The sequence below is a fragment of the Neopelma chrysocephalum genome, unplaced genomic scaffold (genome assembly GCF_003984885.1).
Source record: "Neopelma chrysocephalum unplaced genomic scaffold, ASM398488v2 Primary Assembly neopelma1_22, whole genome shotgun sequence".
In the NCBI taxonomy this organism is placed as follows: domain Eukaryota; kingdom Metazoa; phylum Chordata; class Aves; order Passeriformes; family Pipridae; genus Neopelma; species Neopelma chrysocephalum.
The window spans coordinates 8,627,594-8,699,390 of NW_020897689.1; the positions used below are offsets into that span (position 1 = coordinate 8,627,594).

General features: G+C 40.1%; 3 protein-coding genes across 3 annotated transcripts; 1 reads left to right on the forward strand and 2 right to left on the reverse strand.

Annotated features, from left to right (window-relative positions):
* Positions 1-10,361: 10,361 nt before the first annotated feature.
* Positions 10,362-36,862, reverse strand: RDH10 (retinol dehydrogenase 10). The gene is made up of 6 exons (XM_027694342.1): positions 36,285-36,862; positions 35,608-35,843; positions 15,963-16,061; positions 14,529-14,674; positions 14,090-14,221; positions 10,362-12,177 (listed from the first exon to the last, which is right to left on the reverse strand). Exons 1-6 carry the CDS (start codon positions 36,574-36,576, stop codon positions 12,054-12,056), a joined length of 1,029 nt encoding a protein of 342 aa, XP_027550143.1. The 5' UTR covers positions 36,577-36,862; the 3' UTR covers positions 10,362-12,053.
* A 307-nt stretch (positions 36,863-37,169) lies between these two features.
* On the reverse strand, positions 37,170-38,936 carry LOC113972965. The gene is made up of 2 exons (XM_027694569.1): positions 38,863-38,936; positions 37,170-38,793 (listed from the first exon to the last, which is right to left on the reverse strand). The coding sequence occupies exons 1-2, from the start codon at positions 38,932-38,934 to the stop codon at positions 38,254-38,256; spliced, it is 612 nt and encodes a 203-aa protein (XP_027550370.1). The 5' UTR covers positions 38,935-38,936; the 3' UTR covers positions 37,170-38,253.
* Positions 38,937-38,966: 30 nt separating this feature from the next.
* Positions 38,967-46,769, forward strand: RPL7 (ribosomal protein L7). Its single transcript, XM_027694449.1, has 7 exons — positions 38,967-39,082; positions 40,235-40,337; positions 41,113-41,279; positions 41,926-42,063; positions 42,422-42,531; positions 43,660-43,870; positions 46,704-46,769. Exons 1-6 carry the CDS (start codon positions 39,045-39,047, stop codon positions 43,866-43,868), a joined length of 765 nt encoding a protein of 254 aa, XP_027550250.1. The 5' UTR covers positions 38,967-39,044; the 3' UTR covers positions 43,869-43,870; positions 46,704-46,769.
* The last annotated feature ends 25,028 nt before the right edge of the window (positions 46,770-71,797 follow it).

Sequence of the window (71,797 nt, forward strand, 5' to 3'; positions counted from 1 at the left end):
CATTTGCCTGAGCTGAGCAGCCTGGGCATAAGACACCCTATGCTTGCACAGACCTGACTGTTTATCTGCTACTGCAAGCAATCTGTCAGGGAGCTGGGGACATCTGGTTGCCTGAGCTGCTCAACATTTGGAAATTGGAAGATCTCTGGTTATATAACGGAAAAGGCTTATAGGCCTGGTGGGCCTGACTTCAGCAAAAAGTAAGAAAGCAAAACTGCAAACCCCTCCCCCCAGCCCCTTTTCTTCCTTGGGTATAAAGATGCACTTGTCCCATCCCAGCTTGCTTTGAATGTTCATTTGGCTCTTAGGCCAAGAACAGAAAGAAGAAAAATGGGTCCCTGTCAAAGAATGAGTCTTTCTTCTAGGAAATAAACCTGAAATGCTTTGACTGAAGGAGGAAGCAGTAGCCAAAGATGTGCCACCCCTGTCTGCAAAAGGACCTTTTCCACCAGGTAGCTCCCCAGAGCCTCCCGTGGCTGAAGCTGGGCCAGAGGCAAGTGAGGCAGCACAAGCAGGACTGTGGCTCCACAGCTGAATGTTCTGGGACTTGCCTGGGAAGCTGATGAATTCTGGTCACTTATTCCGTATTTTCGTTTTAAACTCAGTGACTAGAGAGTTTAAAAAATGCATTACTCCCCAAAAACAGATTGCAGTGTCGTATCACTTTCTATGCTGTCTGAGTGGTTTCTGTATTGCTAAATTTGTCCAGAAATGTGATTCTGAGAAAAGCTTGGGGAGAGGCAGTATCCCGAATGGAGCGCTGGCTGACAGCAATGTGAAACAGGGAGCAAAAGGACTGTCACCTGCAGCTTGAGACCTCCAGAGACCTCCAGAGAAACCATAGTTTCTGAATTTTTTTGTAAGTAAACAGGATTGTCTCAGAGAGACAGCTGACTCCATCTTCAGCTTCCCATGCAACACCTGCAGCTCCACATATTTGGCTAAAGTTTGGGTCAAAGAGTAATATTAGTGTAATCAAAGTAATTTAATGAATTTAACACAGTGAACGGTTTCCAAACAGCCCGAGGTCTTTTGGGCTATGGACTGCTGGGATTCCGGACCTAAAGCTTGTCAATCTTTTCTAGAAATGCCAGTGGGTGCTAGGATATAGCGTACACCTTCACTGACAGCTTGATTGACAGTGTTCCCAGTGAGCTGAAAAGGCTTTCATCCACATGGAGACATATTCAGTGCCCTCAAAAAGTGTGTTTAAGGCTTCAGTTCTGGTTGCCTCCCTCTCTCCCATTTCCCACTGGGGAGAATAGGACCAGTGCTGAAGACCACAGTCCTGGCATTGCCCACTGTACGGCTGAACATAAAAAGCATTCACACCCTGAAAAAAAAAAAATCTCTGAATCATATCCTGAGTATTCCCTAAACTCTATATCATCTCACTTACTTTTTCCTTAAGATGCATTTTTACTCCCAGCTTTATTCCCAGCATCTTCCAGAGCTCTGCCAGTTCATCTCCATCGATCTGTTCCGTAGTTTACATCTCTGAATACAGATCTTCTCTGTGGCTGAAAGGATGCCCCCTCCCCCCCAACCCCACATGTTCTCATAAAGCTTTGAAAAACCCCTGATGATAAAGAGCAGCTTGTTGGTTATTCTCACTGCCTTGGCAGGTAAACCAGCCTGGACAAACAAGGACCTCTCTACCCTCGTGCCAATGGAGGTACAGCTTCCCTTCCACTGCTGCCAGCAGTCTTCAAGGGTACAGAATAACAAAAAAAAGTCCCTCTAAAGAGCCAAGGAAATGAGACACTGTCTAAATTCAGGTAAAAGGTTTCTTTACACTAGTTGCTTTGTGTGGTCAGGAACACTGATGGGGTAAAGAAGCAGCGGAAGCCACTTTCTCGCCCTTTGGATGAGTTTACTGTAGTACCACTTATGACAGATATATGGAAAACTGCTGTGAGCAGTAAAAAATTGCTTGCTACATGGGCAGATTTTACACAGAATAAGCTATTGGTTTGGATACAGATTGGGGGTACTGAATGAGAGGAGGCAAGGATGGGAGTTGTGGGTGTCCTTACCCAGAACCCCTCACTACAAAGCCCACACTATAAGCAACGTCATTCCAAATGGAAGAAACTCAAGAAAATATTGTCATAAGCAACTGGTGTGTGAGGAAATAACAGATTTAAAATCTAAAATCTCTTTTTTATTCTTTACTCTTAGTCCACTCAAGTTTCAGTTGTTTCAAAGGACTTTCCTAAAAGAAAAAAAGAGAAAAAGGAAAAAAAGCCTGAGCAGCAATTTGAGCTTATGGTTTGTATAACAGTCTCTAGCTTGAGCTTGTGAGAGTATTTTGCTTTATCTTTGTTTCGAAATGCAAGCTGCTCAGTTCACTAGCACATTTCAGAGCGTACAAGTTAACTCATGGTTTACTCCTGTAACCCAGGCTGAAGGATCCATCCCACTGACCTATTTTTATTATCCTGTTTATTTCCCAGTAGAAGAGCTTTTTCAAACTCCTTGATGTAATTTTTGGGTATTAGCCACTGGGACGCTGAATGCACAGGTGCTCTGAAAGACATGCAGTATTAGGTTACAGAATAACTCTGATGTGATCTTTTGACATTTGTGTCTGATTGTTAAAAAAAAAAAAAGAAAGAAAAAGAAGAAAAAACATCAATTGACTACATTTCATTAGAGCTTTTCATCCAGCAAATGGGTCAGATGAATTCCTTAATTAGACATGTTTCATTTTGGGACCTTATGTGTAATATCAAAGAGAGTAATTGAATTGCATCAATCCCTGATTCAGCATATGTAGACCCTTGTTGTTGAAGTTTCCCAGTCAATCTATCCTTTTGCCCCCCTCTGACATAAATAAAGTCAGGAGTGGAAGATTCCCTTCAAGGAAATTTATCTCTCTGACAGTCAAACAGGTGGTGAAGTTAATGCGAAGTCTCAAGAGAACTTGGTTGGTAAGAAGGACTCTGCAATAACTAACCACAATGATTTACAAGGGACTAAATTGCCAGATTAGGCCTTGATAATTTTTCAGCTCTTGACTTCATTATTACCTTGTGGATCTGGATCTTACATCACCTCTAGGAATGCCTGGGATCAAATTAAAGTGGAAACACCTGGTTGAAAGTCAGTTAAAAATACAGATTTAAGAATTGGGTGGTATTTGTGTGCTGGATCTGCTTTTCATGCGTGGTAGACAGCTATAAAATTCCGTTTCTCTGTGTTCAAGTTTTGTTTTCAAATGCCAGTATGCCTTGGATATGCACTTGCTAATAACCACTGCTCTTTGCAAGCATACTCACTCCTTAGAGATCTACAGTGCTGGCACGTGCAGTGGATTTAGAAGCTAAAAGGAGTGTCCAAATGAATCAAACTACAAAGTCAAAGCCTTAGATTGGGATGAAAATCTGTAGTTTGATCTAACACAGCATGACTATCCAGGGAAGAAGGCAGAGGTTCTCATGCAGCAAGGATTTGCAAAGAAACAAGATAATCATTAAGATAACATGCAAATCATTTTTTTTTGAGTAACGTATGAGAAAAAATAACGATTTTTGCCAGGAATCTGTAGGTGGAACAATCCAGTGGAATGCTCAGAGGAACAGTGATTTAACAACACAGTACTGCCACACAGCTCTGTTTGAGGAGAGTCTCCAGCAAGTCTTTATGCTTTTCTTTCCTTTCATCTCAGTTGTCCTTCACCAGCTCTTCTGCTTGTCTGGGAAGCTGCAGGCTGTGCTTATGGCTGGGTTTCCATGAGCCAGGGAATTCAGCACTGGCACAGGAGAGGCAAAGCTATACAACACTACAGCAGTAGGACCCCTTCAAAGGACACCAGGTGAAAAGTCAACAATTTGTCTGGTTTAGACAGCTGTCAGGCCATTTAATGAGAAGATGGCTATTAATAGAGCAAAAGAGAAATCCTTTCGGTTAGTTCTGCTGCTGGCACACAAGGAGTGACAGATCTGGCCTAACAACCGCAACCGGTGAAAAGTAAGCAGTTCAACCTCAGTTGCCACGTGAAAAGACTTAACTTGATCTGGAGCCATTCCTCAAGGGTATCACTGCACGCAGCTGATAGTACAACTGGGCATGACATACTGTTCAGAGACCAGAGTACGGGTGAAGCTGGGACAGACTTGTTGCCATATTTCAGCAACTGATGCATTGCTTTGTCCTCTTTAAGGGGTGAGGTTCTCCCACGTGTGGTGCCTTTCTGTTTGAAAAAGATGCATGTGCAACAGGCTCCTGCCTGGGAAGAAGTCAAAGGTGCTTGATAGAAAATGACTGCCCACAGGGGCACTGGAGCTCCCTGCAGACACTGCTCTGCCCAAGGCATCAGAAATTCCTAACCACCTACATCCACTCCTGTTCACAAACATATATTCTCACAATCTTTCGCTGCCAGGTGAAATGAGTGTTAGGATATGTGCTCTCTGCATATGGCCTTGTGTCTTACTTTTCTGGGACTAAAGATGCTTTCATAGGGCTTTAAGTGGACAATGCAGCATAGGGGCTCAAAGGGAGACTTCTCTAGCTCAGAAGTTTGGGCTAGAAAAGTCACCCCCATGTGTGGACCAGCCTGCAAGTGGGAACTATCTCTCCTGTTTTGTTGTGGGCACTTGAAACTTTTCAGTGTAGGCTGGGAGAGAAGCAAAAGCACAAAGATGATGGTAAACAACTCCCCCTTTTCCCCTGCGAGAATGACGTGACAGATAAGGAGCTCTCGCAGTACCCATGTGATTAGGTTCCTGGCCTCCCTGGGACCAGACCTGTCACCTCCAGCAAGGAGAGGAGGTGAGGATGAAGCACCTTGGCAGATGAGAAACCTGAGTCCTGACCATGACACTGGAATTGTCTTCAGGGAGTGAGACTTAAGGAAAAGCTCCAGACAGTGACAGAGCAGGAAGTTACAGCAGCTGTAGGAGCTGCAGTTAATGAATTTCCCAGTGGGGCTTTAGCTTTTGCTCTGCCTTGCTCCCTCTGGCCCAGAGTGCCGTATTAGTTTCTCTGCTTCCCAGCCATCCCAGTCCCACAAGCTTTTTCGTGTAAGAATTTTCAGGGCAGCAGATTGTGTTATGAGTCCCCAGTGAGAGAATAATTTTAGGTCTGTTTCCAAATATTTAGTAACAAAGGCTCGGCTTCCCAAGGTGAATCCCAGGAACACTGACAGCATCTCCACATCTGATCATTCAAACATCAGGAGGAGGGAAAAAATGAAAATACACAGGGTTTGGAAACTTGGGTCCCACAAGCTCAAGGGTTGCAGATTTCATGTGCAATTTTGTCCCTTCAATGGGACAAGGGGTTACCTTGGCTGACCTGACTGCTCTTATTAGATGCTCTAGGTCTTCAGAGGAGAACCTTCACATGGGACTGCAAATATTTATTAATACCAAAAAGACAGAGAAAGGCAAAAGCTGGTTGTTGGAGACTCTGGAAACACTTACCTCCAAGTCTGCTGTAGCTGCTAATTTCAGCTAGAAGTTTGCAATTTTTTCAGGAATGAAGAACTTGGGCACAACTTCTCTTCCAGTCCCCATGCCAGTTTCTGTCCCAGTCCCAACCTGGCTTGGACAGTGGCTTGGTGAAAGTTACTAGTCTTCCCTTTCAGCAAAGGAGAAATGAATTATTTCCTTGAGAAAACACCATCTATCAACAGCTGTGGCCTCAGAAATGCTTTGCCTATAAATAAGCATTCCGTATTAAAATATAGTTCAAATTATTTTTAAAAACTTACTCCCAAAGCTTATAATCTCTTCACAGACCTATCACTATTTAGGTTGTTCACTCATCTAGTAAGAACAATTTCACATATTCTAATTGCTTCCTTTGTTTTAGTTTGCTACACAAAATAAAGATGTGAAAGGGACTGAATAACTGCTTGAACAACCTGCTTTTTCAGAACTACCCTAGTATTCCTCCAAAATTCCCAGATTAGTCCTGGGACTAACAAAGTGCCTTATTTTGCACATGCTAACAGATGATGTATTATGTGAGTCACATGTTATTTTTAAATGTCAAAATTTTAATTAAAGAACCAGAGAAGTGATCAGTTCTGTAATTCAGAAATAAAATACAGAGGACAACTGTTTAAATGATCTTTATTGAAAGTCACTTCAAGGAGAAAAAAGCTGGCATTTCTTATCAGGTTGACTGGATTGTGGATACAAGAAAGAGATGCAGAAATCCATGTATCAGTGCTTTTGCTGGACTGTTCCAAATTAAGATGCCTCCACTGGAAGGTGGTCACATCTGCCTCATGCTTATTTCCCACCACTGTGAACACTTGCTGCATAAGAAGCTGGCAGCCCTTGGCATTTCAAGCATTGCAGTTGACAGGCAAGCCCTGGGAAAGCAGCGGCCTTGAGGAAACACTGGTCCCTTAGAGCCATATCTGCATGAAGGCTGTTGCTACCTTAGTGAACTAGCAGGAGCCACAAGATAAGAACTGAGGATGAAACCTCTGTGAAGACACCAATAAAACAGAGCACTGATGATAGCTTGATTTGGGGATATTTGGGAGACCTTAATTCCACCTTTTCCTCCGATCCTACTGTTAACATAAAACTCCTTACCTTGCAGGGCAGAGGTTTAACTAGGCTGAAACTCCCTTCTAAAACAGCTGCAAAGGTCAATGTTCCTGACCCTCAGCATGGCAGGAAAACCTAACATCCTTAAGCATGGTGGGATGCTTCCCATGAACTACTAATCTACATAGAGACCTAACTCGTATTCAGTAAAGTTTGTTCTAAACAGTGGATCAAAATGCCTGTTAAGAAAACAGAACAAGTTTAAGCTAACTTTGCTTATCTGTAGCTTGAGTGGACACATCTAAATGAAGGCTTGCAATTACCTTCTAAGGGCTTGTTTAGACGTGGCAGGTGATGGCGATGAGAATACAACAAGCATTCAAAACACACTGGCTAGTCCTGAATAAGTCTCAGAGCACAGAACTTCCTCCAGGGCATTGCTCTTAAGTTAGGCTGAAACAGTTTGTGCTTATTGCAAAGTGTTAGGGTACACACACACACACACACACACACTCTTAAGTGCAGTTATTTCAGAATAAACAGGAACATGTGTAGATGAGCCCTGGTAGATGAGCTCAGGACTATGGCTGCCTGCAGCTGTGATGAGAAGGGAGGGCTGGATGTCAGAACATGAGTAGGACACTGTGCTTACACACACTCTGCAACAGAAGCTGCTAGCATGGGGTGTGGAGGGGAGATCCCTAGAGCCATCTTATCACCCCATTCTTCCTCTCCCACTAAAAACCTCTCCCCAAATACAGCGACTAGCTTTTGTAATGATTTAGCTCTAGCTATTCCCCACATCTTACTGTCACAGCAGCTTTCCTCAATAATTGGATTAGAAAAGAAAGCCTCCAGTTAATCCAGTGCCATAGGCACTGGCCCAGGCAAAATGTTTGCCAAAATGTTTTCAATAAGAATAGATAACATTTTAAAGGCAGTTTGGTTAGCCTGTACAGACAGGAATGTGTTTAAAGACTTTTTTTTTTCAAAATACATTGTGGCTCCTTGGCTAAAAGCTACAATTGCCCCGCTTAGGAAGAGGGAAACAAACATCCTGCCAATTTAACTTACGCACAAACAACACAAACACTTAATCCTGACGGCTGCACATTCATCATTTAGCTCAAAAGCTTTTTTTATTATTATTTTGCAGAAGAAATGAATTGTTTGTGTATTGTCAGCACTAAGCAGATAGATAAATATGTAAGCTGAAATGTTATTTCTAAAGTTATTTTAAATATTTGGGTTGTCCACTTAAATTATGTCTAAATAAAGTTACTGTGACTTTCTTCATTTCTTTGAGGGCACAATAAAGCCACACTTTCTGTCATTAGATACATCAGCATTTCATGGCCAGGCAAATACACATGGCAGGTCAATTAGCATACTAGGGGTTTGGGGTTTATGTAACTAAATCTCTAACTTTATTGGGGACTGTCACTAGACTTCCCATTTTTTTTTTTTTTTTTTCTTAAGGGAGAAAAGTAGCTGTGTGACTAAACACCTGGAATTTAGGCTTTGGATGACAAAATAAGCCTTAAATAGGTACCCTCATCAACCAGTTCTGCCTGACCTGCTGTTTCAGGGACTGTCAGAAGACCTTATCTCAGTGATAGAAAGTTTTATTTCCTGTTTTTGGGGTATGAACTTGGCAGCAAGGGAAAACTGAGTGGAATCCCAAAGCTTCTGTACTTGGAAAACCTGCGTTTAAAGCATTAATGGACAGAAACAGACTCTTGAGGCTAAATACCTACCAGATTACCATTTGCATTATGATCATCTGCCTTTGTTGAACAGAGGACTTGTCTACTCAGAGATGCAAGAAAAATTAGGAATCAAATTCACAGGTTAATGCTTTTATACGCATCAAACTCTTGAGTAAATGCACACTTTCAGAACCATAGTGGCTCAAAACTTACTCCTTTAATTTATGTGCGTTCACTACACAGCTCTGATCCCAAATGAATTTTCCCAAGTTGCTCCTGATAACAAGACTCAGAGTTTGTCTACACACAAGAGTTAGGACTGACTATGATGGTGTTTGAACCTAAAGAATAATGCTTGCTCCTAATTATTTATTCATTATGAAGTAAAAAGGTATGCTCCTGATTAGCTTACCTCACTTAGGTCCTCTGCACAAGTCCTTATGATGTAAGCTAAAGTACCCACTTACTGTGTGTTAACAACTCTACATACACAGACAGGCCTAACAGGGGAGGAAGAACAATTTATACTATAATGGACATCTAGCTTAGGTGCTCCAAGCTGCAACTACATTAATACAAAAAATAACCTACAAGCACATGATACAGGAAACTACTAACACCAAAAGCAAAGATACTTGAAGCCCAAACTTGTCTTATCTCACTCCAACTACTGAATGGATACACTCATTTTAGAGATCTGGCAATCCCAGAATCTTTTTCAAGACTAGGGAATAGAAGCCCTAGAAAAGCACTATAGATGAACCAAGGATGCAATTTGTTCTGCTTACTGGGAAGTAGAGTGCTACAGAATGATCTTCAAATACCTTGTTTACGTGACTGTAAGCTTAGCATCATTAAGATAGGAGCTTTCTGAGAAAACTTTCCTCAGCTGCCTACCCCATCAGGTCATTACAGCAGGACAGAAAATGACAAGAGGTGCACCCATGTCAGCTCACCTGGGTTTAACAGTAAAATTCCACATCATCCTAAGGAATGAAGGCAAGTGTTCCTACATTAAGTTACTAGGCTAAAGTATTGATTTAAAACTTTTACCTGAGCTACTTAGATTGTATTATTTCACCATAAAGTCAGTGTAGTTCATCAGCCACAGCCCTGAAGAGACACAGCAGTTTTCATAGTTTCTGACCAGAGTGTTAAAGGAAACACTCAGCATCATGTGGCAGTTGCAGCAGTTTAGGGTAATATAAACAGGAAATACCCTGGTTCCCACTCCATCCTTAGGCACAAATCTTCTCGTCCTGCTTTACAGGAGTCACCCATGCAACTGGGAAGCCATCCAGTCAACAGAAAACCCTCTTGGACAGGTGATTAGCTTCTCTATGTGCCCCATTTTTTTTTAAACAGTGGGACTAGAGATGAAGTTTCAGTATTGTTTTAAAAACAGCTCATCTGTATCAGAAAAACTAACAAATTGAATTTTTCTGGAGGCCTGAATTGAATTTACGCTCAGTCTCCCACTTTGCAAGACAAGCACTATGCAGACTAAAGGTCCTCCCCAGAAGCACTTAAGCAAGTCTCACCAGATCTACAAGGCATCTGGTATTCCTTTTCTCTATATGTATCTATGACTTTTGAATAGCACATAAAAAGTTTTAGAAACATACTCAGAGTGCACCAGCCACAAGCCAGCCCTCAGCCACACAGTTGAAAAACTGAGGGAAAAGGTAGTAACCTTAGAGAAACCAGGATAACCACACATTCAGTAATTAAAGGAGAACTCTGCAAGCCTTGAAACTTGCTTTTTAAGTAAGTTGGTAACCACTGATGGCATGATGCTTTACAGAACCTTGGTATTATTGATCAGCTTCTTGTTTTTCCTTTTCAGTCACTCTAATTAAGTGTCTTAAGTATCAGTACATCAAACTTTTAAAGTTGCTTCTTAGTCTGACACAGCAGTAAAGTTTGAGACATCTTAAAAACAAATGTGCAGTAAAATGATGCTATGTAATAGAATGAAATTTGCTGTATTTGCTCTTAGTGACTTTGCTGGGAGTTAATTTGGCTCTGGGGAAGTCATTAAAAGACTTTTGAAAAAGAGCATGGAATTTGGAGTAAGGGTTAATGTAAACAGTTTCTTCTACTTTCAATTAGTTTCCAAACAGAGTTAACAACACTACTCTTGACACAGATACCAATTTTTTATTTTATATATGTTATGTGTATGCAGTAATAACTACAGCTGTACTGAAATTACATTTACTTTTTAATTCACTAAAACTGCATCTAGCTCAGGTCATTTTTTCCATAGATCTGAATGCAGATCTATAGAAAACCAAAATTAATATTCTTCAACATCTCTTTGACCAGCTATTTCTTCAAAGAGTTTAGACGATAGACAAAACCCTCAGCTCCTACAGCCTAATTTCACAGTACTTACCAATAGAATTAAGAGATTACACTGTAAACCATGTAGCTGATGAAGTGGATACAGGAATTGAGACATAAATATTTGATCTGTGTTGATACTAGAGAGCTGCAGAACAGGCCCAAGTAGTTTGTGTTAGTTCAGTCTTTAAAGGAAACATTCCAATCGCTGTTTTAAGGAAAAGGTGGCTCACTTTAATAACCACAGGCATTGGTCACTATTTAACAAGACATTCTAAAAAAGTAATCACAATTTGTCTGATAGTAGTTTACAAGTGGATGGTATACATTAAGATACAGAGGTAGAAGTTCACTTTTACAATGCTTCACTAATACAGATTACCAAATTCAAGGCACAAAATTGTTCGCTTTACAAAAAATACTGTAAAAATGTCATTTGCTGTTCTACAATGTGAGTACGGCTCAAAAAAAAGAAATCTTTACAACCTTTCATGTTCTGCACGTAGAGTTGCATCACGCATTATTCTATTTTTCCTTTGCTAATAATTGGAATATGACCAGCACTTACATAAACAGTAAGTATCTCAGCTAAACTGCTTTGTCTTTTAGGCACAAGTCCAGTTACAGAATTTAACACAACAGCTTCCTTGGGAGGTGGGAGAACTCTTTCAGAAGTAAGAATGAGGAGGAAGAAAAGAAACATGTAGTCCACAACAGTAAACTGGACTCTGACATATAAAGGGAAACAGAACAGAGCAGATTTCAAATCAAGGTACTTGAAAAAAGTCAGCTTAAATCACTGACTGAATTCCTAAAAAACCAGATGCCCACTACAACTTTGCTCTGACAGTATGTAAGACATTCATTTGCCTTTGAATCGGCAGACTTACAAATTTCTTTTAATCTTTCTTTAAATAGAACAGACAGTTGCAACAAAAGAGAATTACACCACAATTTGGCCATGTGTCCTTTAGAGAGTTTGGGTGAATGAGTGAAGAGATGCGTTCAGAAACTGTCCTTGAATTTACTATAAGATCATGAGCAGTAGCTTAAATGACCATATTTCCCTCCCCCCCCCTTCCCAATTAACATAGGGGAAGTCAAACTATTTCTGAAACATTGCATCTTCTAGTTGGAGACAGCTCTGAGAAGCCTTGCCAGGCTAAGGAAGAGATATCACACAGTGCATCCCTACAAGTCGTATGGCTAGTTTACTGTACATACAGTGATATTCTAAAGGACAATGGTGGCAGCTACATCGTAAATTCATCTGACTTACCTATCACATTTCCCAAGTACTCTAGTCAGTTTTATTTACAGTATATAAAAACGCACTGATTTTTAGAGTTCAACACACAGGTTTAGGACCCAAGAGAATGCCACATTAAGATGCTGACATTTGCATCTGATAGATGCAAGTGCACTTTGCAATTCAGTCATGTAACATTATTGCATTCACCTATAAACACTAGTCCATCCAAAACTATTAAATTCCATTTTTTGCTTCATTGTTGTTTGTAGCCTGTTTCCGTTGAGCAATGAAAGGATACATACACTTGTCTGCTCCCAAAAATCGGTACATGCATACAACTGCTTCAAATGGCAGAATACTGTGAAAAAGAGGTTATAAATTTGTTAGACAGCATAAAACAAAACCTTGGCTTATGTATACTTGTAAGTATATGCACTTACATGTACTATGTACTTGGTCTCCTTAAAAGCAACATAATAGCTATTAAGTCTTAAAGACTTAAAGGATTTTTATTTCACAGGGATACTTGGAGAATTGAAATTCTAGAGACCCAACAACACAGGCAACCAGAAAGGAAGAAGCTGTTAGTTCAAATGCCTCCAGCTTAGACCCGCTTTTCTGTTTCTTCACAAGCAGTGTGATAGCTTGTTTTAAAGAAGTGGGGAGGAAGGGGGTGGGGTGATGGGGCAAGGGCATCACAGAAGGTCTACTCAAGGCAAAGCATCTGCTGAAAGCCACATCAGCAGAGGTCATCAGACATTTAAGATATTCTTTAATGTGGGATTAGTGTTAGTTAATGCCATTCTTTGATCACCAGATGTCTAACAACCTTGATTTATATTCTAAACGCAATCATCCATCCTCAAAAAGAAAGGTCCGAAGTAAAGAGAGCAATTTCCTTTTTTTCCCCCCTCCAGATAAAATTCCAAGAGGTGATTATGTGATGGGTACCTGGTTACAGACCCTCCCTTTCTTCTCGCATGCACAATATATTGTTTTTATTTCAAGAGTAGCACTCAGAGGCTCTAGTGAAGGACTAAAATGGGATTCCCCAGCCCCTGGAAACAGCAGCAGACATTCAGTGGAAAGCAGTGCACAAATTCCAGCCATCAGGAGTAATGACCACTGAAGCACCAAGAAGTAGATGTCACTGGTACAGGTGTCCTCACTGCCAGCAGTACTCCTTGTGCAGTAGCGACTGGAGGGCCTTTGATCTAAAGGCTGCTGCCTGGGGCATGGATTATGCAGAAGCTTTGATCTCCCTGTTGGAAGCTAAAAGGGCCTTTGATGTGACTGTTGCTGCATAAGGCACTGCTTGTGCAGGAAGCACTGAAGCACCCTCTGAGCTTCTGCTTGAAGAAGTTAGTTCTTAAAGATACTGACAGTGGCCTTCATTTGTCAGCAGAATAGATGCATATATATGCTCTTCCAGAAAGAGGTTAGCAGTAAAGATTCCTCTATTCTTAGGTGAGCCTGTCCACCAGGAGAGACTTGAGGAGGAGAACCACTTTGTAAGTGGAATAAAAGTCACCAAGGTTCTCAGTTCCAACCATCCCTTGCAGAAGGAAAATAAGACAACACTATATTTTAAAGGTTCCCCCTATATATTACAGATTTAAAACAAAACCACAGACAGCTCTGAAGCTGATCTCCACAAACTAGAATGCAAGTGATGTTGCATCAGAGAAATTGAAGCAACTCCTGCATTACCCTGCATCATTAGTGTCAGCCTGGTTACAGATGAAACAGTTTCCATCCAAAAAACTGTAGTGTATTAGAACAAAAATAGTAACTCCTTTAAATAGTCCTTCCGCAGACTTCGACTCTGAAAATTGGTTCCAAATGTGCAGATTTTCAGTTTATCTACGACATTTGTGCAAGTTCTGGAGAATCTGCAGGCAGGGCCTCCTACACACTGGTTCTAGATACAAGTGGCTAAATGTTAGTCTGCTGCCTCGTGCCCCATTCCTAAAGAGAATCTCAAACAGTGGAAATAAAAGTCTGTTGAAAAGAAAATAGGAATCTAAGGAAGATGGGAGATACCAGAAGAGTAAAACAAGGATGCATAAATACATGGGATCTCAGGTTTATGGAGCTTCCCATGCGAGCAACCTACAAGCATGCAAGCCAAGAGAGACTTAGGAATTCTAACAAAACCACACCCATGGTCTGTGTGGGTGGGTGTTTATATTCAGGAATTGAACACGCTCCTGTATTTTACTAGTATTTTGTGCATTGTATTGCCAACTAACTGGGACTTCAGCTCTTACCTTTTCATGAAGGTGACCATATACATGAGGCGAGGTGTGCAGATCATTGGCTGGTCTGTAAGGATAGCTCTCATAGCCTGCTTCACACAGTATTCTGGTTTCAAAGGTGGAAGGAAAGGCTCAATTTCTTTTCTGAAATATTTAAGACAGATTGATATGATACATAAAGGACCACAGACCTCAGTGAAGAGTTCATTAACTCACTTTCTTTGGAACTTCTTTACATTCACTGTTAAATTACAAAGACTATAACTCAAAAGTTGCATTGCCTATGTACAAAATGACAGAAGACAGCAAATTCAGAAATTCTCTTTCTTGAGTAACACTAACATATACTAAAGCAGATATTACATTTAATATTTTTTATGGTAACAGTTGAGTTACCTTCAAATACTTTTATGGCACTACAAGCACAGAGCAGAAGGAGAACTCTACTCACCTGATCCTGCACCCTCTAAACATTCCTGTATCTACAAGATAAGGGCAGACTAAAGTAGTTTTGATTCCGTCCTTTTCAGCAGCCTTCAATTCATGGCTCAAAGACTCATGGAAACCTACAGCTCCAAATTTGCTGGCACAATAATCCTGTGTTGGCAATGAACGAAGCAAAAAAAAAAAAAAAGCAACACAGAAAGGACAGATATGAATGAGGTTCAAAGCCAGCATACCTGAGGTGATTCTGCACAGATTTTCAAAGCAACAACAAAAGACACCCACTGAATAGAGCATCACATCAACTCATTTACCACTTTACTTTTGAGGCAATTAGCCCAGAATCATGAAAGCAGGAAAGCTGAATGTAGGAGGATATTACCTTGGATTCAAGTCTTTGAATCAGGCAGGCTTGCACGACAAGTTACTCCAATTACCAGTTTGCTTAATAATAAATGGTACAACAAAGGACTGAGATACCTAATACTACCTTGGGTCAGATTTGAAAACACTTGGAGAGTTGACACAGCATAGGCATAAAAATCTTAATGGTGTTATTTTTAAGATTAGTCTCAACAGAAGACATAATGGAGTTTTGAATATTTCTTTGAGATAACATACTAAATTCAGCAAAATAAAAAATAATTGCATAGACAGCAGTAGCATTTGAGTTTTCTGTTGGATGTGTCCATCTCTGCTGATGGTCACACCCACAGGAAATTCTTTGTAGCTTTCTCAAGACAGTAAATACTCTACAAAGGCTTGAATTACACCAGCTTCATTCATTTGTGTTATGAAACACTGCGGTTTAAGGCCCTGGATTGAGCCTTACCTGTATGCAAAGAAGCCTGTGTGCTTATGAGGTAATATGACCATTATTATTTTAGACACATTAATTAATTTTTACTAACTGAATACTTTTTGTTCACACTTGCATTTGTACTAATGACTCAAAAAGCAAGACAATAAGTTCTAATCCTAACTTGTTTTTATGCACCAAACAAGTCTCACAAACTGGAGTTCTCAAACAGCTGCTAGCGAAGCAAGTGAGACATATTCTAGAAGGTTTACAGCCATTTCCTCACAGAAACAACAAACAGAAAACATCACTTTCTAAAGCCTTTGGCTTTAAGCTTAGCATTGAAGATCTTGCCAGGAGCAGGTGGTCAACTTTCAAGTTACTAAATTTATTCAAAGATCATTTAGCATTCTGAAACCCTTAGCTGTTCTCAGCTTTTGGTGAGGTGGCAAGTCCACCATCCAAGTAGATGAATGCAATGGCTGCCTGAGTCCTGAGGGGCCATGTGTTGACATGCTACCCATCACCATAGCCTCCAAGTATCTTTGAAAATTTGACTTTATTTTCTCTAGCTGATAAAATTAAAAAAGGTTATCCTAACCAAGAAGTGCCAATTTTTTTATAAAGTATAGTCTAACAAACCTCCACTCCAGCAGTACTGAATAATCCCAAGGAACTTGCAACTGTCACGATGTGTCCATGGTTCATTTCCAGCATCTTGGGAAGGAATGCTTTAGTGGTCTAAGAAGTGAAAAAACAAAACAAAACACACACAAACAACATAAACAAAAAAAAACTCAAAAAACCCACCCCAAAAAAAAACCAAAAAACCAAAACAAAACACCCAAACCATGAACAAGCTACATTAGTAATAAGTTTTCAAAACCTCTATCTCGTTTATTATCAAGAATATAAAAGTACAATGATTGTACTGGTTTTGAACTTCTGAGTTTGTCAAAAACGTCAACAGAAAATCTACAGCTTGTTTGTGAATTCAGACAGCAAGTCCACAAGGATTACATCTCCAGAAAACCTAAGGTTAAAGGATCAATTGAGTTCAGACATGTTTATTTTTCTGCAAGAGACTAGTTATCAGAAAGAGATAATTTGAACTTAAAATGGAAGTCACATTTTTTTAACGACAGAAAAAGGAATGCAAAGTGTTTAATTACACCATCCAGCACATCTGTTGAGACCAGCACCAATTATCAGTTCTAATTACTGACAGTGTTTTTTGTAAGTTAGATATGGCTAGTTTTATCCAAATAACTTATCACCTTGGGCATTTTACATTAAAAGAAATACTAAAGGCAGAGTTTTTGCTGATGTTACTTTTTACTTACAATACAATAAACACCTGCTAGTCTAAATTATTTTCCATCTTTATTAATATCCATAAACATCACTATAACTAAAAAGACAAGATATACATTTGTTACCAATTCCTTAGAAGTTTAAAAATAAGATAAACCCAAAGCAAGTCTCAAGATGAAACTTTCATTTAACCTCCAATTTTTATGTTTTGATTATAACAAAGTTTGTTTCTGACCTGAGTCAGAGTTAATACCTTTAAAATTTAAATTTTAAGCAACAAATTGAAGGTACTTGCTAGAAGATCACCCCTACTACATTATGTACCTTTGTCATATCTCTCTTTTGAAGCTGACTCAACACTTTCTCATTTAAATAAGTATTAAGCAGAGTGCCATATGTGCTACAAAAATCAATGAAGTAGTAAAATGGCATGTGTAGTTACAATGTACTTTGGTTTCTAGGTTGTCAGTGTACCATATGAGATCACTTTTAAATTGCCCAAGAACTTCAGAAAATGCTTTTTAACCACAGACATGCCTAGTTAATATATCAATCTATTAGTGACAGAGCTACTAGTCTAACTCACTCACTACAACTCAGTTTAAACCTCCCAGAAACCTAGTCTGCCCATGTAATTTGTATCCAAACTCAGAGCATGAAAATTTGCTTAATTGTTGGTCTGAGTAGTGTCAGCTGCATTCTTTAAAAGACTTGCAAGCTACAGCTGAATCCATCTAATTCCATTCTTAGGCTGTCTGCATTTTCCAATCATAGACGTCAGGACAGTTTTGCTCTAATGATTTTCACATGTTCCTGTACAACATTTTTGCCTGCAGGTGTTAAATGACTAATCCAGACCTCCTAACACCACACAAAAGAGTGTTTTCACTGGACAGCTGGCAGATGATAGAAGATTAACAGACCTCCTGACTCCTTGCCTTTTCTGCTGTTGTTTCATACAACTCCTAGATTCTGTCATAACTACAAAACGAAGCTAATTATAAAAAAATAATCAGAGCAAGCTGCCTTGCATTTGTTTCTTTCCTCATGGCAGGGATCTCTAAACCCCTTGTACTGAGCCTTGGACAAGAATTCAGTTTGCTGTTAAACTAATCTGTGCCAGGCACACAAAGTTTCAGCCTCTCTTCCCTTGTTGCATGGCAACAAAGCCCAGTCACCATTGGGCAGTGCTGACTGAAATCGTAAGAGGCTTCGCTTGGATGGCACTGAACTTTTACAGAGTGCTCTTTATCTGGAACCTGCCTTGCACACTCCAACACCAGTGGTGTGTACACTATCCCAGATGCTCTGTGCTATCCCTATAAGATATCTGTGCCCTGACTCAGTCTTGCTAAAAATTTACTCCCCTCCAAAGCATGTCAGCTCCATCATCAGTTTCCACTTATGTCTCAGCTATCTGTCCACATCACATTGGAATGACTGATTGCCACCTCCCATTGCAGAAAGCTTGATAATGCAGACTGAAGCTCTGGCTACAAACCACAGCAACTACAGGAAAGGGGCAATTGCCTTGAGTTTTTCTTGGGGGAGAGAAAGAAGGGAAAGAAGTAGCAGATAGGTTTTTTTCCCTACCACTTTCTAGGCATGAATCAATGTTTTCTTCCAAAAGATAAACAGGCAAGTGCACCAAGCTATAAAGTGCACCTTTACTATAGCACTGCTTTTTTCCCTTCTTTTTTTTTTGTTGTTAATATGATGAACTATAACTAGGTGTCCATAAATGTCTATATTTAGCTATGGCTGAAGAAGAGAATTTTCAGTCATATATATAAATATGGGAAATAACCAGAACAGTAAATTGCAGAAAGCCTACTCATCAATGCTACACTGCTTGAAAGCAAAAAGATTACAAAATCTGAGTTTTCAGGGCTTGTGGCTAAAGTAACTCATTTTCAACTAGAAGAAATTGGCACATGATGAATAAAGCCTGTTGAGCACACTTTTGGGTGACGTCTTCGGCATCTCAAGTGCAGACTGAACAACTCCCAGGGCAGAACTATAGTCACTTCATGTAAGTCATCTCTTAAAAAGTCATTTATGGCCACATAGGAAAACACACAGCTCCTCTGCTCCAAAGACAATTAGCAATTCATAGAAATCTTTGCATGAGACCTCAGTGCTCTGAAGCAGCCTGTTCAGAGCAGGCCCCTGTACTTTATCATGGGATATTATCCCACAAATCCATTTAAAACCTGAAGCTGAGGCAGCCTATAAAGATAGCACAATATCATATGTAGGAAACTTTGCAGTCAACTATCAACATCTCAGATAAATGGGTGTTAGAGAAAGTCATCTCGATTGCTGCCACCCTCCAGCCATCTGCAGCAGCTGGGAGTCAACACTTGAAAACAAGCACTGTCAGAGGCAGACACACCCTATGGGGGGGATGCATTTCCAGGCTCAGAGTAATGGCTTGCCCATTGCTCCTCCCAGCCTCCTCTCGCTGGGAAAAAACAAACCCAAAGTGAAGTTATTCTTTCTTTGTATAAGCAAACCCCAAATAAATCAGTGTTCTTCCTGAGTTTCTGGCACAGCACACTTTCTTGATCAAAGCACCTTTCTCTATACTCTGGTCCCCAGTTTTTCTGCATGTTACATAAACCAGATCAACCTAGTTTCTAGTTTCTTTCAGCTTCAGCTACATCTGCCTACCAGACCTGAAGTCTACTGTGTTCTTGTTGTGCTGCTGAGAAACTAGTTAAGAGTTTGACTGGTTTGGGGCAAGATGCCTCCTGGGTGGCCTTCCCATCTGGAATTTGTCTGAACAGGTAGCACAGCCCACATTAGTCTTTGAGGTGATGCATGGACATGCTAATCCTCCATTAAAAAAAAAAAGTGTTAGAAGATACCAAGCAAGAAATGTGTTTTGTCCATGGCATTAGAGGTCATGAACTAGGCCCCCAAAATAATTCAAATCAACTCAAGTGATTTAATCAAACTATCTTTCTTCTGGTTTGATCCTTGAGGTTTTAATTTTACCTTTCACAGCTGCAGAGGAAGACATTTAAACAAAACACTGAAGTACTTTAAGCCAGAGCTAGGCCATTTATTCGTGACAAACATACCAGTTTTCAACATTGAGGAGAAACAAATAAGTAGAATATAATGGATGAAAGGAATTGTGTTGTGATGCATCAGGGTGAAGAATCAGAGAAGTTATGAAATATTCAACATCAAGAAATGCAAGTTAAGCATCCTCTTCACCCAGAATTAGCTTTTTTTTTTTTAATTTAGGAAAGAAAAAACCCAAATCCCAAAAGCATAGTGAAAACATGAATTTTCTAACCTGCAATGTACTTCAGACACACAGAAACTAGGTAGGATGGATAGAACATATGAAGCTGTTCTGAACAAAGAGTAGAGCTAGTTTTTAAAGTTAGTTTAACCTGTAAGTTTTTTGGAGCATAGAGATCAATATCTTCTAAGCATATTCCTCTATGCTTCTGAATATACCAGTAAGAACAAACTATTCCCAGTAGCTGTAACCAAACATCTATTTCATGTGCACACAGCTTAAATGACTTATTTCTCACAAGTGTGAAACTGAACAAGCATTTACATGTCACTTCATAGCTTTCGTAATCTGTTCTCAACATTTTGGTTTACGGCAAATTAACTTCTAACAGTCTAGCACTTCTTCCCTCCCCTTCCCCAAATTCTTTAGTTCCATTCTTAATGAAACAAAACTCAAAAGATTGTGCAACACAAAGAACAGCACAGCTGCAATGTCAAGACAAATTAGTCTAAATACAGCAAATGAGAATATGAAGAAATACTGTGTTTGGGAAAGTGATTTTTTAATTAAATTTTGGATTAATTATTCTTAAAGAAGAAAGCAAGCATCCACAGAAAACAATGTTAGCTGTATGCAGCTCAACACAATGGATACTGAATGCAGAAAACACACCAAAGTAGAAAAGTACGTGCTACCTCACGTTTAGAGAGTTGCCTTTGTATCAAGGAAAGAAACAAACAGGTACCAACACGAGGTCCTTTAAGTTTCTATTTTTCAATACAATAAGTTTCTTCATACTTTCTGCCTTCTGTCAACAGCCTTTTTAAACTATTTTGATGGCATAAGCAAACTGCATTACTGTAAGGTAGGAATCCCTTTATATCAAAGGAATAGCTCATTTTCCACACAGCTCCTTCAGGTAAGGAAGATGGAAAGCATGGGGGGTTTTTTGGGCTTATCTAAACAGATGAGTTTTTACATCACTAGTTACCCACAACAGTGGCATACTGGTATAACATAGAGGATATTTCCTCCCAAGCCACAGCTACTCCTGACTGCCAGGGCCGCTGCCTGACAGCACAAATGCATGCAACATTTGGGTAAATGTATTGTTTCAACTTCATGTTAAATACTATTCAGCCAGATCCAAGAAGCAAAACTGGTGTGGTTAGTCAAGGACTTGCATCCAGACATCTCTGGGAACTAAGGTACCAGAGACTATAACTGCTTGCTGCAATCTGTGCTAGCTAATCCTGTAACTCACAGTGACAAGAAAACGGTTTTTTCTAAAATAGATGTTATCTCCTCTCCCTCCTTTAGCATGGACATTCAGACTTTTCTTTCCATTATTCTTCACAGTCCACAGCAGAACATGCTGCAAGTTCTTTTACTCCTGTGCAGGACAGCATGTGGCCACTCACTCCACCTACAGAACCAAATAGAGAGATTTCCACATGCCCTGATTTCTCATTCCATTCCAGTAACTGAGAAGAAATGCACAAAGGTCTGACAAAAGTGCACCTCTGAATCTTCTGCACGCAGGCTTTGGCACCCTCACCTGAAGTAGGTTTGTCTAAACTATGCAGTATAGCACCAACACACTACTGTATGTTAAAAGGAAAAGGAAGGTGGCCAAAAGGCAGAAAATCCCCATGGCAAGCTTATCAGTAAAGACACTGAAGTTATTTTCAGCTACAGTCATACATCCCAGCTTATTTCAGTAGACAGCAACTTTAAATACATTTTATAAACACAGGTTAAAACCTCACTTATAGGATAACACTGAAAGTCATCCCCAAATAGTTTCAGAAGAGGCCTTGAAAATATACCCTAGAACTCTTACTCTCAAAGGAGAATTTATTCAAGTTAGAGGCTATAATATCCAAAATGCCTTCTCAAGCACCAAAGCATGAAGTTACAGCCTAGATTTAACCATTTTTTTTTCCTTCTAGCTTTTTCATTTAGTTCCAAAGAGAACAGAGAATAATTACTTGTCATTGCATTATCATCTCAATTATTTTTCCCATATAACCTCCACATCCTTCTTAAATTCCTTCATATAAGCATACTGAAATAGTGGGCTAAGTCGAGATTAGTAACTACACTAAGGCTACATGAAAATATCAAGTACTGAGCTGAAGACTAGGGAGACCACACAATACAAAGGACATGGCTCCAACAGTAACAGGCAGACAGAAGTCTACAACTACTGTTGACCTTGCTAACACAAGGGACCAAAGCTGTACTTTAAAGGACCTCAGATGTCTCTACTTACTGTTTTCAAGAACTGTTGGGCCCCTTCTGGATAATTAGCTGCTGTCTAAGTAAATATTTGACTAGCTGTGGAAATTAGAACAATTTTTGATCTTTGGTTTCTATTCTCAAGAAACGATGATGAAAAATAGGTCAGAATTACACAGTCTTCCTAAAGTAGTGAATTAAAAAATAAAATCACATTTCTCTGAATTTTTATGGGTCTACCCAGATCCTTTTTATGTGAAAAGAACCAGGAGATAAACATGACGTCCTCAAGCCAAGCTTCCATAGATGGTTGTATTAACTATTCAAGGATTGTCCTCAAGTGTGCCTTGCACAGGCCCTGCATTCAGAACAAAAAAAGCTAGACCTTCCAATATTTCATCTCAAAAGAAGTCCCTTTGTTATTTATCTCCTAGCAGGCAACACAACCTTCAATTTCTCATTAAAGCTTTATTTGTCCTTCTCATAAAAACCCACTGTTTTGGGGCCATAGGGATTCCTTTAATATTGTACTACACCCGCAGTTAATGCTTAACATACATGCACAGTAATAACGCTACAGTTGCCTTGCAACCAGAAGCTCATGAAAGAACAAGATAGACTTAAAAGAAGTCTATAATGATGATGAGTACAAGGAAGCAAAGCCACACACACATTCTCCAATACCTTGGATAGGCTACATTTGCAGAGTGAAACTACAGATAAAAATCTACTCAGTTTAAGAGGTGAAGGTAATACCCAGAAGGAGTAAGTCACAATTAAAAGCAACATCAGGTACTTTAAAACTGTATTTGCTTTACAGAGAAATAAGCATATTTTCTCCTCTCTCCAACTCTGCATGAAATACTGCACTGAAGTACATGAAGTCTTATATAGTAAAAGCATAAGCTATTACTTAAATCACTTGTTTTATAATTTATTATTAATTTATGGAAGTAATTTTTTCCACCCTCATGATGGATCTATATACATAAAATCCCTTGCTTCTCAGACATATTTCATCAGCTGAGAAGCATCAAAGTTGTACAAAAATAGGTGAAATCTTACTTATGGAAGTTTGTTAGTATAAACAAGTATCTGTCATTTACCATTTCCTAAAGAACAAGTATGCTACGGTCCATATTTATGTTACTACATTGTTTAGCATTTGTATTATTTAGGGTTCAGTTCCAAAATTTCTCCAATTTTTAAAGCCAAGAGCTGCCATTTTTTCCTATGAATGGTTCAGTTATTGTAGTGGTTCCTCTTTTACATGGAGTTAACTCATGTTGTGTATATCAGAAGAAAGATGAAACTGAATTAAGTAGTTTCCTTAATCAGAGCTCAGTGCCACAAAGCTGTTTACAATGGGTAGACAGTAAAGATAAGATAAGTAATGCTATTAAACAAAAAAAGCACACAGGAAACTAATACCACTAGTTATCTCTCAAACATTAATCATTGATTTTCACTCTTTACTACTAGAACTAATTATGCTATGCCTAGGGCAACTGAACATTGCCTGACTAAATTGCCTTTTGTATAGCTTGTTAGCAAGGCTTAGTCGAAAAAGGCTGTGTCCACAGAGACAGGGATATGAAAAATGCTTAGGAAGGACATTGCAACAGAAGATTTTATTACTGTTGCCTTATCATGTCTCTACATTGTCTCCCCCCTCATTTCTTTCAAGAGCTTAATTTCCTCTGGTCTTACCCCAAATTGGGGTAGAAAACAGCTTTGTTCTCCCTCTCATCTTAAGTGTAGGTTAAATACTCAAGAACACTACCTAAGTAATACAATTCTGGCTTCAGAAACTTTCCTCTTGAGAGTCAAGGTGGAAAAGATATCACTACATCAGCTTTACAGTGCTCTGCTGCTACTCAAACTTCAAATGCTCTTCAGTAAAGCTTTTCTGCATCCCCCACACTGCATCACTCTAGATTTTGAGTGCACCATTATCTAGGGCAGGGGTTTAGGTACATAGAGCAGAACCAAAGATAGCACTGATTTCTCCTTAAGAACATTTCACTTCCATTTAGAGAGTTCACTACTTTATATGCTTTTGGGGCATGAAGAAATTCAGGTATTCAAGCAAAACTACCCTTGTTATTGCTATACCAGCAAATGGAATTTAGATCCTTTATGTTACTGGTATGCAGTCTCCACCTTTCTGCTCCTAAGAACTTCCTCTTCCTAAGAGGAAACAGATTTTAGATTTACATGCTTTTTAAATTACCTCCCTCCTCAGATGTCAGGCTTGTCCTGTAAAGTATCCAATCTGTCTATATGCCACCAGTTATTTCTGTGGAAACATTTAGCTGCCTTTAATGGACATGCTTGTATATATACACTACCATAAATGCACACTGACTTGTCTACTTTCTAGATATTGCTTGGTTGATGTATAATTGCTTGCTATATATGCAGCAGTATACATAACTGATTATATATTTTGATCTGTTTCCTCAAGAGTTTGCAAGTCTTTGATTTCATATGGCTATGAAAAATGAAGCACCATGTCACAGGTTGCCCAGAGAGGTTGTGGAAATCTCCATCCTTAGAGGTATTAAAAAGCTGTTTGGACATGGGCCTGGGTCCCTGGCTCTAGGTGGCCCAGCTTGAGCAAGGGGGATGGATCTGATGATCCTTCCCGCCTCAGCAGTTTTGTAATTCTCCACTTCAGTATACCAATTCCCTGCTCAACAGCCTCTTCCTCTTATAGAGGAAGAAGTTCACAGGCCAGCAGAGACCTTGCACTCTGTCTGTATGTTAACAGCAAGTTTATCAACACAGAAACTTAACTAACTGGAAAGGATGCTGATTCTTCTGCCACATCTCTCCTGTATCTCTCTAAACAGGAGCTCTTGCCTGTAATAAATTATCCTGCTCTGTCTGAAACAGTGTCTGTTCATTTCTCTTTTTCGTTTGGTCTCAAGTCCCTTCAGCTGAAGGGAGAGCCCAATGAAGCAGTGCAGAGCACCTAGATTAATTTATTGTGGAATTAACATTTTCAGCCGAGTTCAGAAGATACACATACCATACTGTTTTCAAAAACTAATTATTATCCCCCTGGCTATTAGAAGGCCTCCAGTAACCACTCCCTTGTCAGCTTCTTAAGGATATTCTGAGCCCTCACAAACTATTCTGCCCACTTTGAATTTTAATAAAGCTTGGTCAGAGCCATGACATATTGGATTCTTGACAGCTAGCAACAAACAGGGCAAAAGACAGTCTCTCTACTTTAAGCAGTGTCAAAGTGCAAAACATAAACTGCCGAGGATGTTTGTTGTGAGTTTCAAGTGCCAAACTAATCTAAAATATGAGAAGGAATAGCAGTAGGTAAGATGGCATAGCAAGAGAGCTGTTGGAGGCCCAGCTATGTGTTTAGCCTGCCTTACACTGCAAAACAAGACTAAAGTGGAACTTGGAAACAAATGTATACCTGCAGACTTCTCCAGACAGCACAAACTTAGGGCATAACCAAGCATGAGAACTGAAGGTTTCAAAGTACTCATGCTGAAAAGCTGACCTCTTCCCTCCCACCCAAAGGCATTTTATTAGACAAGTTGATATTTATTCTCCATAAATATTAATCTCATTCTACTCTCAGACTATCATAGCTACCAAACCACAGTTATTACTCAACTTAAACAAAGTATTACACAGTTGGCAGCAGCCACCAAAAAGCAAGATACAATTTAAAGAAAATTAATTCTTCTGTTCAGATCTACCATATTAGCATTTGAGCTTTCTATGTACCCAAGACTAAACACAGAGCTCCAACACAGCTGTGACAGCACAACTACACTCCTGTAAAATTGGGAATTTATGTTACAAATCAAGTAGGTAGCACCACCAATCTTGTATTCTTCCACAGGCAGATCTATCTGTAAAGATGAGCTAATTGGCATTTATTCAAATGTCAAATTTGAAATTACTTTAGATTTTTCTGGTCAAGTGATACATGAAGTTAACACTTGCCTACTCCTTTCCACAAAAGCTGGTCTAAGCCCTGCTGAAGTCAAGTGACTAGAAATTCCTTGTTTATATACTGACAAATGGCTGTGTCAAAGCATTTGTAGTGTTTCAGAGCTCTGTTGACATTAGTGTAACAAACACATTAGTTCCTCACCTTCATTAGCACAAGTCTGCAGCAAATGTCCAACCATTTGGAGAGCAGTTATTTATTGCCAGCTATTTGATAATCTTGACAAAAATGAAAACATGCCCCATGAGTCTGTGAAAAATCCACATAACATTCATTTTAAGAAAAAACTATTAGATAGGACCTCAAAATATTCTGTTCAGAGAACAAGAACACAATCCAACTTTTAAATGCACATTTTTCTCCAGCTTGCCATAAGCTTAGTCATCCTCTGGAATGTTTAGTAAAACTTGGTATTTTAGTCTACAGGTTTCCAAAATATTAGAGAACAGTATTGTCAGAACTACCTATGGAAAATGTGAAGTCATCATTCATGTTTTATAATATATGTAGCAGACTTTTCAAGAAGTGGCTAAGCAGAAAAGGACTGTCTCACATTTTATAAATACCTTAAGGCCAGTACCTCCATTGCAATGTAACTGCCAGAGTACTTGCAGGCAGATGAAGCTGAGTCACTTTACTCATATTGCCCAACTCAGTCACCAAGTCATTGTTTTGAATCATCTGTTTTATTATAAATAAAGTGATTATGGTACAACTGAGTATCTCACAAGAACAGGTTTAGAAAGAAAGCCTCCCTTTTCATATTTAGTGGAAACAGAAAAACAGAGATGATATAGCTGAATAGAGATTTAGCTTCAATATTTGTTTAGGAAACAGTAAGACCCAAAAGGCTACAACTTCTTATGAAGTAACTCACTGACCAAGAAATAGCATTTTTAAAATGCATGAAGCTTAGAGGTTTTTGAAATACTTTGATATTTCTATTTTATACTTCTCCCCAGCCTTCAAAAAAAGAGTGTGCAGAAAATAGTCTTAGCAGGTAAACTTTTGCTTCATAAGCCAACAAAGGCTAAAATGATCAGAAGACTCCAGCTAATACACTGACTAAACCAGCAACTAATACAATTTTCAAAGATTCTGCTTGCATAGGCATTTTAACCAAACACCAGCAAACGACTCACTTTCTTAGGGGGTGAATTTTCAACGACAGAGACACGTCCTTTGCGTGCCTGCGGAAACTGCTTAGTTCCCATAAGCTGAAACATGGCTCTGGCCAGATTTTTTCCACATTCTGTGTTAGTACAACTCATTTCCAAAGAAGTCAAGCAGTGCACTACACTGCACTGAGATCACTGCTTTTGATGATAGACAACAGCAATCATAGTATTGGTTCCAGGCAAATAAGCTAAAGCTGTTAACATAACATTATATGATGTGTACAGAAAACTAACTTGCCTTTATCTAAGGGTTTTTAATAAAGAGTAATTAAAATACTGCCATCTCTTTAGAAGTCAAGTTGTTACATTCAGACTGCTATGCAAGTGGCAGATTTGCTACAGCTTGGAACCATTTATGACTACTTAACTATTTAGAGGCAATAAATCCTATTCCAAAAAAAGTCTCCAAGAATGAGGTTTCATTCGGATAGCCATAGAGGCCCTGTTCAAAGCTACATGGTTTTATCCTATCCCTCCTCATCCCCACACACTCACTAGTCCGAGTCTGAAATGTTCATGAGGTGATTCTAGTCTCTAAATAGAAAAAACAACCAATTTGAACAAATTTTCCTCCCTGCCCTCCAGCCAAGCTGAACTGGCTCACCAACAGGTGAATATGAAAACTAGTGCAAGGTAAGATGCAGATTCAAGGGGCGGTCCCACGTGACAGCTTGCCACCACTAAGCTTCCTTGTAGTTTCATCCTAAGTCAACAGAAATTTTGGACAAGTTACTTTTAAGCATACACTCATGCGCTTTTCCAAAACAACACTGAAAGGAGAGTGCTCAAAAAGCTGTCACACAAGTTCAAACAGATGGCAGAAGCAAGAAGCACTAGGGCACATTCAGGTGCAGAATTCAACAGTCAAACAAACTTGAATTTCAAAAGGCTCACATCCAGTCAGCCACCTCAGCTCCACAGCTGTTCTGGCATTCCTTGGCCTACCATGCCCTCCCATCCCAGTTGTGATAACTCACTGGTGTCAAGTGTTAATTTGACTGACATATAAATCATTATGCTAATATAATTATTTACAAGAACAGGGTGTTCATTCAGAAGTGTAAGCACAGATGTAAATCTCTCCCCTGTTTGTGACACATCTTCTTTCAAACTAAACCCTCAAACCCCAAGATTCTATGAATCTCAAAGTCTGTGTCTACTCATCTATGTTATAACTGCATTTTGAAAGACTTTTCTTTTTTTTTTAAACAGACTAAGCAGCCTGAGACAACAGGTAAAAGCTTATAGCATCAGGTAAATCAGTTGCAGTTTGCCTTTGCAGAAAGACCTCTGCCATTTTTACAAAAGACAGACAGGTATCAGTAACTCAGTTTTACCATCACTGTCAATAGCCAGAAACCTCAAAGGTCAAAGGGAGCAAGGCTTATCAAGTGAGTGATGTGCTGGCTTTTACATACAGAGAACTGTGGAAAGATTTAGTACTAGAGATAAAAAAAAAACCCCTTTCCTTCCCGCAAAAAACCCTGGAAGTGAAATCAAAGCATGAGAAGCATTGGGAGAGAATAATAGTTCACAGCTGATAAAGATAAAAGTAGAAAAGATTTAAGAACTGCAGTGCTAAAGTGGCAGGGATGGTGCTAGAAAACATAACATTCATCTTTCCTCAGCCTGTCCAGTCAGAGTAATTGATGACACTGAAAGCTATGAAAAAGGATTGCTTACCCTCACAGATCAGTTCAGACAGGTTTTAGGCAGTGATGCAAGCACTGGGTTAGCAGGACACTTAGCTGCATCATAATTAGGATTGCTTTTCTCCACCGTTGAGCACATGAACACACCTGTCTTCTAGAAGTCTGCTGTAGTCACTTGGTTATTACAGAAAGTTAATAACATAATGACATAACATTAACTTAGCTGTTTTTCATGAAATAAAAGTGGATGTTACTTGTAAATAGAAAAATCTAGAGTTTAAACTCCATTGCCCTCCTTACCTCCACAGGATAAGAAAGGCATACAATCTTTAGATGAGTATTTCACTGAAACACTGAAGAGCCACTCTTTCCACTTCTAGCAAGGTCAGGCACCATGATGTCAAAGACTATCATTCCATTCAAGGTTTTCCTGTCTCCCCAAAGCCTTCATAAGCAGCAGCATAATTGCAGACCAATGTCAGGGCAGAGGTTTGTGCTTATTCAGCCGACCTACCTCATTCCATAAGAAGGAGGAATTTAACCATCACACTGCTCGTTCATCCAGGACCATGCTTTCAGAGTAGATTAGCAATCCTGAAAATATTCATACAGTTTGCTGACACACCTCTGACCCCCAGAAAAAGTCACAGAAGATTGAGGAGTGAGATTATCCCAAGTGCTTACCTCTGCAAGCCATACTGCAACTGCAGCTTTATTTTAGATGGCTGTAGAATTGCAAGCCACTAATAATTGATTAATACTTCAGATATATTTCAAGTAGTTTGAGAAGTCTTGGCATGGTCTCCCCAGGAGAACTTTTCTTAACAGAAATTTCACACTGCTTTTCTGTGAAACATATTACTGTTTTCACCTAAATTCTTCAAGCTTCATATAGTTTAGTGCATGGAAGTAACTGGCTGATCACACTTCATGCTACCATCTTGGACACCAATCTACAGGCAACAAACGATTAATGCGTCACAATCTGACAATCTCTATTTTCTGTTCTTTGAGAGTTTAAGATCCAGGCACCTTTCAAATGGTGCAGCAAATTAAATTCCAAAGTACATCTGAGAGAAGCTATTGAAAAACCTCAGGTACGACTGAAGCAGTGTAAGAAAAACATTCTGAATGGTCATTTTAGATTTGCTAACTAACTGGGATGAAAATCGAATACTTTACATCATCAACAAGAGGGAAGGGAAATGCACAAATTCAGGTGCCATTTGAATAAAAGAATTCTCTACCAGGCAAGGAAGATGCCCTAGCACAGAAAGTATATGTAGGAAGGCTGGTGTTGTAACACATCCAGAGAATCTTCAATACGATTTCCCATAGCCCTGATGGAAGTCTTGCTAATTAACTAAGAGTGCTATAATCTCTTTTTGCTCAGACTCCTCAATATGTAACTACTCATTTGTCATCAAAATACAGTAGACAATGAAGAAGCAGGATGGAACAGCCTCAACAGTCCTCAGAGACTAGAGCTGAGAAACACATGGAACAACTATAGTTCAGTCAGCAGTACTGTGGAATCTCAATTATAGATGCTCAAACTTATATGATTCCTACTCAAGGCAAATGAAGAGGTGTTTTGCGAAATACTAAGACCTACCTACCACCATCTCAACATCCTTAATTATGCATGATGGCTCTTCAGATGAGTACATTGCCTGAAGTCATTTTTATCCTCATCTGTGACTATTCTGAAACTGATACAAGATTGCTGCTATGGCCAAAGCTCAGACATACAGGTACCTAACTAAATGGTTTGGGTTGGTAACCTCACCAAAAAAGGAAAAGAAGACTAACAAAAAAAACCTGAAAGTTTGAGTAATCACTACAAATAAACTATGACTACAAAGCTAAATTACAGATACACAGATACACACAGATTGTAAGATACAGGTCACAAAATTAAAGATTGCACTATGGCGACAACTGTGCCTGACATAATGCTAGACAACTCCTCATGGACTATAACATAAATCTGTGAGGAAAGCTCTGAACCGCTAGTCTTGTGCTCACTCTAGCTTCAGAAATACATATCCATGCATTTATTCTCCAAAACTTGTGTTAACTACATTACCTTATAAAATGGGAAAGTGCATATTTTGGGGCATGCATCTGGAAGACAGTATTTTCTCAACTGATAGATTCCCTCAATTTTCTTGAGAAATGAACCCAAGAACATATGAACAGCAGAACCCTAACAAAGCACTTATAAGTTTTAAGTATGACTAATATGACTATTTCCGTAGCTAAGAGTATGATTGCTTTTTCCTTCATACTCACTACCCAGCATGCTACCACAGTATATGAAACACATGTGCTGTCCAGGGTAATTTACTGGTGGCATGTAGTTGGAATAATTTTGCAAGGGAAGAGTTAGTTTTGATGATACTTTTTGGATCACGTACATATGTTTTGCTTGAACTTGATCCAACTCATTTTTCAATGGAAAAAAGTCAAGAACATGTAGATTAAACTTTGTAAGTACACTTGTGTGTCTTGGGGTACATTATCATGAAATTAAATAAAAAAAAAAAATCAATTAAAGTTGCTAACTCCACTCATCCAAAATACTAAATATAGCTACCTGGCCCTTCAGTGGAATATTGTCTCTCTATTTGATCATCGGTATCTGAATCCTGGATTTGATGACAAAAATTAATCTGCTATGCTAATAGGCCGCAAGACTCAGCATGCTATAGTTTCAAATAACGTAAGTTGCTTTTTCTTCTATAGAAGATTCAGAGTGCACATTAAGTGTAATACTTCCATATTTGAACTAAAACTATAGGCATAAGTGAGCTTTATTTAACACCAAGGAGCTTGAAGAGACTACAATTACAATACATAATTACTGATATATTATAGACAACTATAAGCCACTGTTACTCTCCAAGCAAGTCTGTCAGTCTAATCAGGCTGATAAGAACAGCAGCTGCATAAATGGGTATTTGATTTAGTAACTCTGTATTAATCATCTTTCCAAGGTATATTTAAATTTTAGAGGTTTTAGACTATTCACAAATGCCTTAAATACTTACTAATATTTCCCTCTTTAATCAGTATTTATCTCTTCCTGTATCAAGGTCAGGTCACCTAAAAAATTACTTCAAAATTCCTACAGATACGCCAGCATACATTTAAAAAAAAAATCAAGTAATTTGTAAATAAATGAACATAACTACTCCAGCTAAGAAAGGAGTACACAAGGCTTTAAAAACTCTGGGTCCTAGTCTCTCTCTACATGGATTTTTTTTTTTATATGACAGAGCTAGAGGAGAATGCTTTTGCTTCCCCCTTTTGGTAAGTTGAAGAGAACTCTAGAAGGAGACGAAGCTGAAAGATTTGGAGTATCCACATGACAGAAACACAGATCACTGTTCTCTCAGAGCTGAATACTGTGGATCTGTTGTACAGAAGGACCTTCATGTAAGAGATTTTCAGACCCTGATCATCACCTCGCCCTTGCCCCTGCCCCAACAACCAAATCTACGTGCATTTCCCAGGTGATGCACAATATTATCTATCTATCCATCAATAGATCATTATTTCAGAAAATAATGTTAGAGTAGGTGCAAGACTTGCAAATTGCCCCAAAAATAAGAGTTTGTACAGTAGTTTTAGTCAATACAGTGGTGCAATCCAAAACACAGTATTTTGATACTTAAGCTTTATTGTAAAACTACAAGAAAAAACCCCCCTATATTACTAAAAACTGATTAAGCAACAGCTTTAACTTATACTGTGATTTAACATTTTTAAAAATTTGAATCCTGACATATGACAGGAAGAAAACTTCTTAGTCTGTGGAAGTTCAGTTCTAATAATTGACAAGTGCAGCTAACTAAGTTATTATTCTTGCAATAGACTGGCAGGAAAGATAGTGTTACACTCCTGCTACAATTTTATGCATCTGCAAATTATAGTAAACCAGAGCTGGCTTGCTTCAAACCAGGAATGGATTTTGTCCCTATGTTTTCAATATCAGAAGCATTCAAGTTATCACAGCATGAAACAACAGGTTTTTAATACTGCAGTGGATTTTATGCTGTGGAAATTGCTACATGATGCAGTGGTGACATGTTTATATAGAACACTCATAGTAAGGATTACACAAATCATAAATGTCAGCAAAATGGAAAGCATCTGTTTAGGCTGTGGCATGCTAAGGATCTCTCGACTGCCAGTTTGTGATATGGTACACAGCGCAGTTGAAGTCACAACAGCAAAACAGTGACAGATTTTCACGTCACCGCCTACTGCAGAAGTTGGGCAGCCTTCAGATGGTAGCTGCTAACACAAAAGCAAGCTCAGATCACCTGCATTCTGCATGGAGAGCAGGCAATCAATCTTATGTCAAATGTTTCAAGGGAACGATACTAGAGCCCTATTTTCAGTTTTTATATAGAAGCACAGTAAGGCTTGATTAATGATCAAGGGATGAAAAAAGAATTTCCCCTGAACCACAGTAAAAAAACCCCAAAGAAAGAAAACTCCAGAAAGTACAGAAACTTAACTACTGAAGCAATAATACATGCAAGAGCTATGTCTTTACAAAATCCATTTACAGTTTTTTGAACTAAACACCCTCCAAGAATAGTTAAAAGCCTACATAATGCTCCAGAGTATTAGCTTTGCTTTTGGACCACCAGTTTAGTTGACATGGAAAAGACTAGCTATATAAGACTTCACACATCTAGACACATTGTTCTATTTAAGTCAGCATTGACTTGCATCAAAAAAGTTGGCTTCAAATCAGCTGATTCAGATGATATCTTCTGAATTAAGTAGTATTACTTTCAACAGAAGTCCACCCACTATTGGTCAAGCCAACCTTTTCTGGGATTGTGGAGTGGAACACAAGGAAAAGAGCTCTGCCAACAGCAAAAGAAAAGAGGAAAAGCAAAGCAGGACACAGACACAGGATCTACAGGAAGTGTACATATGAACAGATCCTCAATTAAATATAAAGGGTGTTGACTGCTCTTTAAAAACTTAAGCCAAATTCTCAAGTTCCACAGTTCAGACCTAACTATACCTTCTTGGAGTATCGGAGTAATTTTTTTTTACATTTTCAAGTTACTTCACACTAACATTTAGGGATGAATGGAACTGTTATGGAAACCCAATCATAGACTTTAAGTTTACTCAGAACACACAGAGTGCTTTAAAAAGGTTTCTGAAACTGTTATAAATAAGTGTATGACTTAGGCCTGAAGGAAGAACAGCTGGAGAATTTAGGATCCTCCCATATTTTAACTCATAGTGATGTCATAATTTAGAGTTCTTGGAACTGTCAATTTGGCATTTAAACCACATCAATAATAGTCATTAAATCTAGTGCACATCTCTATTGGCTTAAGCACAAACTTAACTTTTATGAAGGGGAACATGCAGAGCTCTTAATTATAAGAAGTCACACGACCTTTCTCAGAACCTTTCAGATTGCCTTAAAATATACTTTCAGAGTTCAAGTGTTTCTAAACATACTATCTCGTATGCACTGAAGTTTAAGCACTCTCTCTGCAAGCTTTACAATACATTGGAAAGAGACTGCTCTGCCATTAAGTGTTTCACAGTGCAGATTTGAAGGGGCTCCTTTAGGGTTATGAAACAGCATTTCACTTCCACGTTAAAAAAGTTCAGTTTGGGAGGGCCTTCTAAGTTTTGCAGATGCAGCTTTGTACAAAATTTTATTATGAACAGGTAAGACCAGTAAAAGAAGGTTTAAGTTGAAATATATTTCAGATTGCTTAATTCTTTCATTGTTATGCAAGTGTATTTCATAACCTTATTTGAAGAATCAAAGAGCAGTTTTAATACTAACAATGGTCTCAGTCTGACAGCTAATGCTAACCCAAGTGTGCATCATGCCCTCCTTCAACACTCCAATTTATGTAACACCACACCACTGTGGGTTTAAAAATAAACCACACAGGAAAACAAAATTTAGATGGACAAAAAGAGTAAGATCACATAGCTTGTTCTCTTCGATTAGCATCTGCTAGCTATGGAGACAATACCATCCCAGAAACCATATTAAAGATTTTCTTACTTCTACAGGCAGCCCTCAGAGAAAGCTATGAGGACAAATACGCAGGATTCCTGAAAAAGTGTTCTTGGCTTGATTTCTTGAGAAATCTTTTTCGCCTTTCCTCCCAGCCTTCAAAAGCAACAATTTGCCTCCAGGGCAATTCAAACAACATTTTCAGCAGGAGTTTTAAACATTTTTTCCAGAAATGTGCAAGCTTGCTATTGTAGCCATCATTAAAACAGCACCTTAAAGCTGCTAGTGTGCTAGCAGAAGAGTATGTGAGGAAGGCTGAGAAGCCACTCATTACCAGTAATAACCTTTAAGCGGATTCAGAGGTTATGGTTGTAAAGGTTTTCATATCCAGAGCTACAGAAATGGGCACAAGACATAGAACTCTGGATTCTGGGAGGATATAGTTGATTTAAACCTATTTGTTAGCAATCTTAATACCATGATTCCTGTTAAACAGAACAGTTAGTTCAAAATAAGAAATCCCCAAAGCAGCGAGCTTGCAAATGAAAAGGAGAAAGTGCAGAACTCAAGAAGTTAAGCAACAGCAGTTCATTTCCCAAAATTAACTGCCGAAAAGGGCAGCAAAAAGGAGTTTATAGTTACCCAGAAGTGTGCGTGGCAGTTGACCATCATGGTCCTCTCAATAAGCTCATCAGGACACTCCAGGAGATGGTGCCCGGAGACCACACCAGCATTGTTAACCAGGACAGACACCTCGCCAACCTCCTTGCGGACCCTCTCAGCTATCGAGTAGACATTCTCTCTTTTGCCCACATCACAGGTGTAGGTGTAAACCTGCAAGTTGCAATGGGGCAGCGCATCTTTCTCTCCATCACCAGCTATTAAAGAACACAGACAAGAGAACAGAAGGGGTGGGGGAGCAATAAAGTTCTTACTCGCTTTTTGACATTCAAACAAGTAGTCAAGTATAAACAGCAAATACAGTCCCAAACCAGCAAAACTTCCATTTACTTCGGTGTCAGCGCAGTACATAAGAACTCGGCTATTTACTACCGCTGTCAAAGTGCTTTAAGAAAAGCCGCAGGTTTTAAAGCCGCCGCTGGAGCCCAAGGCTGCGCGAAAAAGGTCTGCGCTCAGCGCTGCGGGAACGGGGCCGGCTCCGCCTGGCAGCGGCAGCCACGGGGGTCCGACACCCCACGCCCGGCGGTCTCCGGCCCGGAGCCGCTCTCACGGCCCGCCGCTGGTGAGGCGGTCCCGGGCCGGGCAGGTGAGTGGCGAGGGGCAGCGCCCGGAGCCCGCCCCGGCAGCGCGGCGCTTACCTCTGGGGGCAGCGGTGGCCGCCTCCTCGGCCATCTCCCGGTAGATGTGCCGCACCATGCCCGCCGTCTCCTCGTTGCTCTGCGTGTTGATGTCCCATAGCACCAGCAGCGCCCGGCGCCGGGCAAACTCCAGGGCGAAGAGGCGGCCCAGGCCGCTGCCCGCCCCAGTGATCAGGCACACCTGCCCCGCCACGCTCTTCTCCTTGGGCCGCACTAGCCACTTGGCCGCGGCCAGCACGAACGCCCACAGCACTCGGAAAGTCACCACGAAGAACTCCAGCAGGATGTTCATGCTGCCGGAGCGCGAGGGATCCGCGGGGCCGGCGGCGCGGAGCCTCCTCGCCGCCCGGCTCCCCCACCTGGGGCCGCCGCTGCCCGAGACCGCCCGCTGCGAGCGCCGAGGGAGGCTCCGCTCCCGGGGTCCCGCCGCCGAGCTCCCCTTCTCCGCCCTCGGCACCCCGTGCCCCGCCTCAGTCACACACGCCGAGGAAGGAGCCCGGACGCGGCTCTGCCCGCCCGCTGCCGCCGCCCTGCCCTGTCCCGTCCCGTCCCGTCCCGTCCCGCCCGCGGCCCCGCTACTGGCAGTGCACATCTTGCTCGCTCGGCCCTCTATATAGAGCGGACAGGGCGGCCGAGCCCCGCCCCTGGGCTGGCCCATCCCGCCCCGTATTCCCGGGACCCCCGCCACGCCCCGCCCCGCCAACGAGGGAGGTCCCCGCCGGGAACGGGAGTGGGAGCGGCTGGAGCTTCGCGAGGCTCGGGGCGGGAATCCCGGCGGCTCCCCCTGCCCCCGGCCTGAGACTACATGTCCCGGGGTGCGCCGCGCCTGTCGCAGCGCCATCTCGGGGTGGCCGAGGGCGGTCGGGCAGCGGCGCAGCTGCCGCAGCGCGGACCGGGGGAGCACGAACGGGCGCAGAAGGTCCGTGCTCGGGGCAGCGGCGAATGGCCCGGAGGCGGCGGGATCCCCGCAGGATGCCCGGGACCCGCGGGCCTCGGGTTTCTCTGCTGAACAAAACCCCGATGGTTTTTCGGTCTGTCAGCCAGGTATAGGGCCAATGGTATCTCACCAGCCACAGACTGAAGTGGGAGCTCACAGGTGCCAGCACACGGAACGTATTTTTTTTGTCTGTGCGACAACAGCGGCCTCTCCCTATAGATGGGCACCCTGCGGCCCCTCGGCACCCGAGCGTCCCGCTCCAGGGCATCTGCCAGCTCCAGAGGATGAGGAGCAGAGCGTGCCCTTGCAATTTCCCACATGTGGACCAGCAGGACTCACCCCACTGTCTCTGCTCGCCTGCAGCCGTGTATCTTTCTTCCTACGCTGCCCTTTTGTTCCCTGCGCAGCCACCAGTTCTCAGAAAAGTTGTTGGAGCTTTACATTTGTGACTGCTGCCTCTCGGATTTAGCAGAAATTCGAGTTCAAAAGTTTTGGAAAAATGTGCAATCAACCTCTTCCTTAGTAGATATTGCAGGTGTTTTAGTTCATATTTGCGTGATTTTAATCACCCCCTTTATTAATATTTCGAATGAGATCAAGTGATAGAAACGTCTGTATTAGCACAAAATACTACTATTGTAAAAAATCAGCATCGATACAGCTGTAACTAGAATCCCGAGCATCCTCAATAACGTTCTCGGATGTTAGTGCCACCCGGCACCTCTGCGTGTTGTCAACAGACAACAAATAAAACCAGCAAACGCAGAGCTCGGCATTCCTTATCCCCAGCCCTGCTGCCCACACTTCTTTTATACCGGACAGTTCTTAGCTGCTCAGAGTTCCACTAATTTCCCATCTTCCCGTACGTGTGTAATGATGTGCCGGCGCCTCCGTAGGTGATTTTAGGAGCACAGGTAGGATCAGAATAGGATCAGACCTACGAGCAACAGCCTTAAGCAGCCTTACAAGCCGCAGCGCTGTGCTGGGCAGCGCTGTTTCCCGAGCCGCCTCTCTTGTCTACCTGTGCAGTTACTAATTCCCTATGGCGAGCCCAAAAGATGCCCAACCTAATGAAAGCTCATCCCGGCACAAACGAAACCCGCAGTTCCCATTTCCCCGCGCATCCCGGCGAACGATCCTGCTCGCGCAGTGGGTGGCACGGCCGAGAGCCGAGCTCCAGCCGCAGGGACGGGAACATCCCCGACATCCCCGGGCTCTCCTGCGGAAAGTGCTCCGGTTCCGGGGCTGAGCAGGGCGCCCCGCTTCCCTCTCCCTCCCGGCTTCCGGGGGTATGCTGCCGGGGCCTGGAGGGAGTGGCATTTCCCCGCTCTCAGCCTCATCCCCGCCTCGGTACCGAGCGCGGGCGGGAGGTAGCGTCCCGTAGGCTTTAAGCACAGGGTTTAAGCCTGGAATAGGGGAAATCCTGCCTGATGCGAGACGCCTTGGGAGCCCCGCCACCGCAGAGCTCGTTCCCAGCCTCCTGCAGGGAAGCCTGGGTCTGGCGGCGGAGCGGCTCTCGCCCGGCCCGGGACACAGTCCCCGGGACACAGCCAGTCCCAGGATACGGCCAGTTCCGGGACACGGCCAGTCTCCGGGACACGGCCAGTCCCAGGACACATTAAGTCCCAGGTTACGGCCAGTCCCGGGACACGCCCGGCTCCAGCCCCACCAGGCAGGGACACTTTTGCCTCCGGCACTCCTAGGCCACCCCATCGCCCGCCCTCCGGTCAGGCACAACGGCGGACGCCTAAGCCCGTGGTCCTGGCGGTGCGCAAGGCCCCGCCTGCGCGGACGAATGGGCTAAGAGCTCGCTGCGCACGCGCATGCCCCTCTCTTCCGGCGCTGCGATGGCGGACAAGGAGTGAGTGCTCTCCCCTCCCGCTCTATCCGCCGCCATCTGGCACCATCCGCCGCCACCGCGCCGCCCGGCCACTGCCCCCGCCGCCCCCGGGCCGCCGGGCCTTCGCCAGGGCCGGCGGCGGCGGAAGGGGAGGATCCGGTGCGGCGGAGATAGAGCCGGCCCGGCCTTGCTGTGTCTGCCGGCCCTCGGCGGGGCGGGAAGGGGAGCGGGCCCCGGGCGGGCCGAGGGTGCGGGCTGGGCCGGCGGGGTCCTCCGGGCCGGGTGGGAGCGCGGTCAGGGCTGTGCTGGGGCGGGAGCAGGGAGGGATCGCCCTGGAGCGGGAGCTCGCCCGGGTGATTGTGGCTCTGTAAAGTCTGCGCTGGCGAGTTTTGCCGCGTCTGAGACTTTAAAATCTCTGGGATAAGAGGCAGCGGGCAGAAACTGATGCACAGAAAGTTCCACTTCAATATGGGGAAGAATTTTTTTGCTATGTGTGTGACTGATCACTGGAACAGTGATGCCCAGAGAGGTGGAATCTCCCTCACTGGGCATATTAAGAACTATCTGGACATAATCCTGTGCAGTGTGCTCTGGGAGCAGAGCAGGGTGATTGGACCAGATGACCCACTGTGGTCCCTTCCAACCTGACCCATCCTGTGATTCTCCGAATTGCCAAACAACTTGAAAGTGCTATGAAATAAATTTCAGAGTGTTGCCAAATTTGCTTGCCCTTTTCAAACACCTGTTGAAATGTTTATTAAACAGAAATTCTCTTTGAACCGGTCTTTGTTTTATTACAAATTGTACTATAGCAAGGTAAGGAAAAAAATTTGCCACTGGGGTGGTGTCAGTCTGTGCAGTCATCCATCCACAAAGGTTGTGTGCAGCTCAGCAGTTGGTCTGTCAGGGTTCCTTGTCTTGAAAGGGGAACTATGCAGGTTCTGAACCCAGGAAATCACCTAGTTCAGTCCAAGGGAAATGTCCTGGGACACTGCTCTGGGCCTGGGAACAATGGGAACAAGGAAGACGCTGCAGTGAAGTGTCTGGAGGCAGCAAGGCTTGTGCATACCTTGTGTTAAAGAGGCAGCATTGATGTTTGTTGTACGGAACAGTGTTCTTTGGGTTTCTTCATCTCAGCTAAAAGAGGTGTTTTTTGTTTCTGTTTCTCCTTAGAGTAAAGAAGGTGCCCTCTGTGCCCGAGAGCCTGCTGAAGAAGCGGCAGGCTTACGCGGCCATGAAAGCCAAACGGCAGAAGAAGATTTTGGCTATAAAAAAGGTGAATATTCATCGACCCCTTGATTAAGATTGTTTGTCTGTTACAGTATCAGTTGCTGCTACTGCTGATGTGATCCAATACATGGTATTTAGGACAAGTGTGTTGATATTTTCTTCAGGATTTGGACTAAAATATGCTTTTTTTGGTTGATAACAGACCAGTTCCAGGTAGTCAAGGTTCAAGTGTACAGTCGTCTGTCACACTGAAGTTAGTCTTGTACAAGGCAAGAGGTTACAGACTTTGTGAGGGTGAGCTTGATGCATGATCATAGAATCACAGAATGTTAAGGGGTTGGAAGGGACCTTAAAGATCATCTAGTCCCGATCCCCTGCCACGGGCAGTGACACCTCCCTCTAGATCAGGTTGCTCAGAGCTCCATCCAGCCTGGCCTTGAACACTTCCAGGGATGGGGCATCTACAAAGTCCTTGGGCAGCCTGTTCCAGTGTCTCACCACTCTCACGGTAAAGAATTTCTTCATAATATCTAACCTATATTTCCTCTCTTTTAGTTTATACCCATTACTCCTTGTCCTATCCCTACAGTTCCTGAATGAAGGGTTGGGAATGATAACAGTGTTCAAGGCAGAGTGGCACTGCTGTGTAACAGCCTACCAGGCTCTTTGGAGCATCAGTGAGGGTTGTTCTGAGGTTGTATCTGTGAGATACTTAATCTGTGTTATTCGTGTGAAGTTCTAGAATGTGGCACATTATTTGAAGGTGATTTTATGTGTTTAAAAGCTTTATGTAACCCTAAGCAATTCCCAATTTATTGCAGCACCGTAAGGCACAGAGAAAACTCATCTATGCCAGAGCCCAGGCTTACCACAAGGAGTACAGGCACATGTACCGGCAGGAGATCCGCATGGCCAGGATGGCCCGGAAAGCTGGCAACTACTATGTCCCAGCCGAGCCAAAACTGGCATTTGTGATCAGGATAAGAGGGTAAGGCTGAGTACAGGTGTAAGCAATTTTATGTTCAAAAGCACTGGAGTTAACTTTCCTGTTACCTCTGTGTTTTGACAGCTTACATATGTAAATAAGATCAAACCTTCCACCAGTGGCTTGGGCAGTGGGTGGCAGTATGTTGTACACGCACCAGAGGTGTTTGTAATAAGTGTCAAATCATTTTGCTGGCTGGCTGTTGTCTTTAGGAATCCCTGATTTTTAAGAAGACAATGCTGCAAATATGTGCAGACAGTTGTTCTGTCTCACCTTGAGCTCAATAAAATTACATGTCCTTATTCCCAGACACTCTACTGAACTTTTTTTCAAGTGTTTGTTTAATTCTTCAGTAAGATGTTACAAAAAACTAGCAGAAGATGTGATTGGAAGAATTATGTTCAGGAGAGTACAAGGCTAGTTCTAAATTGTTTCAGTACAATACTTTCAATTCATTTCATGGAAGTAGATATTTTAACTTAACATTGAAATATACAGAGATAGTAAGTTAATTACTAAGCTTGCTTTGTGTCATTGGTGAAACAGTGATGCTTTTTTATGTGGGAACAGTGCTATTGTGTCTTTTTGAACCTGTTCCTTAGTGTTTCTGGGATGTTGATAACTGAGGATTTTCCCCTCTGTTCTCCAGTACCAATGGTGTCAGCCCTAAGGTCCGCAAAGTGTTGCAGCTTCTTCGCCTGCGTCAGATTTTTAATGGCACATTTGTAAAGCTCAACAAAGCTTCTATCAACATGTTGCGGATTGTGGAGCCCTACATTGCCTGGGGGTGAGTGAAATGGCCAGTTTTACCTAATCAGTGTGCAAATGTTGAGAGCCTTTTATGGTTTGCTATGCTAGACTTGCAAGATATTTTTATCTTCAGTGTGCTTTCCTTCCTTTGAATTGAAAACATGGTTAAGGAAGTGCTTTAAGGTAATACTTGATGGATATGATTGCACTCTCATACTGGTATTCTTGGGAACCTGGTGTGAGTAAAATTTGTTTCCCTGTTGCTTTTGTACTTACATTTGGGATGTGCTGAAATGATCTTTAATTGTTTGTAACGGGAGTCTAAATCAGGGATGTTAACCTGGAATGTGCCTTGCAAAGACTTAGAGTTCTTTTTTTGAACTTGACTGTTGCAGGTACCCCAACCTGAAGTCTGTGCATGAGTTGATCTACAAGCGCGGTTACGGCAAGATCAACAAGCAGCGCATCGCTCTCACTGACAACCGCCTGATTCAGAAGCGCCTTGGTAAGCACTGCTGAGCAAAACCAGGCACCAGCTTGGTGCCTTGGGGTGATCAGTGCTGAGCTGGACATCGGTCCTTGTGTGTCTCTGGAGTATACTGGAGTTTAGTTAATATCTCTGCTTCTGTTTTAACTGCTTAACACAAAACAAGCTGGAAGTAACTTCTGTTATAAAATATTGAAAACTGGTGTAAAGAATCAAATATTAGCATTTTAAATTCTCAATTTTAAGTGTAAACTCCTTGACCTTTAATAGGTCAGTAGATCTTTCAGTAATGAAAAAACGCTGCAGCAGGAAAGAATCATCATACATGGCTTTGAACTTTCAGACTTAATGTTAGACATTTTGTCATAGACATTTGTGATCTGGTAAACAGACTGTTTGCACTTGCTGAAAGAAGAATTAGCTAGTAAAAGCAATGAGTGTATTTAGTAAAAACGAAGGGTGGTGATCAATTGTTGGGATATGGACTGCTCCAGGAGGCTCCTTTTGCAGTTGTGCCACGATAAATGAAAGCAAACGCTTTAATCTCTCCCTTTTTTTGGCTCTTGATTTGCATTTTGCTTCAAATTAGGCTGTGTCATGTTTGTTCCTTTTCCAGGGCAATAGATCAACAGATTATAAACTTACAAGTATTGCATTATAATCACTTTTCTTTTTACCAGTGTATTTTATGAGCAGTTAACTTGGAACATGTTGCTGAAGACTGGAAAGGCATTAAGGAAACATGCTGTTGCATTATTCAACAGCCTAACTAAATAGTTCAATGAATTTTTGTGGGCCACTCGTAGCTGTGGTTTAAGTGTATTTAATCTAGCTTTTCTTGAAAGTACTTCCCCAAGATTCACTAAGGGTAGTTGTTTTTTGTTGTTCCTCATTGCTGGTTGTGAATATTTAACAGTTGAAACTGATACCTCTTTCCAAATGTACCAACTAAATGTTGAGTTGACTGCAGCAAGTCCATTTTAAATGGAAAAGTCAGTCATTAAGTTTCATGACTGAGTGACTGCTTTCTGACTTCCTGAAGTTTCTCAAAATAAATAGGCATGACAGTAACAATGTGATAATTTTTAGCTTGTTATTGACTAGTGGTTCTGTAGTCTTTCTGAAAACAATGTTTCTGAATTTTAGGAAAGCTTGGCATCATCTGCATGGAAGATGTGATCCATGAAATTTACACTGTTGGCAAGAATTTCAAAGTTGTGAACAACTTCCTTTGGCCCTTCAAGTTGTCCTCTCCTCGGGGTGGAATGAAGAAGAAAACAATCCACTTTGTGGAAGGTGGAGATGCTGGTAACAGAGAAGACCAGATCAACAGGCTTATAAGGAGAATGAACTAATGGTGAGATATTGCCAAGGGCAATCCACTCTGCTCTGTAGGCTGCTGCCATTATTGTCAGACATTTAGGATTAATAGATGCTCACTCATGCTTGGGTGGTACCTACAGTATAAATCTACTTGGACAATACAGTGTTCTCGTTTTATTTTTGAAGTTTTACTTAAGCGTAAACATTTGTGAAGAACTTAAATTATCATAGTAGCTGATATGTTTAGGAAATACAAACATTACCAATAACTTGTTTTAAAACTTTATTTGGTTTTAAGATGGGAAGCCTTGAGATCTTGGCTAAAACTTTCAGCCCTTAATAATGAATTCTTAATCTGACTGAAGTCTTGTGGTTACAAGTACAGTGTTTTTTCAGGTTGTCTATAAAAGCCTGTTTAGGACTGGTCTAAATTTTCAGCTTGTTCAGGCTTCAGAATGATTCAGTTAGAACTTTCATGTATAATGACCAAGATGGTAATTTTGAAAGACTGATTTGCCCATTTGAGTTGTCTGTCATTTAGAAATGGGAAGGATTATCAACACTTAAAGTAGTTCACAGTGACATCTGAGTCCTGAAGGTAGGATCTAGTTCAAAGGTAGGATCTAGTTTAAACGATCTGTCTCATCTATTGTTGTCACTCTGCTGTTGCTGCTTTAGTGAAAAGTCTCAGCTGTTCAAAGCCAAAATTTTTTCAGAGTTTTTGCCTTTGCTTTTTACACACTAAACCAGCTTTGGTGTTGCCCATACCTTATTTTAAGTCAAGGATAAATGCCCTTTTAGTGTGACAGGTATGCTGGAAGAAAACTTCATTGTCTTAGGGTGCTTGGAAGGGATAACAGTCAAAGACCCAGTTCTCCCCAAATCGATTCCTCCAAAGCCAAGAAGGTTTTTTGGTTGGCTTGTTGGGGTTTATTTGGGGTTTTTGGTGATGTTTGTTTGGGTTTTGTAGGGTTTTAGTTTTCCTTTTACATCAGATATGGAGTTTACTGAGGAATTCTTCACTTCCAGAGTGTTAGTTAATAAAAAAGATGCGTAATGTTGTGAATTTACAGCGTAAAACAGGTGCAGTTGCTATTTGGGTGAGTTCTCAGAAATGAAAGTTTCTGAAGGGAGGAAAGTTTTGCTTTGCTTTGTTTTTTTTCTCAAGTCTTTTAAAAATATTCTTACAGCCAACAAGTCACAGCAAGCTGAGCTCATTGAGGTCTGATGTCTGTCCAAGGAGCGAAAGGAGTTCTAGGAAATACTTTCTGTTTGATTGACAGCTTTTATTGAAGCTTTTTTTGTAGGCTGCTGTCTTCTTCAGTTTTCACTCCCCCAAGCTTCTTGCATGTTTTGTTGTTACCTCCATCTTTGAAGTCAGCAGTTTTAAAGCACTGGTTACATGGCACTTTAGGAAAATAGTTGCTTACCGGGGACAGCGCTCTTGCGAAGCTCTTTAGGTCAACTGTGGGAAGAAGTGGGTAACTTTGAGAAGCGGAATTGCTGTAACGTTTGGTGTCTGGGGTGATGTTATGTTACCCACACTAGTATTGTAGAAATTTTGCTGCTGGTGGCAGAACGTTCAGTATTGGCAGATGTTTCCCTGAAGTAAGTGCATGAGGCTTCATAACCAAGATTAGGGAAAACTAGTTTCACCCTATGCTCCTGTCTGGTTTTTGAATATAAGATGGAAACTGCTGTTTTTTAATGGAAACACTGCAGCTTTTCCATCAGGGTAGATCTTTTCTCCATCTTCCCTGCCAAACATCAGATGTGTACTGGTGGTCTTGTTTTTAGTAGCCTTTCTACAGGAGGGAGGCTTCTAGTTCGCTATTGCAGTGTAAATGCCTGTGAGAGTTAGTACATTGGCAGAGAAACTAGGGATATTCAGCTGGTTCCTCGTGTTTTTTGTTGGACTTGTAGCTCAGTATCCCACTTAAGTGACATACATCGGGGCTTTACTCCATCTTTTAATTTGGGAAGGGACCATGCAGTTTCTTACTTTATGCTTACAAGCAGTTGTTCTGCTTCGACTGCAAACATAAAACATATGTAACTTTGTATATCTAACATAATTGACTGTTCTTGTCTCTTCCACTCTCTACTCCTGCTGTTTTCCTACTGCTTTGAATAGAGTGCATGCTTAAAATACAAGTAGCTTACAGGTAGAAAAAAAAACCAACGTTGTAGTTTCTACTGAGGTAATGGGCAACTAGAGTAGTAGGTTCAAGTGATGTGCTGACAGTACTCTTTAAATACTGACATTATGAAGGGTTGTGTATCTGAAGACAAGTATTCCTCTTTCCTATATGTAGATGGTTTCCTACTATTTGTCTTTATTTCTTATTACTTAAGTGATAGTCTCGAATTAAAAAATAGACTTCGAGAACTGATTCCTTTATATAGATTAGGGGAAAAGAGCATAGTACTTGATAGCAAATTTTTACAATTCAGTAAATGCTGAATTTCATTTCTTTTCAAGCAAACTTTACAGGAACTCATCTCAAGTCAACTTTTTGGTTTTGTATGTATATAGTCCATGAAATGTGCTTAAAATGAAAGTGCAGCAAAAGTTAGAATATGCACAATGTCTCCGCACGTCTTTAAATATCCAGTTCAGGTACCAATGGTTCAAGGTAGAAATGTTTATCCTGGTAGGTCTGGCACTTGAAATCTGTGTTTTCAATGAAGAGATGTTAATCTAGAAGTTAGTTATTGTGTGGAAGATTACTCCAGTCTTAAATCCCGTGAAATGAGTGTTTTCAGCCCAGATTGTAAACTGTAAAAATGTATTACTTTCTCATGTGGCCAAAGTAGTTTCCAATCTATGTGTGCGTAATGATACCTTTTTCTTTTTTTCCTTGCAGATACAGATGCCCAGCTGCAATATTTCAAACTCTGGTCTGTTAATAAAACAAATCTTGCACAAAACAGCCTGTTGTCTCCCTTGGTCTCGTTTTGTGACCCTCTTCCGAAGTGGCAATGGTTGCCAGGTTCACTTTGGAGTAGTCTGCTTCAAAGAACCATGTATAGTTTGAATTAGCAGTATGTAGATACTGTTTACCCTCATTAGGAGGAAGAAAATTTGGAAGGATTTGTGCAGGTAGCAGATGAGGTTTTGAGTGGCAACATTTATTTTTGTTGTGATTAAAAATACAGTAAATTACATACTGAGCTGTATGCTGTGAAGGGGACAGGATTCCTACATAGTTGCAGTGCACCAAAAAGCTGTGTGAAAATTTTTCTATGTAAAGAAGCAGCAAGTGTAAATTTGTTCTTAACATCTTAAGGTCCTGATTTCAAGATTGTAATTACTTCCAGCACTGAACATCTTCAGGTATCTTTTACCAAAGGAAGCATGAAAGACTTTACAAAACAGCAAATTTTTCTAGATAATTACTCAGTTTAATTACATAATTTGTTTGCAGTGTTTTACTGCAGATCTTACAGAAGTGGAGACCGCAGGATTCACGAGGATATGAGCAATTGTTGATAATGTGTAGATGTAGCACTGAATAGATTTGAAACACTTGGACTGGTAAAACGTGTAACTCCATTCAAACTGATTTCTCATCTTGCAAGCATTTTACTGGAGGAGTCTTAGCCTGCCAAGGCATTTGGTGCAACAGAGGAACAAGTTGTGTCTGCTCCGACTGAAACACTTTTTTCAGGTACAGGCAAGCTGTATTCACATCACCAGTGAAAAATCTCCATTTAAAAATCACTGGCATTGATTTTTATTTTTTATGCCAGGTTGTGCAAGAGCTTATTTCTGCGCTTCAGTCTAAATAAAACTTTATAACAGCAATGCTTGTTTATTGATGCTTGTCAGAAGCTAGTTTTGGTTTAAAATAACTTGGGAAATTATGATGGCATGTTAACTAAAAATAGTTGAGTGCTTTTGTTTGTGACTGTGGTTAGGAATTGGCAAAAGGGCTGAGTGTCAGTCATATGGGTCACTGTTTCCAGATACTTGAACAGCAGAGTCCTAAAACCTGAACTGATAATTCCCCTGTTGTGAGTCGAGCTCCAAAATACAGTAACGTAACTTCTTGTGTCTAAATACGGAAGTACCGACACCTTTGTCCATTTAAGCTGACTGCACTAAATCAGAAGAATTTAGCATTTCCTTACAGCTATTCAGTGCAAGTAATTAGACTACTGGTACATGCTTGAAAGAGGCTTAATGAGTTTGAGTTGAAAACTATAAAAGTATTTCATCTTCATAAAGTGATAAGCTGTTTTACAGGGGCAAAAAACCATTTTCATAAAGTTGCTGGATGAAGGGAAAAATGGTGAAAAATAGAATAATTACTTTGCACAGCTAATGGGATTGATCTTGTAAGAGTACAATCTTACTTCAGTATTGCACATAAGGGCAATGAAATTTGCATGCCGGGGGGATGTACCTGAGAAAAGTCTGTTCAGTTGGTGGTTTGTCCATTACTTTGCTACAGAATTTTCAGTTCTTTGACTCATACCTGTGTTCCAGTATATTAACAGGAAAGCATGAATATAATGAAGCCATTCAAATGGATAGCAGGCATTGTATGATAGGTATAGAGAGTAGGAGATTGACTCATTAAATTAGTGCTGTAGGACCTTGTTTGGCTGATAAGAGTGCCTTATAGGTCCCAGATTTTATTTAAAGGAGTACATGGACTGAAGCATTAGTTGAGGATAAAGTTAATTTAAGTTAATTTGGTTTTCATAGTACTTAAGCAACTAATTTTTCTTGCCTGCCTCCGAAATCATCTCAGATAACAACTGCAAAATGTTAGTGTGGAAACTAATACTAAAGTGTAGCTGTATTTAAGCCAGTATTTCTATGTAGTTGGTCACCTTTTATAGTAGCATAGCTTTCAGGATTTTTGATATTGCTCTTCAGGCATCTCCCATAGTAGGCACTTACAGAAACAGCTCATAATCTGATGGCTAAGGGCACTAGAAAATGTGGCACTATCCACTTAATGCATGAGTTTTGGAGCATTTATAAGGTAATTTGAATTAAAAATGTAGCAGATAGGAGTTTAGTCCCTAAACGATAACACAGATCCTTTGTCAACATTCTGTGATAAAGTTCAGGTTCTTGGAAACATGCTTTTACTTGCTGTCCGTAACTGCCAGCTGCTGACACATTCTGAAATAAAATTTCTGTGAACTCTTCTCCTCTTTCAGAATGACCAACATCTTCCTGTTAGTTCCTCAGAACTGAAGCCAGAAGCTTTACCTAATAGCTATTGGAGAAGCAACAGGAGACTGAAATGTTAGCAAGTCACAAATTTTGCAGGCGTGCTAAGGTTTATATGCTTTACAGTTAATTGATATTCTTTTCTTTGCTGGTGTCCAGCTCATACAGCCTGTTTCACTATCACCAAGTGTAAAGTCATACATCTGGAAACAGAATGGGAGCCCATCCCAAGGATCAGTGTTTTGAGAGAAAGTTAGGAGACGTGATGGATAGTCAGCTGAACATAAGCTCCCACTTGGCCAAATGCAATTCTTGGATGCATTAAAAAGGGAATATCAAATGGTATGGGGGAGGCAATACTACTTTTGTTCCAGTAGTGCTTACGCTAGTGCCAAATGCAGTATCCAGTTCTTGTGCCAAAAATCAAGCACATGCCTTATAATACTTGGAGAGCTTACTTTAAAGGCAGACATGGTTACGAAATTAGTATCTACCTATAATTACCTCCATGAAGAAAAGTAGTTTGATAATACAGAATTCTTTGATCTAACAAAGCTATAATAGGATGAAATGTCTTGAAATTGAAGCTAGATAAATTTTGGGATTTAAGCAAACAATTTTAATGGCACCTAATTAGATACTGGAACACTTAACCGGCAGTGTGCCAGATTCTTTGTCAGTGGTCATTTTTAAATAGAGGTGTGGAGTTTTTTCTTCCTGTAAAGCATATGCTATACTTCTAAGAGCTTTGTTGAGGGCAGTCCTGGAAGCCTCTTTTAGCAGAGTTACTAAATGCAGGCTCTTCAGGTCCTTGAAGGATACAGGTTAGAGCTGTGGTTTAAGGTGTCTGGCCACCCTGAGTGACATTCAGAATGGTGGTGGTGAGTCTTATGTGCTTCACAAGGGAATTTGGAGTACCATAGTGCACAAAATGGTGAGTCACCTAAACCTTAGCATAAACAGGGCTCAGGAGAAAGATGTTAGGATTTCATGTACCTTTTATGGGCTTTGCTGCTTCTGCCTGTTTGGAATCCAGATCTTGCAGCTCTCTCCTGAGGACTGGGACCCACGTATTGTTTTAAGAATTAAGCAACTGTCCATGCTGAGTCCCCAGCAACCAAAATGGTGTTCCTGCTTCATACAATGGGTTTGCTTACACTTGGGTAACCAGGTGCATGGGTTTGTTCAAAGCATTCCTCCCATCTCCCAGTTTCCAGAAGACTCTCCTTTCCACAAAACTGTTGGTGAGAAAATCTTGGTATATTGCTACTTACTGAAACTGTACCAAAGTCTAAGGTAAGGAGAAGATCCTGATTTTGGCTTGGATTGGGAAACTGCAGAGCAGAGAGAGATATGAATCTGAAAGCAGTCAAGCTTAGAAGGGAACAAAATTTTAGTCTCACAAATCCCCGGCAAAATGTTCTGCTTAACTAATTTCGTAAGGTCTAAATTGTAGTGAGAATTTCTTTGTCTTCATGAATCTTGGTGATTATGTCAACTGTCTTTTGTGACGTTCCCATTCTTGGCATCATTGTTTTTTTCTGAGAGCATTTGTACTACACTGGCTTACTCTGGGCATCTTAGATCCCCAAACATGCAGGTTTAGGTGCAAGTAAGCTCTTACATGTGGTAGTTTTTCATGAGTGAAAAGTCTGAAAAATTAAGTACTGAACTCAGGGATTGGAAGTGCTGAGAAAGAACCGAGATGTTCAGAAACAATTTTCTACACGAAGTTTCCATAGTTTTTCAGTCTCTCTGTAGATGATCACACTAGCCATTTCTAGCCTAATCTGTGGAAACAAAGTAGTTGTGACCTTGGTCATGTGGCAAATAAGAAAAATTTCAAAGTCTGGAACTGTAACCAATTTTCCCTGATTTATTTTTCTAAAGGCAAAAAATCTGCTTTTGCAGGTTTTTGCAGTCCGAATACTGCTAAGTATTTCTTCATATAAACTACTAATTGCTCCAAATATCTTTCATTATGAAATAAGTAGATACTTGGAGGAAAACAATGAGAAATAAGGGCATGTGCAGTCATAGGGCAATGAGGTGTATGTGGGGAAGAAGCCACATGCAATGTTAAATCTAGGGTAGAGGAGGAAAAGGGAGCAGAGGGAGGTGTAAGCAGCAGTGTAACTCTTCACCTGCTTAGCACTGTTTTGGCAGTACAGAGGGGCTGTAAATCCAGTTTAACTAGCCAGCATGCCACGTGCTTTACATGCTTCCCATCCTGAGTTGCTCTGGCAGTCAGAGGTGTGTAGTACAACTTAACTAGTCTTTGGAGTCTGCCTGGAGTAATGAGTACATCCTGGTGAATGTGCACTGCCCAGGCCCTGCAGTGCTATTGTGAAGCTCTACCCATGGCACATTTCCATTCTTACTGCATTTTGTTAGGAGCTGTGCAAGGATTATCTGAATGGCATATCTGATGGCAGCTGTTACCCACAATATTATGCTCTTTTTTTTGTTGCACTATAAAATCCAGTTGAAGTTTTCAAGTCCTGATCACTCTGAATATCTCATGAATAGAATAACACAGTAGTACCTCATCATTTCAGCACGAAATTTTTGATACCAATACTTTATATCACATATCGTTATAACAAGGCCTCCAAGATAAAAATAAATAAGATATAGTGATCCAAGACAAATAGAAAAATGGGATTCAAGGAAGGCTCTAAGCATGCCTAGTTTTAGTTTGAAAGACAGAAAAATTTTTAAACTTCTTTTGCCAGGTTTTATTTAACACAACCGAACTGTAAAAGAACATGTTTAACTAGTAATGCTGGCACTATTTTTGTGTCAATTCTAATTTTGTAATTTTAAGTACTTTTTTTTATCTAAAATGCTTTTTAAAAATTTTGATATTCCTTCCCACTACTGAAATATAGTAGATGAGGTTTCTCTTTATACAAATGGTCTCCTAATATACACACACACACTTTGTGGGAGAAGCCATCAGAATTGAAAGTGCATAATCACAGAATCGTAGAATAGTATCCTCAGTTGGAAGGGACTCACAAGGATCATCAAGTCCATCTCCTGGTCCTGCACAGGACAGCCCCAAGAATAACACCATGTACCTGAGAGCATTGTCGAAGCACTTCTTGAACTCTGCCAGGCTTGGTGCTGTGATCACTTCTCTGGGTTACCTGTTCCAGTGTCCAACCACCCTCTGAGTGAGGAACCTTTTCCTAATAGCCAACCTAAGCCTCCCCGACACACATTCATTCTGTTCCCTCAGGTCACCAGAGAGAAAAGTCCCTGAAAATAAATAGTGGGAGACAGTTTGGTTGGCTTTAGTTAGGCACACCAAGTGTTAATTATGTGTTCAAAAACAAGTAAACTAATTATATAGTAGTGTCTAGCTCAGTAACATTCTTCGTTCTAGCAGACTAAAGGAGACAGGATATAAAAGTTGCATTTATTTAAAACCTGAAGTGCTGCAGGTGAGGGGGGTTTAGCTCTGACTTGAGCACAGTGTTAACTGGGAGATGATGTTACTTTTGTTATTATTCTAGTTTAGTTTTAATGATTGCTTTGTCCATTTAGAGCCTGGTGGTTCTTTGAAGTTCTGCATGATCTTTGCTATTTTCTTTCTTGTGACTATCTCTGAAACTGTTGCTCCCATTTAAGTGTTTTGAGGGCATGAAACTTAGGCAAAAGTGCTAGGAAAAAGGATGCAACACTCCTTTAATCCTTTTATTTGCTTTTACTTACTGTATAAAGCTAAAAATTGTCTGGTTAAATGTAGAATGACTCCAGAGAATATGTATTTTGCACAGTGCTTCCAAATTAGTTTGTTTTCAACACCTCATGGAGAAGAACTGAGTGAACAGCCTTGTAGCCTTTCTGTCCCAACATCTGGCTTTCTGCTATCATGGTGTTCATTTCTGTTTGTTCTGTTGGACTGCAGTCCCTGGCATTCCTAAATGAAGAGAGAATATTTCTAACTACTGTTCTACTGCTTCCATTTCTAAAGCCTTTCTGTGACAGTGTTCTTAGCAGACTTTGAAGTACTTCACCACTCACATCAGTATTGCCCTTTTCTTTCTGCTGGGAGAACAGCAGACTGGTAGTTGAGCCAAAGCTCAGCTCACAGGAGCAGGAGGTAAATCTGCAACCTGGGAAGAAGCCTCTGAGCAGTGTCAGGAAGCCAGTAGCTGTGGCTGGGAATGGGATTTGTTCTCGCTGGTGTACTGTGACAAGGAAGGGCTCTGAGGCCAGATGTCTATGATCACAAACAAGGGAAGAGGTATCTTTACAAGCAGGATTGGGACTCATCACCCAAAATCCTGTCTGGGATTTAGTCTTCTTGAACATGAATCCATGAATCAGGTTTTCAGAGGTACCTGGAAAGGTAGCAATAATCTGTGCTCTTTGTAGCAGATTAGCCTAGCACATTTACCTGGAAAGAGGTTGTCTGTGTGTATTTGATAATTTTCTGTGACCGAGATGGGTTCAAATTCACATATATAATTCTGCAGCAAAAATTACCTACACTTCTTAGAAACTGAGTTTTTCTGAGTAATGGCTGTGCTTTCTTTTGAACTCAGCATTGCATATGGTCTGAGTTATCCTACTGGCTCAAGTATCTCTTGGTCTATAGACATCAATAGTGGATGTTAAATAAATTTAGACTTGATATAAACACAGAGATTCTTTGCCCCGCCAAAATGTGCTTTACTCTGGATAGGCACAGTAGGAGAATTTTTGGAGACAATTTTGGCTGCTGTAGTCCTGCAGGACTGACCTTTCTAGGCACACTTTAAATACCAGCTTGGGCACCTATCTGCAGAGGGAACTGGGTCCAGAGCCAGTTCTGAGCCAGCAGTTTTCAGTTGGAGTGAGGGTTGGTCTGGAACAGCTGAGGGGCAATATCCTTGAACTATTCCCTCTTAGCTCTGCTCTATTTCATATATTCAAATAAGCAAGACCCACTTTTAAACATCAGTCACAACTTGTTTTTTTAAAATTAAATTGGCTTCTTTTCCTACAGTTTTTACCCCTGGGTTCTGTGAAAATTTAAGCTGTGAAAAAACAGGAAATGAAAATGATATAACAATTTAATTTCTATCCCTTCCCTTAACATACTTCTTTCCACAAAACCCGCTGATTCTCCACTATACGAGTAATCTAGATTAATGATTGGTTGTGTTTGAGTAGCAAGCCAAGACCTGAGATAAATTTGCAGAGTTTTTGTTCTGGATGCTGTACTAGCACTTTCTGAAAGACTGTTGTTTTACTGAAGAAACTATAAACTAAAAAATGGAGCTTGTAAATCAGGTGATGGCACATACATGTGATCTTTGAAATATAGTCTTAGTGAATCATGTTACATTAAAAACATTGATGTGTAGTTAGATTTAAATCCACTTTTTGCTGAATGCCTAGATTATTTCTGGTTTTGTTCATTCCCTTGTTGCTTTATTTTCTTCTTTCACAAAACGTGTATGTTTGAGCAAAAGGGTCTACTTCTACCTCAATTATACTTTCCAGAATGCAAATTTTGTTTCTAGTGTTTAGTTTCTTTCCATGTTTTCAATCTGAGTCTTCCTGAACCAAGATTTGCAATAGGAATAAACTTCTCTTAACTTTTGCTCAGAAGCTGAACTTCTGAAGTGAATATAATTGTTTCAATGATAAACTGTCACTTCTGAAAAAAATAATAAATATATTCATTTTTTCTTCCTGTTTTTTGATATGATGTGTTTTAACAGTATAGATAAAGGTGTGTGTGTAACAGTTGTCCTACATGGGAAATGGCCAGAAATCTGTTGGAAAAGTCTGTGTATCTCTGAAGAAAAGCAGGTCTTTTCTCCAGCTGGGAATCAGGATAATGAAATTCTCCCTCCACAGATTATTTTTCCCAAGGACTCCTGTTACTTAGCCATCTGCAATGTCCCCTCTTGAAGTGCTGAACTTAAACCTTTTTATTCGTAGTACAGAAGTACTACGAGTATCTTTGGAGTCTTTAAGACCTTCAGGACCCTATTGAGATGCAGAAGTTAATGGTGCAGACAGTTCTATCAGACAGGAAGGCTCCTTCTGCAGTAACATGTTGTGGAAATGTTCCTCCTGGTAACACCCTTGTAAAAAGCTACACATAGCTGAAGGCAATTGCTCTAGTGTGTTGAAACCATTTTATTTCAAGCAATTGTGAGACTGAGATCCAACAATACTACTATTTGTTACATGAAATTTCATTAAAATTGCATTCAGAGCAGGCTTTGGTTGGGACCAGAAAATAGCCCCCAGTTCAAAAGCTGCCCATTATCCATCTGGAGCAAGTGAAGTACAGTTCCTGTAATGTATTTATGTTTTTGGATGCTAAGACACACATGGGAAGTAGGATATATCAGAGTACATGTCAAGCTATAACCTCTGACAAAGTTTTGGTCACTTTCTGAAAGTTCACTTAGACAAAACCAGACTCTTTTAAACATGCATGTTTCATGGAGTCTGCTTCCTAGGAATGTCTGGAAAAGGCAGGGCAAGTGATTTAGAAGGAGTAATAATCTAAGCATTAAAAATAGTTGTAAGTACTCAACCCCATGTACCTTTTAGTTGCTTACACAAAGCCTGCAGGGACATGGCAGGTGACTGTACCACAGTCAGTTTGTAAATGAATCTCTAGATGGAGCCAAAAATGCATGAGTTTTGTAGACAATAAAATGAACTCAAGATTTTTTCTACTGAAGGCCTACTGCTATGAGAAACCATCCGATTCCATACCAGATCTTTATATCCACCTGGAAATTACTGAGGTTCCTTAGTAGGTTTTTTAGGGCTTAAAGCCTAAAAAATTGCAGTGCTAGTAGTCTAAACAATTGCATATCAGGATATTTTACTACATATTAGTGGCTAATGTAATGCTAGGATCCCTTATCTCACTGTCAGTCTGCACCTGTGCATCCGTTACTTGCACAAAATCAGTATGAAAATCTCATGGTGTGTCCTCCACTATTGGCCTGCACATTAAAATTTTCTGAATTGTCAGCATTGATAAGCGCTAGTCACACCTGTTCCCTTTTGGTGCTGTGTTTATGATGTGATATCTGGTTTGCCATTTACTAGCCTACTGATTTAGGAAAGCATTTACCAGCTTTGCTGTATGTTCAGGCTTAAGAATCTCAACACTGTTGTTGCCTGAGGTACCTATTGATAGTTTAGGACAGACCAATGCTTAAAATCCCTCTTTTCCTTGAGAAAAGAAATAACAGAGTACAAATATAACATTAAGGAAAAATAACCCCTGATTGGTTTTAGATGTTATTCTTGATTATTTTCGTAATGTATACCATATTGGACTGTTTAAAGAGGCTATTTAAAGTTGTGTTTGCTTTCATTTTTCCCTCACACAACTTCATAGAAATGTGTGGTTTCACAGACTCATAATGGTAACTGATGTACGTGGAAAAGTAGGAAAGCATCTGTGTTAAAACTGACCAAATTTAAACCAACTTTATGAGCTCTCAAAGTCCTTTTGTGCTCAGAACCGCCTCTATCCTGCTGTCTCACTGGAGCTGAAGGTAGCTGCACTAAGGGACAGCACTTTTTCAGCCAATCCTGTAACAAAACACAGGGAGTTTGTGCCACATTAGGTTAAGACTAAGAGAAAACTACAGCTCTCAAAAATACAGCTTTCTTCACTGTCTGTGAAAAACTGCTTAAGACTGCATGATCTTGGGATCATGAAGCAATTGCAGCCTCACAGTTGCTTGCTTTCTTGGCAAAAAGATAAGATCCCAGCAGTTACTGTGCTCACAGGTGCTGCAGAATACTCAGTGAAGCAAGCTGAGAACCATGAGCTTTGTCTTGCATAGAACCCATCTGGCACTAATTCTTGCAGAGATCCAACTAAGTAACCTTAGTTGCTCAGTCAAAAGTCCCACACCACCTCATTTTATTTCTGACTTCATTGCATGAGATAACTCCTCTTTTCAGACAGTAATACTCACATGCTGAGTGACCTAGAAACTTTTTGCCCCAGTTAGTAGAGGATCCTTACTCCTATCGTGGGACTGATGGAAGAACTGCAAGTGTGTCCATCTCTCAGCAGACTCAGTTGCAGGGCAGTAACTGCCTTTGCTCAATCTGTCGCTGATGAAAGGTGTCCATTAGACACAAAATGTGAAAGCAATTATTGGCACTTTTTCAAGGTAATAAAACTACGGTCTGTTCCAGTGATTTATTCCTATCATAGTGACCTGCAAAGAGAGAATGAGGTAGATCTGGTTAATGTATGGAGAGAGTGGCTTTGCCGTTATCTGCTGTTGAATATGGATAACAGTACTAGGTGATATGGCAGCTCTGTTTCTACTGTGGTATTCCTCTATGATCTCTGGCAAAGCACCAAGAGCCAATTTAACATTCACAGTGAAATGTCAAATAGTAGAACTTTATCTCTAGCCTCAGAGAAGCAATGATACGTGATTTATGTGAACAGAAAAGTGGGCTCTGTAGTGACAAGGAGCTAACTTTAAAGTAACTGAGAACTTGGATGACTAATAGAGATGAATAATGAAAAAAATAGTTTGAAAGGAAGCTCTTTAAGTCAATCATCTGCTCAAAGTACAGTAACTTCAAAGCTAGGTCAGGTTGCTCAGAGCCTTGTCCCTTGAGTTTTTAAATTCTTCAGGGATGGAAATTATACAGTATTTATCCATGATACCCAATTATTCTCATGTGATTCATTTTCCTTCTTGCACTATATGGCAGTTGCCTCTTTTTGCCTTTGCTATGCACTTCTATGATGATAAAGTCTGGGTCCATTCTCTCTAAACTCTATTTAGGTATTTCAAGACTGCAATTAGAATCCCCTCTCTCTTCTCCTTTAGCTTTCTTTTCTACAGGCTAAACAAACGCAGTTCCTTCCAAAGTATGCCCATGGCAGGGGGGTTGGAACTAGATGATCATTAAGGTCCTTTCCAACCCAAACAATTCTGTGATTCTATGATTCTGTGATTCTATGATTCTCTGATTCTATGGTTCTATGATTCTGTGATTCTACATGCCATCTCCCTGAATACCTTAGTAACCCTCTAGATTTCCTGTTTGTTGACATATTTACTGGAAGGCGCAAAACTGGGCACTGTACTCCAGATGTAGCTTCATCAGTGCCAGGTAAAGGGAAATAATCCCCTTCTTCAGTCTACTTGCCATGCTCTAGCTAGCATTGGTCAATATATAGTTAGCCTTCACCACTGCAAGGGCTCATGTCCACCAGGACTTGCATCTTTTTTACTGAAGTCTAGATAGACAACATCCATAGCCTTTCCCTCACCCACTAAATGGATCACCTGATCATAGAAAGAGATAAGGTTGGTCAAGCAAGACCTGCCTTTCATAAACCTATGCTGACCGAGCCTGATCCCGTGGTTGTATTGTATGTGCTGCATGATGGCACTCAAGATGATCTGCTCCATACTTTCCCTGGCAGTGAGCTGAGGCTGACAGACCTGTAGTTCCCCAGAGCCTCCTTCCAGCCCTTCTTGTAGATGCTTCACATTTGCTAAGCTCCACTCAACTGGGACCTCCTTGGATACCCAGAACCACTCACAAATTATGGAAAGTGGCTCAATGAACATTTTCAACAGCTTCCTCAGAATTCTTGGATGGATCCCTTCGAGCGCCATAGACTTGTGTGTATCTATGCGATACAGCATGTTGCTGACCATCTTCCCTTGGATTATGGAGGCATCATTCTGCTCCCTGTCCCTCTCTTCCAGCTCAGTGGACTGATTACCCCAAGAACAACTGGTCCTACTCTTCCTCCCTCTGCACAACGTGGGGCTTGGGCTCTTGTCTCTCTTTATGAAGGTTCTATCATCTGTTCATCCTCTCTGATGCTACCGTATGCTCAGCTCCTCTGTTGTTCCTTCAACTGGTTGCTCGCCTGATGACTTAACCAGGGCCCACTTCCAGCAGGTGACACTGCTATAGTCCCAGCAAGTGTTCTCAGGGAGTGGCACCCAACACTCTTTGCAGACTGAGACCTGTATGGTTTCATCCTCCTTCTGAGTTCTGTCCAAAGGTGAACCTCTCACAAATGCATCTCATAGCTCCAACTTCCCATAATAGGGAGACAGATCATGTGTTAAGTACGTGACTATGGATAGTCACCTCACAAAAATAGCTTGATTGCCTCCCCTTTTGAATTGTATTGGTCTTTATTGCATGACTACATGCAGTGGTTTGCTGTTGTGAATCAAAGGGACCTCAGATTTCTGCGGTGTGACCTCCTGCCCCTTTTACCCATGTCTTCTCTTTTCATCCCTCTAGTCTGTTCATAGCCCTTGCCTCTGGGCATGAACAGAGCTTGTGTAGGCAAGGACACTTCTGTTTTCAAAATCCCTGTGTTTTACTGCTGAGATCTAATGACTGTATGAAAGATACAGGGATGCTGGAAGAGAAAAGAGGTCTCAGTTCACACTACCATGAAGAATTGATTTCCACTGCTTTTAACAGCTGCAACTGTATGTTTCCTAATTTTCTGTGTACCTGCCCAAATATCTCAGGCTGTGAATTGCAAAAGCCTTCAGAACTCACAGTAAGAGTAATGGGATCTGCATTTTTGCATATGAAGAGCTACTCGTTGCAAGTGCCTTGAACAAACCAGATCCAGAATGCCTCAGATTAGGCAACCAAAATCAGCAGGTATTTTGAAATGTACCCTTTGTGTGTGGAACACCACTCCTCTACCACAACGGTAAAATAAATTACTTTGTGAGACACATGCACGCACTGTAGTGAGAAAAACTCCTAAGAGAATTCATAGCTCTGTCTTCAGAACAATATGTATTAAATCATTTTGAGGGCCACACACTGAGTATCAAAGGGAAAACAGTACTGGATTATTGTTCATTAAGTGAGCATCGTTCGTCTGATGCACCAAAGGAAACAGGAGTCCTGCTGAATAAAAAGCCTGTGACTATATAATGACATTACATCTTATTATAAGGAAGTGAAGGAAGAAGATGACTTCCATGATATAAACTCTAGTATTAGTAATTTATGGAGAGCTTATGCTAGACATAACCATACCACCACAGTTATCACCAGGGAAGTGTTTGCCTTTTTGCTGAATACAGACCAAGTCCAGAATGTCTTATGCCCCCTACTCAATATGTAGCCCAGCAACATCCTGCACTGTTGCTTTTTTAGAGTTACATCACCAATTGTTTAATATCCTTCCCTGCCTACCACCATTTCCCCATTCATTTTTCCATCTGTCATGCATTAATGACCTTAATTTATCTGATGAAGATTATTACAGTGATGAAAGCGTAACTATTGAAAGGAGGCAGTAACATCGTTAGGCTTGTCAGCTAGAGGAGATGCTGGTTTTCTGTGGACTAGCATTTGTGACTTTGTGTCTGTCAAACTTGGTTACTTTTATGAGGCTGAAATCCTGACCTTAATATTTTCTGCCTTCTTGCTGCCTATTTCTGAATGGTTACATTTTCATCATAGTCATCATCTTTCTCTAACTTGAGTGAATTTGAGTTATCTCTCAAGGATGAAGGATGGGGAAAGGAGGTAATGATGACAGTTAGCAAGCTGTGACAGATCACACTGAAACATCTCAGCTATCAAAAAGTCAGCATCTCCTCCAGTTGATGATCCTGCTTCTGACTCTTCATCTTCCACACCATACGCTGTCCTTGTATATTTAAATTGTACTTAAGTCCCTGTATTCCTTTTCATTCTATTACATTAATTCTTAAGGTAAAAATTACTTTGCTGTCTGCTGACTTGCTAATCACTGCACTTCTTAGGAACACAAGCTTCACAGACAGAAGCATAACTGCTTTGTGACATTGGGGTGGATGAAAATAATGTTACACTAATATTTGTCACCAGCCTCCTAAGTCTTCTGATACAAGAAATAAGTTATCTTTTATCAGTTTTGGCAAAGTCGTCCAGTTCAGTTTAGTCCATCAGTGAAGGTGGTTTCAGCTAACATACTTGACTGCCAAGGGAGTAGGGAGCTCCCTTACATATACTTTTGCACAAACCTGCAGAGGTTGTGCCCTCCAGGTAGTGGGCAGGGATAACAAACTAAGGGCAGTACCACTAGAGCTGAAAGTGGACAACTTCTTTAGGATTAGTAACAATGATCCATTGAAGTCAGCCTTTTCTACCAGTAGGAAGCAGAATACTCTATATCAGGAAAAGAAACCCAGCTTAGACTGTGTGCTTTTTCTTAATGGATTCATAACAGTCCCAAGACAGGAACTGAATGAATTTACCTGCTTATGCCAGATATCCAGCTACAATAATGAGGGTCATGAAGACTCATGCATCCAGGTTTCCTCTAGCACTCAAGATCACAGTGCTGACTCCCTGTCCTATGGGATAAAGGATTAATATAAATTGTAAATATTTCTCTCCAAAACAAAGGAATACATTATTTTGGGACACACGAGTACAAGTAGGAGAAGCCACTTCCCATCATTGCATGTTCCTGGAGACTTCAATACGTGAAATAATTTTTTTTCTCCTATCCATATTTACACAGGAGAAATGTAATTAGAGGTTGGGATAAAGGAGGCTGGAAGCAAGCAAAACAATACAGCAAAACATTAGAGCTAGCTTTAGTAATTGTTGCTGTATTTCTTGTTCCAAGAAAGAAACAACTATTTTTTACTGATATTGCACCACAGGAAGAGTGCAAGGGCAACAACAGGGATCTTGGGCTGATGTAATTGTTTTACATGACAATAGTTTTCTTGAGGTAGTCTCTCTAGGAGTCAGTCTATTGCAAGATCTCATCTATTACTGGTGAGAAAGAAAAGAGAACACCCACAGACAGTCTCTTCTGGGAAGTGGGCAAAATGATGGTCTGGTGTTCTTCCAGCAAATAAACTAACAGCAGCTAGATTTCAGTCTGCTGCAGAGATTTCTCACAGGCAGATTCTCCCTCAGTGGAATCAGGTTAACTCTTTTTGTTTGTTCAGCGTTTTCTTTTAAAAACTGCATTACTCTACACAGGAAATGTTCAGGTTTACAAAATACTTCTAAAAATGGTAAATATTATATTTTTTTAGTGAGACATGCAAGGACCTCTAAGTATCTAGAGTAATAAGGGCTCCATTACTCAAATTAAGAAGAGAAAAACTTTGAAAACAGGGTTTCTAAGACAGAGGTTATGGGTAGCATGTTATGGGTGCCTCTGAGTAACTCTTACAGGGAGTGGTTTAAGCTGAACTGATCTTTTTGGTGTTACTTCTGGTTTAACATTGCTAGTTGGAAGTAGATGTTGTACAGAAATCCTGCTGAGTAGTAGCTCTGCGCTGTAGATTAAGTATATCATAGACAAGTCAGATTGGTTTCTTTTAACAAGAGCTTATAAAGACAGACTTCACCTAGCTATTGTACACAAACAACACATATCAGTATAGTGGGAGGAAAAAAATGACCCTGACAGAAAACAGTTATGATGGAAGAAAGACAGGCAACAGTATAACAAGGTAGAGGTGTTTTATTTTGCTTCCTTCTTTTTTTTTTTTTTTTAAAGGGTGGGAAAGAATAAATGTGAAGCAATGACAAAGAAACCTAATATGTTTTAAGGCTTATTCCTTACAGGATTCAAAAATATTTCAAGTAATGTTTGATACAAATGGAAGGCAAAAAATCCTTCAAAAATAAAATTAAACCCTTCTTCTTCCAATTAAATAATTTTAATTTAAAGCAAAATGAACACCTCTAGTCTTTATTAGAACACCCCTATTAGGGACACAGAAGCTGATGTCCTTCCCCACAGTCACAAAGACGAAACCAAAGCAGTTTGGGATGGTTTGTCATGAGATCATCATCTAAATACACTTTCCCTAAAGATCTTCCATCTTGAATATTCCCTCACTCCCATTCTAAACTTGGGAGGGAAAAATTTGAAGTTTCTTTTTTTGACATCTTTTCCTACATTTCTTCCTTTGACATATGCTTCTGTCTCTTTAGTGACATAATTCACAAATCTTAAACAGAGTTTTGAAGAACAATGTATTGGTGTCTTTCTAAAGTACTTTCACTGTCTTAGTTATCCAACCAAATCTAAATGCTGTTGCCAGTTATTTATTTGGGAATTACTCAAACCAGAGTGATTCATCTCATGCAACTGGCACAGGTTCAGGAAAACTGATAGGCTGAACTTGATCAGATTTTTATCAGTTAAAATGTATTAAGCTTTTTAAAACATTTAAAAAATATTGCCTAGTAAAGGTCAATGGAAAAGCCCATGTAATGACAAGAAAAAGTTATTTTTGGATATTAATGTATTGTCTATCAGTTCTTGATTGTCCTTGTTTAGCAAAAACCAGAAGAGACATGCCACAGCACTTATGCATGAAGCTAGAGCTAGTGCTCTTTAAACAAAAGAATCAGCATGAGAGCTCTGAGCATATTCTAAAACTAAAATACTTTTGGGGTCTTAAATATTTATTTTAAGGTTGAATCTAATTCTAGCCTTCAGAGATGCAAGACTGTTTACCAAATAAGGCATCAGATTGCTTAGTTGCTTTGAGATAAGCCATTTATTTCAATACTATTTAATGGTAATTCAATCAACCAAAACTTGACATATTCAGAACCAGCTGTTCAGAATTAGACTGCACAATTTTCCATATTCCAACAAGAAAAGTAGGAACAAAAATATGTTGTTTTGTTTTGGTTTTCTGTATTTTCTATTATGGTTACAGAATGTAATGTAACTTAAAAAGCCACCAGATTTTTTATAATGCCAAACCACCCAATTGACAGCATTAAAAACACCATTTCATGAATCAAATTCAATCTATAAATTGAAACCAAACTCTACAAAGATCCAAGTAATTACAAATAATTATGAAATAGGCCTTTACAATAATAAAACTAAATTGTTTGTGCTGAAATGACCAAGAAAAAGATGTTGGCCTTGGTAAAAGATCTTTACTTGTGGGACCATGGAAAAGCTTTCCACCCTATCTCAGCTAACAAGGTAAAGACATAAGTAGGTTCCTGGGTATTCAGGATTTTAAAGATAGTTTAGAGATAGTTATACAATAGTATTAGGATATTTGTATCCTAGAAGTTCTAGGAAGGATTTCTAGAAGAAAGTTCTTCTTTGTCATAGGGAAACAGCTGAAGGGCCCAGCACAGGGCAGAACATTAAGTGCAACCAGCTGCATTCCCTGGTTCAGGGAGCTCTGCCACAGGCATCAGAACTGCTGGACTGATATTGTCAAACAAAGTGAAGACATATGAGTACAGAAAACAATCTAATGGCCTGAAGAGAGTGCAGAAAGAAGGGAGCACTGACATCCTGGCTGATTGCTTTAATTCAGATTTAGCCTTAAGCACATAGGATCAGGAGTAGCATTCAAGATAAATGACTTACGAACTCTGTTTGATAAAGATGGTCAGGTCAAATGCCAAGAAAGTTTTTCAGGAAGGAGACTGTCCTCAGTATCCATAAGATGACCTGATTGTGGTTCAAATTTCTTAAAAGACTGCAGGATACTGCAATTGAACAGCATAATGACTGAGAGGATGACTACATAAACACCTGAAATTTGGAAAATCAAGAGAAAAATGATAAATAATTCAGCCTCAGGAAACAACAGATCTAGCTCTCTAAATGAAACATATGAGAAGGAACAAACTTTTATTGCAGCAACAGAATGATATCATGGGCCATATGTTCAAATATTGATTACATATTCAAGAGTTTTCTGAACCTGAAAAGGTTCATTATGCGAAGTTGTACATCTAAATCCTCCAAAAAATTAGTGGAAAACCTTAAACAAAATATATTTGACTTGGACTGGAGCATAGCCTAATGCAGCTATCTACATTTCAACTGGTGTTTTGAATTTTAGCTGACAGAGAGAGTTAGATAAATTCAAGTTAAATTCAATTAAATGCAAGAAAGAGGGAAGAATATGTCTTTCAGTTTTAAGCACAAGTTTTGAGCACCAGTTAAGCAACTCTATTCAAGTACTTGGATCCAGACAGACATATTCTTCAACTACAACTGTACAAGCTAACACAATTTTTGGTAAAGCCTCTGAAAGCAGAGTCCTGACCAGATAAAGTCATGAGGAACTGTCACAGAACAAGTGGTTTTCTCATTTTATCTTAACTAGACAGAAAAATTAGTTGTTGAGGAAATACTCTGGGAAGAGTAGAGTTCATTAAGTACACAACATATTGGCAAGACATCAAAACTAAAATGTCATGAAAATTTGTAGCAATCTAGGCAAGTAGAAAAAAAATTTTGTCAAAGACTGATACAAGTAAAATTCAACATGCTGGAGAATGATCATATCCACTTAGAAGATCTGGCCTCTTTGAAACAAAGACAGATGAAAGTCCATGACAACCTTGAGATACATGAGGCAGTTGATAAAAAATTAAAACAATACAGAACAGGTTTTTCAAATTATAAAGCCCAGGCCTGGTTAGCCAGTCAATTCCCTTTACTGGCAAAATGTCCTAAGGCTAGTTTTGAAAACCATCCATAAGTGTTCCATTTAGCTGCATTGCAAGAGAAAAGAAAAATACATAAAAAGAAAAAACCAAACCAAAACAAAAACCCCACAGGTTTACTAAGAGCTTAGTCATGAGGATACTCTCTCAGAGAAGGATAGAAGGTTTATTGCCTGATTACCGAATATGTTTCTTTGCAGTAATGAGATACAAAGAAAGTACGGAAAATTATATAACAGTTGCCAAGGTATCAGTATCACAGCATCATTTATGTACAATCAACTTTATATAGTTTTATCTGTTTCATTCACTTCCGTCACCCATAGATGCTGACCTGAAATGGAATAAACATACTTTTTGACTTTACAATAGAGCAACTATTTAGCAAACAAAATGTAACTTCCGTGCTGGACAAGACCTAATGATTTATTCATCACAATTTCTTCTTTTGATAGTAGTTGACGTCTAGTACTTCATGGAGAAGCAGAAGTTTATCTCTCCAACAATAAATTACCTAACTATAGGCCTTTTTAGTCTGCACATTATCTATTCACTTTAAAAATTCAACCTGTGCCTAAATTTGGGATGTCTTTCAGATCTCCATTCTACAAATTAAGCATTTCACTTACTACTGTGTTCAAAACAATCTAGGCATTTTGTGGAGTGATTCCTTCATTTTTTTGCTCCAAAGACTGACATCCACACAGTGAAACTTCACATATTTTTTTTCCCACAATTTGGCACTGCATGTTGAAGAAGGTACTAGCATTATCTTCCTAAATTTGGGTGAAATCTTTGACAGATCTTAAAAGGTCTGAATGGTTTATCATATTTTGTCAAGTTTCAGAGTTGGTTTGCATATCCTGGCATTTTTCTACAAATCCTGCAGAATCGTTTGCTAATTGAAGGAGATACAGAAGTTAGTCACTATAGAGAATGTTTCTTACGAAGTTTTCAGCTCAAAGATACAACTCAATTTTTTGGCAATAGAATGGTTATTTGACATTAGTGTGCAACAGTTAAAGACTAATTTAGTTTCCAAGAAGGCTATCCACAGATAGGGAATTTAACAAAGGTATTCATTCACTGCTTTTCTAGCCATCTCATTTGAAATACCATCTTGAGCCACAAACAGCTTCAATTGAGAAGTATATTTCAAATTAAAACTCAGTTTCTCCTGATTTTCACACTGAATGGTGCTGCTACATGTGATTAAGAAAATTCACAAGAGTTTTTGTTTGTTTCTTTTGTTTTAAATTGTCTGAACATTTGCAACTCTTGATTTGGAGAATTGGACTGTTGCCCTCACAATAGATTTGGATAAAACACTGGAAATTGTGGGGAAGATGGGGAGCAGGGACAGAGCATGCAACTACTAATCAGAAAGTATGAAGAAAGAAATTATCACTAGTAATTAGAAATGAGATGTTGGATGCCATTCAAAAACTACAGGCCAGGAATTGTCTTTCTGTGTGTTCAAAGAGTTTGGTAAGACATCCAAAGGCCTGGAAGCAAACCAGGGAATACTGGATTCCTAACTGTGCACAATGTGAAGGATCACTCCTCTAGTTTTCACTGATGAATTTAGAGGAACTTTTGACACTCAAATAACTTTTAGACAATTGCTGGCTTTGGAAGAGGGCTAGGACAGTACATGTCTCGTGACAGACAGCATGCTGAGCTGGCAGATGCCAACACAAGACTTAAAAATTTTGGTTCCCTCTCATCAAGTAGGAGCTTCATGTCACAAAGATTGCCTAGTTACTGTGTAGAAAATTAGGCATCTAGTTAGGGTCAATTCTTAATACTTAGCATAAAAATATTCACAAAAGCTAGATTTAGGCACAGAAGGTTGTTTACTCTAATTGATGAAAAGACAGACATATTTTTGCAATTTAGTTTCAATTTCTACAGACAATTCAAGGCAGAAGACCCTTGCTACCCCCTTAGTTCAATTTAATTTTTTTTTTTGTGAATACTCTTTTTCTCTTGTGATGATTGAAGGTTTTACTTCCCATTTGAGATTCTAAGAATTCTTCCAGCATTGCTGCAAGGTTTTTTTATTACATTTTGCAACCAGCTGTGATCTGTAAATCTATTAGAAAGAGTGTCAAATGTCTATTGTTTGGTCCTTGAGCAGCACAAATCTTACATTTTTTCTTTGTTTCCAAATTCACTAATACTGTCATCTCCAGAGAAAGCTTCATAAATACAATCTGGCATATACAAATAAATTGAGTTGTGCTTGTTTCCCTAGATATCTGGGGTATAAAAGGAGAAAACCAAAGAAACCTACCTAGCAATTCTTCTCAACACATTCTTAAGAAACTCAAAGCAGATACCATCTGCAGACTGCCATAAATAGATAGAAGGAACATACTTCAGAGGGTGCATTCTCTTACCATTTATGCCATCAGTGTCTTAGCCATAGTTGAGGTAGAGAAGCTCAAAGTTCCAAGTTTACTGCAGAATCACACATACTGGATTTTATATGGGAGAAACTATGCCACCCAGTGGAAGTTTAAAATCATAGAAGAAAAAGTGCTGAGGGAGAAAAGGGGAAAAAGATTTCCCTGATATTTCAAATTAAAAAAAGAAATCCATGATAAAACAATTTACCATCAAAAGATTAAAAAAAAATTATATGAGGAAACAACTCTGATACTCATAGCTGATTTCATTAACACCAGACAAAAAAAAAATCTTCATGTTAATTAGAACTTCCCAAAGACACCTAACCAGATCGCTGGTGGAAGTTCTATATGCCATGAGCAGACCTGTTGGAATATGGTGCAGCATCTATTACCTTGGAGTTTCTTTTCCAGGGAAAATAAGTTACAGAAAAGATGATATAGTGAAAGAGGCAGCCTACCTAACTGATCATCTCAACAGAGTAACTCCCTGGAAGCTTGAAATAAAGACAGAGGACAACCAAGTGCTTTGGAAAAAGTATGAAAATGTAGTTAAAATAATTTCTACAGACAAAATAGAGTTAGGTTTGAAACCTCTGTATTTCATTTTGTCCTATCTCTATTGCCTTGCAGTCATTTATGATCACGTTGAGAAAGCTTGTTTTGCCAAAAGATTTTAAAAAACCTCAAGAGTTTCCATTTTGTTTGGAGATATTTTTCTTTCATTTATGCGTTGCTGTATTGGGTCTGCCTGAGATGATGTTAATTTAATCCATAGCAGCCCTCACAATGCTGTTACTACTATTGGTAGCTGGAAGGGTGTTGATAACACACCATTGTGTTGGCTACTGCTGAGCACTGCTCCCACAGCATCAAGGCCATCTCTACAGCATTCCCCTCTCACCAGTTGGCGAGACCTTGGGAGAGGACACAGCCAGTACAGTTGACCCAAACTGACCAAAGGGGTGTTCCATACCATGCCACATGTGCTCAGTAAAAACTGTCAAGAGAAAGGAAGTGGGGTGAAGATGGAGTGGGCAGTGGGGGGGCCCATTGTCATTAAAGACATTTGTCTTCTAGAGCAACTGCTACACATACTGAAGCATTTGTCCTGGGAAGTGGCTGAACATTACCCGTTGATGGGAAGTGGAGAATAAATCATTTGTTTTCCTTTACTTTGGCACACAGCCCTTACTGTTGCTTTATTAAACTGCCTTTTTCTTGACCCACAATTTTTTTTCCATCCTGTTTTCTTCTTCCTTGTCCTGCTGAGGAGGGGACTGATAGAGTGCGTTGGTGGGCACTTGGCATGCAGCCAAGGTCAACCCATCACAGCCACTACTAACCTATAAGGTATTTCTGTTGGTGCTACTTGTTACCCAAACAGTTAACAAAAAGTGCTAGTTGGAATAATACAACACACAAAAAACACTGTTTCAGGGTCTTCCTAATTTTTATTTTTTTAACTCTTATTCAGAAATAAGTGTATTTCTCTAATCCTATCATACTCCACTCGGTGTGGTGGGGTACTTATTAAAGTACTTCAGTGCGTAACCAATAATTTTGTATTTTATTACAAATACCTATACAGTATTTCAAATGTTGAATACCTTATATGCAAAATATGGAAAAATAAATGATGTATATAACTAGAAGGTACACTGAGTGCTAAATATCCTGTATTACAGTTTACCTGGCATTTAGTTACTTTTGATCACAATCACAAAACCCACTATCTATTTTGTCATAATTTTTAATACAGACTATAATTTTGATTATTGGTATACACAATCTTATAAAAAAAAAGCAGAAAAATTCAATAATATGGAAACCCCACTTTTAAAAAGATATTTACATTTATATATTTGAGTCTTCCACGTATTAAATTGCATTCAAAGTGAATTTCACAGTATTGACTCTCTAATTGTTTAAAGTCCCATAAAATTGTGTATGTTCGTAGTATATTAAAAGTATCCCTTGAATGAAAACACACAATTATTATAATCAGGGAAACTATTAGAAAAAAGGAAGAAAGAGTGTGAAAAATCTTGTACCACAAATTGATGGTCATCGCAATTCTTACAGAATTCTGTTGTAAGTAAGGAGTTGATTAAAGTAAGAAAGACTATTGAAAATGTAATTATTATATGTCCTTTCTTATCAAGTTTGTGATAGGAGTCTTCTGAAAGTGAGTACAATCTATAAGTTTTGTGGATTTTTTTTTCTTGCACCTATACTTACATTGAAATAAAAAGTCCTAAAATGAATGTACTGTGTACTAGCATCATACTTAAACATAAAATACAAACAGAGATGCCTTCCTCTTTGGGTACAGCTACACTGCTTCCTCCAGTGCCCATTCAAAGTAAGAAGTTCTTGTTTTCTTTCCTGTCTAGTGAAGGCATTTCAGTCCTGTACTCCTGTGTCTCCCAGGCATGTGCTGAATCCATAAGCTAGTCTCAAGCTTGATGCCAAATAAATTACCATCATTTGAAAAACTTCCCTAGAATTTTTGACCTATCATAAACATTGTATGTCCATGCCATAAGGGAGAAATAGTTCCTTCAATTTTCTCAGTTGTGATAATCTTAATTTTCTTTATTTTTCTGGTGGAACATGTAGGATGAAGGATTTTGTATATGATGGTTAGCATGGCTTCTTACCTATATAAAGTTGCAACTAATTCTCTAGTCAAAGTCAAGGCTGGGAAATTACACTACAGCAAACTGCAGTGATTTCTGTATTGCTAAACAGAGTGTTAAAGCCAAACCAAAGATGAAAGGATTTTCTATAGTGTGTTTTGTATTAGAAAACAATGCACCACCATGGCACTAACAAAAACAAAAATTGTAGGAACTCATCTTTTCTCACAACTATTCCATTGTGTTTTACACAGATTCTTTTCTCACCTTACCCTTTCCAAAATTTTTCCAATTCTCAGGATGCAGATATACAACACAGCAAAAGAGAATTGGACTGGCACTCCTCTAACCTCAGTCAGCCTGTCTAGAGAATTAAACACAAGCTGTTTGTTATTTCTCTCCAGCAGCTGGTCCCCAGTTTCCTGCAGTGACCTGATAACTAGTATTCCCTTTCTAAATAATAAAATTTTTATCCCCCCACATTCTGTATTACAAATTTCAAGCCTCCAGTTTTCCATCTCTCCCTTTCACCATACATGCCTGCAGCCCTCCTAATGCCCAGCTTCAAGGATTCTTTCTCCCCTACCCGCAGATCTATCACAGACACAGCTCCCCCACAGAGAGAAGGAGTCTTTCAGAAAAAGTGGTATGAGGGGACCAGATTTTTATTTTGATTGCTATTGTGAAGAAAACATGTGGCCATTCTCTTTTTCACCATTATTTGCTTTCCACCAAAACCAAAATGGATGACTTGTACAGGCATACACTTGTCAGTTATTACAAAGAACGACTTTGAAGTGTAAACTGTTCTATTGTCTCAGTGGGTGGAAACCAAGACACCAAAGATGAAGTCAATATTAAATTACATAATATGTAAAACAAGCATGCAAACAGAAGAGGTTTTTTGAAGACCGTAAGAAAACCTGACATTTGCCTCAGACCTGAAAGATACACAGGTGAGGAAATGTATACACGGATGGCAAGCCAGTGTGTCCTGTTTCAAAGCAGTGGGTAATAGTGAACTAACTCAGCCTTGAAAGCAAGCTAATGAATAGACAACTGAACAGTTTGCCAGTAAGTTATCTAAACCTTGAACACTCCTGGTAGAAGCAGTACAAAGGGTGAGAAGGGCTGAGCTCAACTATTTGGATTTTGTTGGGTAAATGTTATGAGCACAACAGTGGCGTCTCATTATTGTGAGCATGTAAAGGAAGGAACTGAATCTCTTTGGATAGTGAAGTAGGTACAGA

What these genes read in the sequence shown, in the direction of transcription:
- RDH10 (XM_027694342.1), bottom strand. Translation starts at nt 36,576, where the DNA reads ATGAACATCCTGCTGGAGTTCTTCGTGGTGACTTTCCGAGTGCTGTGG. An exon ending in TCAGTACTGCTGGAGTGGAG is followed by an intron (nt 14,675 to 15,962) that starts GTTTGTTAGACT and finishes TTGCCAACACAG; the next exon opens with GATTATTGTGCCAGCAAATT. An exon ending in TTTAGAGGGTGCAGGATCAG is followed by an intron (nt 14,222 to 14,528) that starts GTGAGTAGAGTT and finishes TAAATATTTCAG; the next exon opens with AAAAGAAATTGAGCCTTTCC.
- LOC113972965 (XM_027694569.1), bottom strand. Translation starts at nt 38,934, where the DNA reads ATGGGGTGGCCTAGGAGTGCCGGAGGCAAAAGTGTCCCTGCCTGGTGG. An exon ending in GGAGCCGGGCGTGTCCCGGG is followed by an intron (nt 38,794 to 38,862) that starts ACTGGCCGTAAC and finishes CCGTGTCCCGGA; the next exon opens with ACTGGCCGTATCCTGGGACT.
- RPL7 (XM_027694449.1), top strand. Translation starts at nt 39,045, where the DNA reads ATGCCCCTCTCTTCCGGCGCTGCGATGGCGGACAAGGA. An exon ending in AGATTTTGGCTATAAAAAAG is followed by an intron (nt 40,338 to 41,112) that starts GTGAATATTCAT and finishes AATTTATTGCAG; the next exon opens with CACCGTAAGGCACAGAGAAA. An exon ending in TTTGTGATCAGGATAAGAGG is followed by an intron (nt 41,280 to 41,925) that starts GTAAGGCTGAGT and finishes TCTGTTCTCCAG; the next exon opens with TACCAATGGTGTCAGCCCTA.